This window comes from Salvelinus alpinus, chromosome 35 (genome assembly GCF_045679555.1).
Source record: "Salvelinus alpinus chromosome 35, SLU_Salpinus.1, whole genome shotgun sequence".
NCBI lineage: Eukaryota > Metazoa > Chordata > Actinopteri > Salmoniformes > Salmonidae > Salvelinus > Salvelinus alpinus.
In genome coordinates this window covers 21,556,628-21,627,879 of record NC_092120.1, presented here as the reverse complement: position 1 = coordinate 21,627,879, position 71,252 = coordinate 21,556,628, and the positions used below count along the sequence as shown (strand labels likewise).

The 71,252-nt window shown below is 41.8% G+C and overlaps 5 protein-coding genes across 15 annotated transcripts in view; 2 read left to right on the top strand and 3 right to left on the bottom strand.

The window, feature by feature from the left end:
• LOC139564056 (2-oxoisovalerate dehydrogenase subunit beta, mitochondrial-like) overlaps positions 1-3,358 on the bottom strand; it is a 99,485-nt gene extending 96,127 nt beyond the window's left edge. Inside the window, exon 1 of the mRNA XM_071383271.1 lies at positions 3,033-3,358. Within this exon, the coding sequence (XP_071239372.1) occupies positions 3,033-3,228 (196 nt within the window). The 5' untranslated portion in view covers positions 3,229-3,358. The remainder of the gene's footprint in view (positions 1-3,032) is intronic.
• An 11,655-nt stretch (positions 3,359-15,013) lies between these two features.
• Positions 15,014-24,697, bottom strand: ttk (ttk protein kinase). Of its 4 annotated transcripts, none has more exons than XM_071384393.1 (25): positions 24,614-24,697; positions 23,444-23,536; positions 23,087-23,309; positions 22,417-22,523; positions 21,980-22,123; positions 21,649-21,760; positions 21,434-21,518; positions 20,989-21,098; positions 20,821-20,902; positions 20,524-20,632; positions 20,141-20,363; positions 19,913-20,019; positions 19,679-19,822; positions 19,297-19,463; positions 18,935-19,074; positions 18,341-18,473; positions 18,066-18,158; positions 17,684-17,841; positions 16,919-17,070; positions 16,657-16,781; positions 16,472-16,546; positions 16,159-16,335; positions 15,958-16,057; positions 15,729-15,814; positions 15,014-15,641 (listed from the first exon to the last, which is right to left on the bottom strand). In XM_071384393.1, exons 2-25 carry the CDS (start codon positions 23,532-23,534, stop codon positions 15,555-15,557), a joined length of 3,030 nt encoding a protein of 1,009 aa, XP_071240494.1. In that variant the 5' UTR covers positions 23,535-23,536; positions 24,614-24,697; the 3' UTR covers positions 15,014-15,554. The 4 variants fall into 4 exon arrangements, with proteins under 4 accessions (XP_071240494.1, XP_071240493.1, XP_071240492.1 ...); XM_071384392.1 differs by lacking the exon at positions 24,614-24,697 and adding an exon at positions 23,948-24,070 and having other exon boundaries at positions 23,444-23,551; XM_071384391.1 differs by lacking the exon at positions 24,614-24,697 and adding an exon at positions 23,948-24,070.
• On the top strand, positions 24,666-42,851 carry LOC139564668 (receptor-binding cancer antigen expressed on SiSo cells-like). Of its 2 annotated transcripts, none has more exons than XM_071384397.1 (7): positions 24,666-24,959; positions 27,056-27,150; positions 27,438-27,516; positions 27,738-27,890; positions 28,502-28,609; positions 31,666-31,760; positions 39,124-42,851. In XM_071384397.1, the coding sequence occupies exons 2-7, from the start codon at positions 27,068-27,070 to the stop codon at positions 39,239-39,241; spliced, it is 636 nt and encodes a 211-aa protein (XP_071240498.1). In that variant the 5' UTR covers positions 24,666-24,959; positions 27,056-27,067; the 3' UTR covers positions 39,242-42,851. The 2 variants fall into 2 exon arrangements, with proteins under 2 accessions (XP_071240498.1, XP_071240497.1); XM_071384396.1 differs by lacking the exon at positions 24,666-24,959 and adding an exon at positions 25,692-25,754.
• Positions 42,852-45,825: 2,974 nt separating this feature from the next.
• LOC139563999 (syntabulin-like) lies at positions 45,826-60,637 on the bottom strand. 7 transcript variants are annotated; one of them, XM_071383109.1, is made up of 8 exons: positions 60,521-60,637; positions 55,261-55,315; positions 54,761-54,947; positions 53,613-53,807; positions 49,914-50,013; positions 49,419-49,565; positions 47,771-47,926; positions 45,826-47,631 (listed from the first exon to the last, which is right to left on the bottom strand). In XM_071383109.1, exons 2-8 carry the CDS (start codon positions 55,282-55,284, stop codon positions 46,476-46,478), a joined length of 1,965 nt encoding a protein of 654 aa, XP_071239210.1. In that variant the 5' UTR covers positions 55,285-55,315; positions 60,521-60,637; the 3' UTR covers positions 45,826-46,475. The 7 variants fall into 7 exon arrangements, with proteins under 7 accessions (XP_071239210.1, XP_071239211.1, XP_071239212.1 ...); XM_071383110.1 differs by having other exon boundaries at positions 47,771-47,923; XM_071383111.1 differs by having other exon boundaries at positions 53,613-53,753.
• Positions 60,638-69,815: 9,178 nt separating this feature from the next.
• LOC139564418 (growth/differentiation factor 6-A-like) overlaps positions 69,816-71,252 on the top strand; it is a 5,702-nt gene continuing 4,265 nt past the window's right edge. Inside the window, exon 1 of the mRNA XM_071383932.1 lies at positions 69,816-70,277. Within this exon, the coding sequence (XP_071240033.1) occupies positions 69,926-70,277 (352 nt within the window). The 5' untranslated portion in view covers positions 69,816-69,925. The remainder of the gene's footprint in view (positions 70,278-71,252) is intronic.

The following is a 71,252-nucleotide window of genomic DNA, read 5'->3' as shown; positions in this document are numbered from 1 at the left end:
AACAGCTGAAGAGGCATGCGGGCCTCTACAACAGGAAGATCAGAGGAGCTCCAGTGGAGGTCGGTGATCGGGTGCTGCTGGCGAATAAGGGTGAACGTGGAAAAAGGAAGCTGGCGGATCGCTGGGAGAACAACCTCTATATTGTTACGGAGAAGAATAGTGACATCCACATCTTCAAGATACAGAACATGTCGACTGGCCAGGAGAAAACGGTCCACCGTAATCTGATAATGCCTGTAAACTTTTTGCCTCTCCCTGACACTGCCTTAGAGACACCTAATACGGGAGACCGTGAGGATCCGAGTGAGGAGATGGAGGACTCATCCATGAATGATATACCAGAAATGGACATCGGTGAGAGGACTAGTGTGTGGGTATCAGAACAGACCTCGGAGGAAACACAGTCGGAGCCCTCTGAAAAAGAGACCCTAGATGTGCTGGAAGATGGGCCACTGGCGAGGGACCCTCAGAACTCACCACATTCTGAGGGTGCCACTGGTGGCACAAGCATGTCAGAGGTAACCTTTGGAGAAGAAATGTCCGAACCCTCTGAGGAAGAAAGGCATTCTGAAGATGCCGCTGGCTCCAGCAACAGTCACAGAACCCTTGACCTTGACTACCCATCGACTGTGGACAGTGACCCACCAATGGTGGTTGTAGTTGGACAGGTTAAACGTAATGATAACTCTGTTAGGACTGTCAGGTCAGGGGCTGGTCGAGTTAGGAAACGCCCAGTGAGACTCATTGAGACTATGCAGACACAGAGGGTTTTTCATACAGAATTCATTAGAGTACCTGTGTGGGTGTAGGATTAGAATCCAAGTCTATAGCCACATTTTTTTTTTTTTACTTTTAACTTTCAAGAGACCCTATAGAGGTAATGGGTCAGGGGTCATGTAGGCCAAGGTTTTTTTTTTTTCTGTCTGAGGTTCTTATTGTCACTGAGTGTACTGAACATGTAACAGGCATGTTTTCCTACGGGGTCTTTGAATTCCCCTAATTCTCTTTAGAGAATAGTCTTTGCACTGGAATATTTGGTGACATATGTATTGCAAGGTATTGCATACCTCATTTAGTTTCTTTGTAGTATGCAAGTGTAATTCAGCAGGGGAGAATGTAACAGGGTTGGTTATGTTTCCACTTGCCTCTAAAGAAATGTGTATTTGATGTTCAAGCATTCTTATTGGTTAGTTCAACTCTGATGACAATAAGGGGTGTTGTGATTGGCCCCGCTTGCAGATAGGGGGAGATCGCGAACGTCAGGTCTTCCCAGTATGAAAATGTGATGCGAGGGGTAGGTCACGTTCTGAATACTGTTTTCTATTTTCTATTTTACAATGTGTACAAATTTGCTGTACGTTACTGATTTTATACATGTGTGGTTATATGGTACCTGTTAGGGATTGAGGGGCTTTCTGGGATGTGCTTTGGCATATGATTGCTGTAAATAATTGTGTTAGCTAGCATACACCGATGTCATGGTCACATAAGCCACGGCTAACACAGTTGTCTTCATGCTACAGATTTTGCCATCGACAGCCATCATCACTGTTAAGTCCTGCACAACTAACGTGCTGTTTCCCATTTAACCACAGGTATTTACACATGTTATATTTTGTATTGTATTTTTGTATTTTGTTCACCCAGTATGAAAATGTCATGCGAGGGATTTTGCCATCGACAGCCATCATCACTGTTAAGTCCTGCACAACTAACGTGCTGTTTCCCATTTAACCACAGCAGAAATAAATGATGCTCAACTGGGACCACGGGCCGAAGTGATTTATTATTTTAAAACACAACGCATGGAGAGTACACTATACATCTGTTACACATGCACAAAGTAGATGTCCTAACCAACTTGCCAAATCTATAGTTTGTCAACAAGAAATGTGTGGTGTGGTTGAAAAACGAGTTTTAATGACTCCAACCTAAGTGTAAGTAAACTTCCGACTTCAACTGTATTTTATAGTCCAAAGATTGCACATTTGCTAGCAGGATGGAAGGAAATGGAGGTTTATTCAATCGCCTACGAATTCTCAGAAGGCAGCCCGCCTTCAAGACCCTTTTTTCTCCGCCACCTCTTCACACAAATCACGGGGATCTGGGCCTGTTCCTGAGAAAGCAGTATATCGTTCACGTCGGCCTCGTCAGACTCGTTATAGACAAAAAAAGGATTCTGCAAGTCCGTGGTGAGTAATCGCAGTCCTGATTTCCAGAAGTTATTTTTCGGTCATAGAGACGGTAGCAGCAACAATATGTACAAAATACGTTTTTAAAAATAAGTTACAAACAACGCAAATAATTGAACAAAAAAAAATCAGTTGGGGCCACTTGAAACATCTTCCTTCTTCTCCAGCGCCATCTTACAATTACGGAGAAGGCTGGACATAAGGAACACCCTTCAGGTGTCCCTGTCTCCCATCACCCCTAGATGGGACGGTCTTGTTGCCGCGAAACAAGCTCAGGGCTCCCACTGATTCAGCAACATGGTGAGTTGTAATGTTTTTATTATATGGTCATTAGAGAAAAATATGCACATTATGTTTTTATAATATCATCACATTAGACCTATTAAACTAAAATGTTATGAAAAAGTGGCTATACTAAACGTATAGGCCTAATTGATATTCCTGTTGTGTCGTGACCCCCCCCCCAAAAAAAAAAATATATAGTCTATATGAGACCTGTCCATGGTGCAAAGAAGGTTGGGGACCGCTGCCCTAGAAAGACTCATGTGACAGCCGTCTACATCTGCCAAACAAAAGTCTGGGCATGCAACACAGCCAACAACAGAATAAAAAAAGCTAAGCATGACAAAAAAAATACAAATAGAAAAATTAAAAACAGAAAAAGCAAAGCATGAATGCAGCTGGAATAACGTTAACTAGCTAGCTAATTTTTTCATGTTAGTTAGAAAGCTAAAATGTACAGATCACGAATTGAAGATATTTTCAAATGATCTTTACCTTTTCAGCAAAGATTGTTGTCAGTATGACAAATTATTTGAGAATGCAAGGGCATTCACTTACCATACTCTGTGGGGACAGGGTCAGGGTGGTAGGTGAAGTGCGCAGCATTCCTTCTTTGTGTTTTTGTTTGGGATGAGCAATTCGGGGATAACCTCAGCAGAGTGATCCCAAACAAGCTCTGATCACCGATATGTACATTCGCGATGGAGGCTTTCGAGCCTGCACCTCTGAGCAGAAACCGTGCAGCAGCCGCCATTGCTGTTGTGAGTATTCTGAACAGGAAGAAGAGAATGATGACAGATTCCCTTTTTAGTCGAAAGGGGCTGTGATTGGTTGAAACAGTGGGTGGTGTCAGTGGATTTCAGCCTCTTGTCCAATCGCCCTACATCGACCCTGAATACTTGAGGGAGTTATTTTACGCTGGCCCGCGTTGACGTGTCCGTCACGTCGTCTGGCGAATGCGAGAAGGGAGTTGCGCCCTTCTCAAATCGAACAGTAATCTGCGCCGCTCGGTCATATTATCATCAAGACAGCATGGCATCGTCCAGAAAAGTACAGCATATCTTTTCCATAAAATAAATGTTTTATATGTGTTTTATTGGGAAGGCAGATAAAGTATTTTTTAACAAAATCAATCACTTTTACATGGGAAAACACAGAATCCTACTCATTACTACACGTGCTTATTACATCACTTTTATTTTGAGCCGACTTCGCCGTCGGACAGAGCGGGCACCCGACTCAAATGCGGGAGGCAGCAATCAACTTTCAGCCGGTGCAAAACACGCCTACACGGGCGCCTGAGCGAGATTAATCGAACTCCCGCCTTGACTTTTGTCATGTTCGACATTGCAGCCCACTATAAAATCGAGTCGAGACTTACTGATCTACAAATGACCTTGCATCCTAAATAAATACTCAATATTATTTGTAGGTCAGTCAGTCACAATTTACCCATGATACATCACGGTTTTGACGCAGGTAAAGAAGTTGTGCCAAAGATTATAGATGTACTGACAATATAATCTCTCTCCCTAACACTGGTTAATCGTTGTCCACAAAGCGGCACGGCGGGCTGTCTAGCCCCCGCCCATCCTTTCTTTGGATTGGTGAATACATCTCATTATTGTAAATCTATTTTTGAATATTCGATGAGGGTTGTTGACGTCAACCACCTGTATCAATGGAGGGAGATGCTACACTATCTGCATCATTCAGTGAATATGCATAACCATCTCGAGACAACTCCCTTATAGTGTTTTTCTCTCAAAGTTGCTGTCACCTGTACTACTTATATAAGAACTTAAGCATTACGAAACGCATATTTGATCAAAAAACCTCACGTAGCAAATAAACCATAAAAATGTTTATGGACCAAATTCGACACTCTCTAATTGACCTTCATACAAAAACCTTTGCTTGTTCGGTGAAGGGAGACAGCTTTTCCTCCGAGTTGGGCCTCTCCCTCTTTCTGGTTGTGCTAAACATGAAAAAACAAATGACTTTTTATTGTGGGATGATGAAACTGTGTTGTCACTAGTTACCACAGCCACAAAGTCATACATCGCGCCCATTCATACAATTGATCTACTTAAAATTTGATTTTAAACCAATGGCATCAGCAGAAATCCATTGTCGAAGGGCGGGCAAAAATCTAGGAGGTCCAAAATGTGGGCACTCAAACCATCATTAAATTATAATACAAGCCTACCCTATAGTAATCGTTCACAATCCACCGAACGTGATTTGGCATTATAGACCAAATAATCTTGTAGTCCTATGTAAATCCATGACTCTTGCATTTAACATGCTACTAGACCTGCACATAAACTATAGGCAGGGCCTAATAAAGACTTAATTTAACTGTAAAAACAAATGACCTTTTAATTTGGCATGAACACAGTCATGATCTTTTCATCTGATTGTCAAACAAATCACTTCAAAAAGTAGGCTACCTGTGCATGTTCACCACTCCATGGACAGGGAGAGTTTGTGCAGCCATGTAGAAATAAATGGTTTAAAGCATGACAGAGAGGTGGGGGTGTTGGTTTAATTTGGAAGAGTTTATTTTAACATTTACCACGGTTAAACATATGTCGTGGAAATACTTACACAGGGACACTCAAAGTCAAACTTAAATTAATCATCCTTTATTTGTCAGCGCGCTGGAGAGGTTACAACCAACTCAATGCACCATAGTACACATGTCAATCAGGAGCTGTGCCTGGGCAGTCCCAGCAGTTGTCTTATATACAGCTATACACAGACAAGTTATATTTGCATGATTTAGCATAATTCATGAATCATTACCATTGTTTCATTCATGTGAAAGACCAATACTGGTTCATAACATGTGACAGACCAATACCTCAGGCTTCTCTCTAAGCTGAGACCTTGAAACTGAGCTATCTTTTGTTCATTCTCAAAACAAGGGCTTACTGCCAAATTGCAGCCTCTGATAGTGAGGATTTGTTCAGTCAGCCACTTGCATGAACAGAACATGAATACAGCACAGAAATTAGTTATAAGAAAAGCACAAACATTAAAATTCCATTATACATATTTACCACTGGATTTTAAACAAATAGGTGTCACAATTCGTGTTTATAGGTGGCAGGGAAGTCAGGCGCGGGAGAATTAAACTTGGGAAAATGGAGTAATTTAATAAAACAAAACTCCAAAACCATAAATACAAATGAAACAAATTGGGCACGAGGACCCGTCGCGCACCAAATACAAACACGAAACTGAACATAAAACAATCTCTGACAAAGACATGATGGGAAACAGAGGGTTAAATACACAACAGGTAATGAATGGTATTGAAACCAGGTGTGTAGGCAGACAAGACAAAACCAATGGAAAATGAAAAATGGATCAATGATGGCTAGAAGACCGGTGACGTCGACCGCCGAGCACCACCCGAACAAGGAGAGGCATCGACTTCGGCAGAAGTCGTGACAATAGGAGAATTCTCATTATTTAGAGACACCCCCACACACACATAAACTACTCTGCCATTTTAAAGTTATTTGCCCCATCCTTGGCTTTTCCTAAATACGTCTATCTAACACACTATCATTGTTAGAATATTCATATCTCAAACACAATTTTTGTTATAAGCCGTTTTAAGGGGACATGTCATTCTTCCCCCCTGCCTGTCAGGCCTGTGCAGCTGATGATGGCCCATCGTAACTACATCTAAACTACATCGAAAACTAATTTCAAACATATATTACCTATGCATGTTATTATCTATGCATAGTCACTTTAAAAACTCGACCTACATGTACATATTACCTCAATTACCTTGACACCGGTGCACACGCACATTGGCTCTGTACCGGTACCCCCTGTTTATAGCCCCGCTATTGTTATTTACTGCTGGTCTTTAATTATTTGTTATTCTTATCTCTTACTTTTTTAAATTTATTTTCTTAAAACTACATGGTTGGTTAAGGGCTTGTAAGTAAGCATTTCACTGTAAGGCTGTTGTATTCGGAGCATTTGATTTGATTTAGATTTAATAGAGTTTGCCTAAAGACAAGATAACATTGACAATAGTCTGATGGGTGAGAATAGTATCAATTGTTTATATTGTATATGAAGAGATTAACAACACAGCTTGGAATTGACACAGAGGCAGGGAAATGAAACCGAGTGCCATAAAGTGACTTTTGAAAATTCTCCTACACAAGCACTACCATCAGAAAGTTCACACCCTTTGACTTTTTCACATTTTGTTGCATTACAGCCCGAATTTAAAATTGATTCAATTGAGATTTTGTGTTACTGGCCTACACAATATCCCACCATGTTAAAGTTGAAATATGTTTTTAGAACGTTTTACAAATGAATAAAAAATATAAAGCTGAAATGTCTTGAGTCAATAACTATTCAACCCCTTTGTTATGGCAAGCCTAAATAAGTTCAGGAGTAAAAACGTGCTTAACAAGTCACATAATTAGTTGCATGGACTCATTCTGTGTGCAATAATAGTCTCTGCACTCCACACATACAGATAATTGTAAGGTCCCTTAGTCGAGCAGTGAATTTCAAACACAGAGTTAACCTCAAAGACCAGGGAGGTTTTCCAATGCCTCGCAAAGAAGGGCACCTACTGGTAGAAGGTAGAAATAAAAAAGCAGACATTGTATATCCCTTTCAGCATTGTGAAGTTATTAATTACACTTTGGATGGTTTATCAATACACCCAGTCACTACAAAGATACAGTCATCATTCCTAACTCCGTTGCTGGAGAGAAAGGAAACAGCCCCGGGATTTCACCTTGAGGCCAATTGTGACTTTAAAACAGTTACAGAGTTTAATGGTTGTGATAGGAGGAAACAGAGGATGGATCAACAACATTGTAGTTACTCACAATACTAATCTAAATTACAGTGAAAAGAAGGAAGCCTGTGGAGAATAATAATATTTCAAAACATGCATCCTGTTTGACATAAGGCACGAAAGTAAAACTGCCAAAAAACTAGCAAAGAAATTCACTTTATGTCCTGAATACAAAGTGTTAAGTTTGGGGCAAATCCAACACAACACTTCACCGAGTACCACTCTTCATATTTTCTATCATGGTTGTGGCTGCATCATGTTATGGGTATGCTTGTCATTGGCATAGACTAAGGAGTTTTTCAGGATAAAAAATAAACATAAAGGAGCTAAGCATAGGCCAAATCCCAGAGTAAAACCTAGTTCAGTCTGCTTTTCCAGATTAATTCACCTTTCAGCAGGACAATAACCTTAAACAGAAGGCCAAATCTAGACTGGAGTTATTTACCAGGGACACAGTGAATGTTCCTGAGTGGCAGAGTTAGTTTTGACTTATTAAAAATCTTTGTCAATACCTGAGAATGGTTGGCTAGCAATAATCAACAACCAATATAACAGAGCTTGAAGAATTTTGAAAATAATAATTGGCAGATGTTGCTCAATCCAGGTGTGGTAAATTCTTAGAGACTTACTCAGAAAGACTCACAGCTGTAATCACTGCCAAAGATGCTTCTACAAAGTATTGACTCAGGGTTTGTGAATACTTATGTAAATAAGATGTTCAAATCAAATCAACTTGTATTTGTCACATGCGCAGAACACAACAGGTGTAGACCTTACCGTGTAATGCTTACATAACCAACAATTCAGTTCAGGAAATATAGTTCAGAAAATATTTCCTAAATAAACTAAAATAATAATATATATATATTTTTAAAGTAACTCAAGAAAATGACATAACAATAAAGAGGCTATATACAGGGGGTACCGGTACCGAGTCAATGTGCAGGGGTACAGGTTAGTCGAAGTAATTTGTAAAGTGACCATGCATTCAATCTTAGTCCTCTATTGACGCTTTGCCTGTTTGATGGTTCGTCTGAGGGCATAGCGGGATTTCTTATACCTTTCCAGATTGGTTTCCCGCTCCTTGAAAGCGGCAGCTCTAGCCTTCAGCTCGATGCGGATGTTGCCTGTAATCCATGGCTTCTGGTTGGGATATGTACAGTACCAGTCAAAAGTTTGGACACACCGACTCATTCCAGGGGTTATCTTCATTTTTTACAATTTTCCATATGTGTTATTTCATAGTTTTGATGTCTTCACTATTGTTCTACAATGTAGAAAATAGTTAAAAAAAATGGAAAAAAAATGAAGAAAATATAAAAATAAAGAAAAACCCTGAAATGAGTAGGTGCATCCAAACTTTTGACTGGTACTGTCGCACTTTTGACTGGTACTGTCTTTGGAGACTGTTTAGTACCAAAATAAGAATTGAAATACAGTACATGTAAAAAAATATATATATAATGTTTCCTGATCTTTCTTTTTACACTTCAGAACAAACTTTCTTTCGATTTTTTTCTTGGGGGGGGGGGGACTATCTGTTGTTCTGTGTAGTGAATCTGTTATTCAATGTGTTTATATGGGCTAATAGCAGTAAGACCACAACACGTTTTTCATATAGTTTAGTAAAACCCCTCCCCCGGCTTAGACGGGGCTTAGACTCTTACGGGTTTAAAAATAATGCAATTGCATTTGGATCTGGGCAGAAAACATCACAATTAAAGAAGATATCAGAATTGGAAACGTTGTTAACAACGTCACAGCATTCTCAACAAACAGTCTCGGTAGCGACTAATCTCTCCAAAGTCAAAACAGGGGGCAAGACAGAACTAAATGTATTGATAGGACGGAGAGCAGAATTTGCCATCCATCGAGTTTGTCACACCCTGATTTGTTTCCCCTGTCTTGTGCTTGTCTCCACCACCCTCCAGGTGTTGCTCATGTTCCCCATCATCCCCTGTAACATTTATACCTGTGTTTTCTGTTTGTCTGTTGCCAGTTTGGCCTACCAGCGTGATTTCCCGTACTCCTGTTTCTCTCTAGCGCTTGTTTTTCTAGGTTTTCCGGTTTTGACCACTCTGCCTGCCCTGACCCCGAGTCTGCCTGCCGTTCTGTACCTTTCTGACTCTGCCCTGGATTACCGACCCCTGTCTACCCTTGACCTGTCGTCAGCCTGCCCCCTGTTTTGTTAATAAACATCTGTGATTTGAACTGTCTGCATCTGGGTCTTATCCTGAGGTCTGATAGTACGTACTGCCACGACTAACCCAGCAGACTCAGACTAGCTCCACAACGCCGTCTTCTCCCAAGGAACCACCATTGGAAGACACAAGGAGTTACTTCAAGGTCTTATGGAAGGATTACAGACCTTGGCGGAACGCCATGACCGCGCCTTCCATACATTGCTGGAGCAATTCCGCGGATTGTTTGTTAGGCAGCCCGCCACTACAGTAACCCACTACAGTAGTCAGTTACCCCGCTACCAGTGGCACCTCTCCCAAATCTACCCCGGCTTCCCGAGAACCCCGCTTACCTCCTCCGGAGCGCTACGCTGGAGATCCAGGATCCTGCTGGGCGTTTCTCTCCCAGTGTTCTCTCATCTTTGAGCTGCAGCCCTCTTCATTTCCCTCGGATTGCTCGAGGATAGCGTACTTGATAACGCTGATGTCTGGGCTCCTGCATGGGCTACGGCAGTGTGGGAGCAGCAATCCACCATTTGCCTCAGTCTGTAGGAATTTGTGGCGGAAGGTACGTAAAGTGTTTGATTCTCTGTTGTCCAGGAGAGAGGCAGCTCGTAAGCTGCTCCAACTAGGTCAGGACTCCCGTAGTGTGGCAGACTATACAGTGGATTTTCTCACATTGGCAGCTGAGAGTGCTGTAAATGTAATATTTCTGTTTTTTATTTTATAAGTTTGCAAAAATTTCTAAAAAACTGTTTTTGCTTTGTCATTATGGAGTATTGTGTGTAAATTGATGAGGGAAAAAAATATTTAATACATTTTAGAAAAAGGCTGTAAGGAAAAAAAGGCCGTAAGGAAAAAAATACATGCATTCAGAATGGTCTGAATACATTCTGAATGCACTGTTCATTAGACTGCTAGCATGTTGACTTTCAAAAGACACATCATTGGCCCGAAAGGTGAGTCCAACGAAGCCAGGCTTTTCTAGTGTTAATCACTGGCACGGCGACCAATCAAAGTAGATCAGCTTTGTATTAGGTTACACGCTGCATATTAAAACACCCTAAAAGTACATTTAGAGAATAGTCTAACAGTATGCTAATACACACAATAAGGTACGAGGGGTTGTGGTATAGGGCCAATATACCACGGCTAAGGGCTGTTCTTGGCACAGCGCAACATGGAGTACCTGGATACTTAGCCGTGGTATATTGGCCACATAACACGAAGCCCTGAGATGCCTTATTGCATCTCAGGGCTTACCAACCTAATTGGTTGGTAAGCCTTATTGCTATTATAATTTGCTGTTATAATCCCGCTACCAACCTAATTAGAGCAGTAAAAATAAATGCTTTGTCATACCCGTGGTATACGGTCTGAAATACCACAGCTGTCAGCCAATCAGCATTCAGGGCTCAAATCACCCAGTTTATAATAATAATAGGCCATAGCCTATATAGACTAGAACAGTGGTCACCAATGTTAGGATTTATGTTTATGCACTATAGGCTGTTTAGCATATTGGTTGAAGAGGAATATTGTTTTGTTACACACACACACAAACAATACAGAGGGGGGTGTGTGTGTAGGTGTAAGGACTGACCAACACAGGCCATAAAAGCTGTGGACAGTCTGGAGAAGGGAGGGGTGCATCTCTCTAGACCATATATGTCAGAGTCAAGGCCCGCGGGCCACATCCGGCCCGCGAGAAGGTTTTTTACGGCCCCTGGGATGATCTTGATTTATTATTAGAACCGGCCCGCAGACCGCAGCAAGCCGGCAGCCCGCAGATCTTTTACACGCACCAATACTACATTTCCCACAATGCAACGGTGACGCACCGAGCAGTAGGCTGCTGTGTAAATGAGATGGAGCTGCCTTGGGAAAAACTCGTGGGTTTGACAACCGACGGAGCACCTGCGATGTGTGGACACAGGAGCGGACTGGTGGCGAAGATACGGGAAAAGATGCAAGAGGAAAACGCGACAGGTGAGCTGACAGCTTATCATTGTATCATACACCAGGAAGCGTTGTGCGGTAAAGCCTTGAAAATGGAGCATGTAATGAGCATCATCACGCGCACAGTTAACTTTATCAGAGCCAAAGGTTTGAATCACCGCCAGTTCAAGGCATTTCTGACGGAGTTAGAAACGGAGCATGGTGATTTGCCTTATCACACAGAGGTGCGATGGCTAAGCCAGGGAAAGGTGCTTCAAAGATGTTTCGAGCTTCGTGAGGAGATTTGTCTGTTCTTGGACAGCAAAGGGAAAGACACAACACAACTCCGAGACGAAATGTTTCTGTGTGAAATGGCTTTTCTGTGTGACATTACGAGTCATCTGAATGCAATGAACTTGCAGCTGCAGGGTCGGGATCATGTCATCTCTGATATGTACAGTACAGTGAAGGCATTTAAAACCAAACTGACTCTGTGGGAGACGCAGATGCGGAAAGAAAATTTGAGCCACTTTCCCAGCTGCCAGACCATGAAAGAGAAGCTCTCTACCAGTGCGTTCCCGAGCGCACAGTTGGCTGATAAAATAGGTATGCTTGCCGCTGACTTTCGACGCCGATTTGCTGACTTTGAAGCACAAAAAAGCAGGTTGGAACTGCTCGGTAACCCATTTGCTGTTGACGTGGAAAGCTCACCACCAAACCTCCAAATGGAGTTGATTGACCTCCAATGCAATGATGCACTGAGGGCAAAATATGCGGCAGTGGGTGCTGCGGAGTTCGCCCGTTTCCTCCCCGACACAATGCCCCAGCTGCGCATCCAGGCTGCTCAAACGTTGTCTATGTTTGGCAGCACATACCTGTGTGAACAACTGTTTTCTTTGATGAACCTGAACAAAACATCACACAGAAGTCGACTTACTGCTGAACACCTCCACTCAATTCTGAGGATTTCCTCAGCTCAGAGCCTTACCCCGAACATTGATGAACTTGTGGAAAAGATGGGACACCACCAAGTATCACCCTCAACCTCAAACAAGTGAACATTACTGTGCAATCACATATTTAGAGTTTTTACTCAGTTCAAGTTTAAAAGTTAAAGTTTAATATTTGTTTTCACTGCATGTTACTTCTCCTTAAACAAAGTGTTGTTTTTGATTAATAGATTTTTGCACTTTATTTTATTGTATTTCAATCCAATTATATTTTTAAAATATTTCAGTTGAGTGGATGATAGAAAATTGCTATTATTGTTTTTTTCTTTGAAGTAAATTTAGCCCACTTTTGCTAAAATAGAAAATATAGGCTACTGATGGTGCCTTGAATACCGGTTTCTTTCATTTAATGTTCATGTTATGGGGATTTTTATATAAAGGAAATTTGTCTTTTGTGTCTGTTGAAAATTAAAGATTACTGACAGAGCCATAAGAAAATATTGCTTTATTTATCTGATCATATTGGAATATATTTGTTAGGTTTTCAGTAGGTTCAATTAGGTTCACTAGACTATATGCGTCATTTAAAAAAATTTCAATGAACATTCGAACAGTCCGGCCCTCGGCTTGTAGCTAAATTTTTTATTTGGCCCTCCGTCCATTTGACTTTGACACCCCTGCTCTAGACCAACCAGGAGTTTAGAATACTGGACAATACCATATTAGGAACTGTTTCAGTGTAGAATTGACAGACACAAGACGGATCTAATCTACTCAGCAACCAGATGTGGACAAAAGAGACGCAAAGCAAAGGCGGGGCAAAGTCTAAACCACGCCCCGCCTCTACTGTGATAGGCCAACAGACGCGTTGAAACTACGTCATCACGGTATAAGAACAGCTGTTTACGTACTTTTTGCCAGTTCCCTGTTAACCCTGCGCGGTGATACAGCGAACCCGTATATACGAAAATTGCATTTGCCATCCATTGTTTGCGGTAATTAAACATAATTAAAGAAAGTTAGCAGACCTTGCTTTTTATTTATCCTGATACCGGATGTGTTACACGCAGCGTTCACACCAACCTTTTTTTAGTCGAGATCACTTTATGAGTCAAAATGCAAGCCGAGTGCAATTCTCTGCTGGGCGCAAGATATCTAGTGCACCTACGATGTAGTGTGATATCAATTAAATGATCAATAGCCTATAGGGTCTAACTTTATAGTGCAAAAGCACAGGGCATATTTAGATTTCCAATTAAATTAAATTTCTACACAATATGAGCTATTTACACTGACTGGAAATATTGTTTCATGCATTTGCCTATTTTCATTTATAATAAGAGGTCATATTTTCTTAATGTAGGCCTTCCACTTAATATAACGTAGAGTTCCTTATATTTCAAAACTTGACTCTAACTAGACAATATGAAAACACTGGCAATAGGACAGTTGTTGTAGCCTATTACCTGTCAGGCACATCAGAGCATAAACTGAACTTTTTATTATTTTTATTTCACTGGACTGATGGTCATTTCTCAGCCGAGGGAGAGAGTGCGAATCGAAGTGAAGAGTGTTTCATGATTTCTAAAAGTGCTGAATAAAAACAGCATTGTAGTGCTGATCATTGTCTCTGAATGTACTGAAACAGAAAAAAATTGAAGTGAGCTTTATTTGCCCACTTGTTTTTGCTAGTTTTGTGAGTCTAGCTAGCTAACGTGGAGTAGCCTACACAGCATTAGCTACTGTTCACTGCACATGGTATCAGTGCGAAGTGACAGAACCCGGCCATTATTATAAAAAAATAAGCTGATCGTTTTTGAAATGTTATATTTTCCCTGTAAATAAAGCAACATTCTAATTCATTATAGGCCTAAATGAAATAAAATCTGGTACTATATACTAAATCTATGTAAGATGTCCTTAAAATGTATCAAGTGTCCTGAAAGGCATCTGCCCAAATGTATTATTGTCAATATATACCATATCCCTTTCCCACCCCCTCCTTGCTATGAATTTTACCAGACTGTAAATGCATGTTTAGGCCAGTGCTTGATTTGGCCTGAAATAGGTGCCAGTACTCATTTATATTTAGGTGCAGGAACTCAATACTTTTGAGATTATATAATATAAGAGGTGCAAGGAACGCTTATCAGAATCAAATCTGAGGTGCCTTTACTCAGTTCCGGTGACCTCCTGCCCAAGTCAAGTACTGCGCTCAGGTAAAAAGACAACTAATGACCCGTTTAACCACACTGCTACCCTTAAAGACCAAAAAGCTAATTTTTGTTTTCATGAATTATTACAAAAGCCCATTTTGACTTTGTGGCTGTGCTATTGGGTGGAAACCATTCCTGGGTGCAAAAAGGTGAAAAAGAGAGGAAGATGTCTGGCGTCATGAAGAGCATGGAACAGTCATCCTGATGGAGGTATTAGGAAACAGTGCACGCAGTGTTGGTCCATTTTCATAGCTCTCCCTGATGTGGTGCTGAAACCCTTTGGTTGGTCTTGATATGAATTATTAATATACACTGAAGTCAACCCATTTTACATTCAGCAGCTTATCCTACCAGTGCCAGTAAAATATATAACTACAGATGAAACTGACAGCTGAAATAAACAAACATCGGTTAGCTAGTTTATTTGTTGAGCATTTTTTGTGGTTACATGTTTGAGAGTACAGTAAAATGTATAAAGTAAAGAAACACAAAAAATGTCAGTCTTAAAAAAATAAAGCCCCCCAAAAAGTGTAGATCCGTATCCGTCAAGATGCAAGCAAGGGGAAGTCACGAGGACATGAGAGGATAAAACATGGAGATGGTAGAGCGCTGTAGGGCAGATATGGACCCTGCTTAAAAAAGCTTCCTTCTTTCCTCTCATCCTCTGTGTCAGCACTGATCCAACATACTTGGATAGAATAAAAGTAAAGGTTCCACTTTATAGCTTTCACCAATCCAGACATGTCAGATCAGTGATTACTTCAAGAAGGGGAAGGAAGGATACATTTTCAAAGTATTCAAACAAGGCCAGTGTACTGCCAAGCAGGATCTATTTTTCGGGTTGTGCTGAAGCATGGGTAAAGCACGACTTAGGCTATAAATGGAGTCCCATCTGCTGACACCTATGGTGGTTTTTAGGCCATCAGTGGAGCATCTACATGGCCAGATCACATCTTCCAGTTGAGCAGGCTGGATGACTTTACACACCCTGCAGCATCCACTTTTCGACCACTGTTACACATTTTCGCCAAGTTCTGTCGATTGCAGAGAAGATGCCAGTCAGTTAAAAGCAAATGACGATAAGATTAATATTATTGGAAATTGCACATTGTTATGCTTACATTAGCAGCCCTGGCAATGCTGTTGGGAGACTGTAAGGCAGCGAGCTCGTTGAGGATCCTCTTCAGATCGTTATTGTCAGGTGGTGCTGAAAGGAGATATAGAGGAAGACAAAATTAAAGTTGTTGCAATTCCTTTTCTTCTATATATATATATTTAATTTAAAAAAAACACTTGGTATTATGGCAGGTATAAGTTATAAATATGCATAATGTGTGGGCGTTTATGTACATGGCACAGGTGACTGTTGCTGAGACTGAAGCTTTAGGTATGAATGCTCCAGCAGCTCTGCGATGGAAATCCGCTCTCTTGGGTTTCGTACCAAGCACCTCTGGTGGTAGAAAAAACCCCCCAACATATCCCATCAGATCCATGTAATTCACAGTAAATCAAAACTCAACCAAAAAGCCAATACACAGCGGAATCACTCACCTTCAACACATCTAGCAGATCCTTCTCTGCAATGTCAGGGAACTCTATCTCATGGGTCGGGTCAATGATGGCGTGTAGCTTGGTGATCTGGTTGGTGATGGTCTGGAATGGAGTCTTCCCATAGGTCATGCAGTACATGATGCAACCAAGGGACCACACATCACCTTTAGTACTAATCTATGAATCAAATCAACAAAAACATTTATTACATCATTACACATGCATAATCTTCCAACGTTGATATAAATGAGTCCATATGGAATATGCATGTATTAAAAAGACATTGTTTTGGAAGGAAGGGACATTAGCTCACCTTAAAGCGTGCCTTCCCTGGCTGGGATGAAGTGTCTTTGATGGCTTCGGGAGGCATGTAGTTCAAGGTCCCCACCTGTGTTGAGGATTTTTTCCCTCGAAGATCAATATCCTTATTTTGGCAAGCTTCTGGTTATGCATACATACATTATGAACTACAGTTGGAGATGGGGGTTGTGCTCTTACCTGAGAATCTTTCATAATGCTCGTCACATCAGGCTGGATGCGGTTTGCAATGCCAAAGTCGATCAATTTCAGCGAGGCATTCACAATCACAAAATTGGCTGGCTTCAAGTCACTATGGACAATGCCTACACACACAAAAGTTACTGAAAAAACTAAAAAAGATTCTTATAGAGTGCAATGTTTGGGTATGAGGAACTTAGAAAACATAATTGTTACTGATGAAGAGAGATACGGAGTTCAAGACAGATGGAGAGATAATAACCATGTTTGTGGATGGTCTGGACTGCCTCCAGCATATTCTTCCAGTAGAACTTCCTCTCCAGCGGGTTGACAGTTTTACGGTTCCGTAGCCAGGTGTTGAGGTCCAGGTTACCACATTCCATTAGCATGTAGATGTAGCTGTTGGTTATTTCACTGGAACACAAGAGAACTCGACTGATAAAATGCACTGCTCACGGGGAATCCCATGACATGTATAGTGGGATGGAACAGAGGACCACAATCGAAATACGTTGTGTTGGGGCCTCCTGAGTGGCACAGCGGTCTAAGGCACTGCATCGCAGTGTTGAGGCGTCACTACAGCCCGGGGTTTGATCCCTGCAAGCTAACTTCACTCGTCAGTTGAACGGTGTTTCCTCCGACACATTGGTGCGGCTGGCTTCCAGGTTAAACGAGCAGGTGTTGAGAAGCAGTTCAGGTTGGCGGGTCATGTTTCGAAGGACGCACGATTCGACCTTCGCCTCTCCCGTTGGGGAGTTGATACAAGATTGATGAGACAAGATCGTAACTACCAATTGGATATCACGAAAAAAAAATAGAATTACGTTGTGTTATCCTTAATCTTTTTTTCTTCTTCTTCTTCTTCAAAAAAAAAAGAAGTAGTGTGACCATGTATTTTATTTTTATGTACCAGTACCACCAGTTTTTGTGTTTTGGATGTACAGTGTATGCATTTATCAAAAAATCAAAATAATTTATTGCTAGACCCAAGCGGAATAAGTCAGAGTAGCAAACACTGAACACTCACTAATCATACAGCTTGATGATCTGATCACTGTACTGCTGCAGGTGAATGAGATGCTCTATCTCATTCTTGTAGCTCTCCACTGTCTGGGGATCAGCCTCCTCCAGGTTCACATACTTCACAGCAAACAGCTGATTCCGTTGGTCCAGAACCTGGTACACCTGAAATGACAGAGGACCTACCATCAAACCAGCTGAAAAACCAGCTAATCGACCATCAACCACCTGTAGTACTTCCCTGTTATCTTCCGGTTTCAAACAAATTGAAAGAGGGAAGTACAATCTTAAATTGTCTAACAAGTAACTATCTTTTGTTTTCCGTTGCACAATGTTTTTGAGAGCTTTTGTTACATTGTGCCCTAATGAACAAGACAACTAGACCCTACCTTACTGGATCCACCTCGGCCAATCATTTTCAGGACAAGGAACTGTTTGCCCTTTATCACGATGGACTCGTTTGAGAGAGCAGCGGTGGAACCCTGAAGTAAGGGACAAGTGCAGTCATTCAACCATCAAGTTCACATTTCATTTGACATAGGCCTATAACTTAAACAGAAAACTCACACATAGAGAACATAACTAGGGCCATGAGTTCGTTCCTCCTGACCTGATGGCGTCTCAAGTGATCAGGGAAATCCCATGGATGGCGTTTGTGGTTTACCTGGTGGGTCTGTTGGGCATAGGACACCTGGCTGAGGGGGGTGCACGGCTGCTGCTGGGCAGGGCCGGCTTTATGGGCTGCTGAGAGAGGGGCCGCAAATGGGGGGTTCCTCTTGACCACGGGGGTAACGTAACTGAGGAGAGAAGGGAATTCAAATGTCAAAGAAAGTCCTATTTTTTTTGCATCACTGCTTCCCATCTTTCCTCTTGAATCCAAGACGAAACACACTCACAGATCTCGCCACGCTGTCTGCCGTGACTGTTACTTAAGCCACGTCACAGGATGGATGACAGTCTAAACTTTGCACTATGACGGTTCAGATTAAAATATGATCATTTTTCAAGAGGTAGTTCTCAAATTAACCTTTTCAAAGTAACTTTAGTTAATAAAAATATATTTTGTTTGGAGGGTAGCTTTGCTGTAGCGCAACTTCTTGCAGTGGGAAGTAATATTTTTCAGGGTAGCTTCCCCAACACTGACAATACCATTTCCTAATACATCTCAAGACCTGAAATAGAATCATTAGATTATGGTGATTAGGATCACTGCACAAGAGCTTTTATGTCAGATATATGTCCACTCCAGCCCCCTCACCTGTTGGCCCTGGGGTCTTTGTAGTTGGGCGTCTGGCAGGCGACAGGTGGGTTGAGTCTGGACGGGAGAGGGAGGGATGGGGTGGGCAGAGAGTCCACCAGACGTGGAATGGGCCTGAGATTAGGAGGAGTGTGCTTCTCCTGATGACGACCAAACACACACACACACACAGATAAACCCAAAGGTTAAAATAGAAGAATCCAAAAGAAAACATAAGTGTTAAGTGTCAAAACAGAGGCAAAAAGAGAAACAGAAATGTAGTTAACTCAGCCATAAGAATGAACAAACTAAATTGGAGTTTGATGCCAGCACTTATGTTGACGACACAGTAGTAACCCCAAAAATAAAAGAGCAAGCCAAACCTCTGGAGACACGACTCGGCTGACACGGGCTGGCATTTTCCACCCTGAAGACAGCTCCATGCTAGAGGGTTTGGGCTGTGTCTGGCTCAGAGGTAAACGGGCGGGAATCTCCGGCTCCCTCTCTCTACCATAGTTTGACAGACTCAATGACCCGTGGGACTGTGGCTCTGTAAAAAGAAACACGCATAAGGAATCTATTCAACTAAAACTTACATCGGGTTTGCAAGCTTTAAGCCGTTATCACTTTGTAGTCAGGATGAACAGGGTCATGTTCATTCGGTACCAAACAAGAGAAAACAGAGGGACTACATTTTCCATTGCATGCCCTAACGAACACCACCAAGACATACAGCATAATTGACTAAATGTAAATGAAACCTACCTGGGACACACTCTCGGTTTTCTGCGGGGAGAAACTGGTAATTCCCAGCTTTTAGCTTCTGCATTGCCGTCTCAATTAGTTCAGTGGGCTTTGCGTTCACCTGAAGGGCTTTCTGTAGTATTGAGGTGCCTTTCTTCACCTGACCTTTTGGAAGAATATCAACAAAAATCTCTTTAGTATCAAAACTCTATATTACGCACAATCGTTTATGTAAAATACAAATGGGCAATCTACCTTGAGCCACCTCAAACTGAGCATGTGCTATGTGCACAAAGGCAAAGCCTTTGCAGTTGGATCTCACAATGATGAAGTTGTCCCGAGCATCATCTGGGTCATCAATACTACGGAGGACATTTTTAGACAGCCATCAAACCAATTCTAGAACACTAGAAACACATCTGAATACATGCATGTTTTTGGTTGGTTTTTTTTATGTCCAAAAATATCCTGAAGTACACTCACCCTATGAGTTCGGCAAATCGGACCAGCATCTTGACATAGCTTTCGTTTCTGCTGTACATTCCCAACGGCAGTCTGGAGAACACTCTGGAATAGCAGTCCTTAAGCTTTAGGAGAAGGTTGGTGTCTGTCTGAGGATTGCCCCTCTTCTCCAGCTTTGTCAGATAGAGCCGGCAAGCCTCAGGGGAGTTGGAACCGATTATCTGGTTTATATTGTCAGTGGTATCTACCATTGAAACAGCAGAGAACATAAACTCGATATGAGTGAGGAGCACCTCTTTGAATATGTGGGTGTGCGCCAACTAATGCTTTTCACTAAACACAGCTTTTTTACACCGTCAACTACTAGGTCAAAATGGTTTCACTTCAATGTAAAAGGTACCTACCTTCCATCCTAGTGGGATCTCTCCTATCTTGCCTGTGCAGCAGTGTAGTGGTGGAGTCCACCATTCCCATGTCCTCCCATGGGCATGGCTCAGGGCTAATGATCGGTGTCTGAGGGAGCACATCAACAATGATATGATTGTCCAATCAACCCGTCTTGAAAATAGGATTATGTAAGATATCACATGCTCTGCTCTCCATGTTATTTTATATAATTGTAAACAGTTGGGCCGGGGGTAGAAAAAAATCTTAGACAATCTATAATTACAACTGAAACGGTGGGATATTCATTCACAGACCTTTAGATTGAGGAAGTCCCCATCTTCAACACGCTTTTGGGCTGAGGACAAGGTGAACATGGCACTTGAACCAGATGTTTGCCTAAAACAAAGTTCCATTCATCAGTTTAGGCGTTGTAATCCGGTGTTTCCTTGAAATAGGTAAAAAAAGAAAAAGAAAATGCTTACCTGGACAAGCTACTTGGGATGAGAGCCTCCCTCCTCTTCACTCGTCTTCCATCACTATCATCATCATCCATTTCTGAGATAGAGCGGTGGACTACAGGCACTCTCCCTGGCTAGAAGGGCAGGATAATAAAGAACAAGAGATGATTTAAAGCCAGAGAAGTGATGGGAAAAACTACTTTAAAACTACTTTAAAACAAGATATGATATTCTCACGATACTTAGGTACCGTTACGACATGTATTACGAATCTCACGATTCTATATGTATTGCGATTCGATACTGCGATTCAAAGTATCGATACAATATTGGAGTCAAAGTATCGATACAATATCATCCAAAGTAATATTGCGATATGTAACTGTATCAACCCCACCCCAACACTATTTAAAACTACTACTAATAAAAACTCATGTAGGATCTTTAAAAGACTAAAATCAAACTTTACTATGCCAAGGGCTCTCTTTCGTTGAGACCCAGACCTCCAAGCTGGAGCCTGGTCCTCTAGGGGTCCATTCCGTGGTTCCATTGTTCTATGGGAATGAGAAGAACAATGTCAACAACAAAAATTTCACGAGACAGAATAGAAGAATGTAAATACAAACAGAGAGAAGCTTGGTGTGAGAACTTGGCACTGTAAAAAACAAAAAACTTGTCTTTTACCCTGAAGAAAATATACTGGAGAGCTGCAAGTCGCCTGTACCATCTGAGTTTCTGGAGACACTGCGAAATTCTTTGCCATTTTTTGCAGAACAATTTATATTATAAGTTGAGACTGAAAGAAAAAAAATTGACAACACATTATTAAGACAATCAATATACAGTACTAAAACCCTAAAGTAGCATAATAGTGATTTCATTCAAATCTAGGGTGAAGAAACATGTTCATGTATTATACTATTTTTTGTCTTTGACGTAAAAAATATAAAAAAATGAAGATGGGCTTCCGGTTAATACTGATCTCAAATGGGATTGGAAATTGGACACAACTAACCTGGTACATTTTCTTTATCCTCAGAGGAAAGAAGTTCTGCTTTGCCCAGTGTCAAGTTCTGCATAGCAGCCTCCAGCAGGTCATTGGGTTTGGCATTCAGTTCAATGGCCCTTTGAAGTATCCAAGTACTTTTCTTCGTGTTGCCTTTTGAGATGGGATAGTAAAGAAATAATAATCTTACTGACTAGATACCAATAATACTTTCCTGCAGCAGTATGGAGGTCCTGAATGGGAGTTTCACAGATTGGACTGATGCATTCATCATTGTCAGGACATGAATAACATGTTAGAGATTCAATATTTGCTCTGTATTGGGTGAATATGAAAAAGCTGGTAAAACCATGGAGCCAAAGTTGAGTAAATAACCCAAATTGTGTTGCCTGTGTGTATAAATCATCTATGCCAGTCGACCCAAAGATTGTTGTGCATCTCTCTACCTTGAGACAGTTCAAACTGAGCGTGTGCAATGTGGACAAAAGCGAAATCCTGGCAGTGTGTAGTCGCAACATTGAAGTTGCCCTCTGCCCCACTGGGGTCTTGAATTCTGAAAGAAATTAAAAGGACTCATTCGACCATATAAAGGAAAAAAATAAATACCACAAAGTTGTCTGTTAAAGGGGCAATCTGGGATTGGTACATACATTTTTAGACTTAAATTCTGAAATAAGCCATTGATTTTTTGAATAAAATAATTTACTGGTGTAAATGCCTCCAGAGCTTAGTTCAACTGTCGGAATCCGTCAGAGACCCCAACATATAAACTTATTTTACTTCCATTATTTGTAAACCATGTAATTGTAAACAAACACTGAATAGCTTCAAAATGTTGATAGAACTATTATTTTGAGCTCATGAATGGTCAGTCCTTGCATCCATGAATTTGAGAATGGTTACATTTTTGCTAGCCTTATCCCTCAGCTGTTAACCAAAAAGTGGCAGTGTGGCCACTTTGTAGTTTTCCCAAATCCTAGATTGCCACTTTAATATTATTAATACACACCACACATTGTATTTAACTGATGTAGCTAAGTACAGTCAACAGAGGAACATGTTGCAAAACAAAGCTCAAGCCTCTCATGGTACACAGTATGATCATGGTTCACTCACACATTCAGCTCTGCAAATCTGACCAGCATTCTGGCATAGCTCTCATTTTGGCAGTGTTTCCCCAGTGGCATAGTTGAGAATACACGGGTATAGAAGTCTGTAAGCTTTGTGAGATGACTAGGATCCAAGTGAGGGTCTCCTTTCTTCTCCAAGACCATCAGATATGCGAGACACGTTTCAGGCGAATTTGAGCCAATGGCCTGGTTGATATTATCAGTGTCATCTGCATGAAAATGAGAGGAAAAAAGACAGTGAGTGCCCGTTTGCAAACTCAGTAGCCTTCTATGGGCATATCATTATGTACAATATATGAGGCATGTTGTCTTCGCCATGGAACGAATTAAATGGTTTTATTACCTTCGATTAGACATCTTGTTTTAATTCGGTCGAGCTTCTGACACAACATGGCAAGTTGGTGCTGTCTGTCTGTATGTTCCTCCTCCAACATCTCTGCAAAGAATGTAGCTAACGTCACCGTCGATTCGTTAGCTAATGGATATTGAGGTAGCTACTGACTGTACGCCTAGCTAGCTATTCACAGATATGACATCTACGCTATAGTGCGATATATACTCCTGATGTCTGATGTCTGAATCAACAAGCAGACAACGGACCCTGATGTAAATAACCAGCTCGCTGGAATATGTGTTGCTAAGTTAACGTCCTTAGTTAGCTAACCATTTGCATCTCGTCTAGCCAAAGCAATGCTAGCTTAGCTAATAACGCGTTAGCTACTAGTTCTAGCTAGTTAGCTACCGGATTGTGGCGTATGCCGTAGCACAGATTTGCAAGGAAAGAAAACTATAAAGCAATCAAAAATATATATTTTTACGTCGTACATTAGATTAAACCGCATCTCACCTTTTTATAAATGTAGTTTCACGTGAAATAATTACACTTCCCAGCTAAAAAAAAATCAACAACTTCAGTCTGTCTGTTTATAACACACTTTCAAATCTACCACGTCCAAGTACTTCGTCAGCTCATTGGCCAGTTTGTATGGTTGACTACGCACCAAATATTCAAAATACCCCGCCCACTTCGATTAAAATTATTTGTCATTTTGTAATTATGGAATTGCTCAAATGTACTTAAGTATCACAATTAAATGTATAAACCATTTCAAATTCCTTACATGTTTTATTGACGGATAGCCAGGGGCACACTCCAACACTCAGGCATATGTGTTGGAGTAAAAAGTACATTATTTTCTTTAGGAATGTAGTGAAGTAAAAGTAAAAGTTGGCAAAAAATATAAATAGTAAAGTACAGATAGCCCAAAAAGTTAAGTAGTCATTTAAAGTATTTTTACTTAAGTACTTTACACCACTGTAAATAATGGTCATAATTATTTGGTCATAATAAATCCATAGTTTGCCTGGATGACATTTATACTTTTATTAACCAAATGCTGTTTTTTTTGTTGCCTATTACATTTCACATAACAGCTCTTCTTTCAAGGAAGACAAAAAAAGCCAAAGTCCTATGATATGTTCCACCACTGGGGGGCAGAAGACCAACGCCTACCATAGCCCAGAGATACTTAGTGTGCCTCTTGCCCCGGCTTTGGTTCCACATCCTCTCCCCAGTTTCAAGATGGCAGCCATGAGCCTATGAAGAAGCGACAAATATTTATGGAATAAATAATGAGAACGGATGCTAGGTAGCAGCTGTTAGACACATACGCTTGGGATATGACTGGTGTCATTATTGCAAGTGTGTTGTTTCGAGAGTGAAATTTACAAGGAAAAATACGTTGCATATCGGTATGCTGATTTGCTAAGTTAGCGCTAGCTAGCCAAACACATGAATTCTGGGGACGGCCACATCTGATTCGCCAGCTGTCAGCTAAGCAAGTATATTGAGCTGTACGGTGAGTGTCTGTATTTTAGCAATGAAGACAATGAACTACCTGTCTATATCCGTTTCAGACCCCCAAAAATCTAGCTAACGATACCTAGACTTGATTAGAATGCCGCGTTCAAAACAACTGGGAACTCTGACATCTCCGACTTAATTGCGTTCAAAACAACTCGGAACCCAGAAAAAAACGATCTCCAATGGGAAATCGATTTGAACGGTCATCCAACTCGGATTTCCAACTCGGGAACTCAGGCCTCTTTCTTGAGTTCCGACTTTCCGACCAGCATGATTTGAAATCATATTTGTATAAGTTCTCAGTTGTTTTGAATGGGTGCATTAAATGATGCAGCAATTGAGCCCCACGATGGTGGTCTCATAATATCCATAAAACCTAGCGTTCAAACAGGGAAATGGTTCCAATAGTTTTTCAAACTTTAATTTTTCCCATAGAAAATTTTCGAAACAGTTAAATAAGGGTTGTTTCGTGTAGGCTTACCCTGGCGTGACGCTTTGATAACCATGGAAATCTCTCGGACAAGGTGACTTATCAATACATTTCTTTTTTTACCTTTATTTAACTACGCAAGTCAGTTAAGAATAAATTATTATTTACAATAACGGCCTACCAAAAGGCCTGTGTGGACGGGGGCTGGGATAAAAATAAATAAGACAAAACACATCACGACAAGAAAAAACACTACATAAAGAGAGACCTAAGACAACGTAGCGTGGCAGCAACACGTGACAACAGCACAACATGGCACAAACATTTTTGGGCACAGACAACAGCACAAAGGGCAAGAAGGTAGAGACAACAATACATCACGCAAAACAACCACAACTGTCAGTAAGAGTGTCCATGATTGAGTCTTTGAATTTAGAGATTGAGATAAAACTGTTCAGTTTGAGTGTTTTGTTGCAGCTCGTTCCAGTCGCTAGCTGCAGCGAACTGAAAAGAGGAGCGACCCAGGGATGTGTGTGCTTTGGGGACCTTTAATTAACAGAATGTGACTGGCAGAACGGGTGTTGTATGTGGAGGATGAGGGCTGCAGTAAATATCTCAGATAGGGGGGAGTGAGGCCTAAGAGGGTTTTATAAATAAGCATCAACAAGTGGGTCTTGCGACAGGTATACAGAGATGACCAGTTTACAGAGGAGTATAGAGTGCAGTGATGTGCCTTTGGCTACTCCCTTAGTGACAGGCAGTGGCTGAGACAGCAGATGTTCTGACTTTATACACTGCACTCTGAGAGAAGTAGTTAGCAAACCAGGCCAAAGACCCCTCAGAGACACCAATACTTCTTAGCCGGCCCACAAGAATGGAATGGTCTACCGTATCAAAAGCTTTGACCAAATCAATAAAAATAACAGCACAACTATTTACTCTCAGATTCGAAAATGCTAAGTAGCATCAAAGTAGACATCATGCTAAACTACAAATCCCTGCAAGCTCCTGCACGTCATCAAGCTGACACCTTTTCTAACAGGCATTGTCAATTTAAAACTTGCACAAGACAGTTCACGTAATTGCCCATTTTAAAGAAATGTAGCCAATTTATTCATTACTACATTTAGCTAACATAGTTTATCCAGAGATTCCTACCTTTGCCTCGATTCGGCAGTCTCGTCCAGATCATGGCATTTGTAGTTCTTTATGATAGCCACATTAGCAGCTAATTAGCATTTCATTTTTTGGGGGGTAAATACAGGCAGATAAATTGTTAATCACATTGTCCTAGAGAGATTTACACGGTTATCAAAATGTCACGCCAGGATAAGCCTACACGAAACGCAGCCCTTATTTTAAAAAATGTTCTAAAATCCCATATGGGAAACATTAATGGTGTAAAAACAATTGGAACCATTTCCCTGTTTGACCGCTAGGTTTTATGGGTATTATGACTCATAATGTGATACTTTTTTTAATTGCCAGGAGGAAGTAGTAACCAGGAAGAAAATAGCTAGCTAACTTTCTAGCTATGCTAATGACAAAAGCTATTACAGCTAGCAAACTGACTCATTATTAGATGGATGTTGATGACAGTCTTGTTGGAAAATTCTGATTTATAAATCCAATTTGCTAATAATGGTATGTCCTCCTTTTAGCTCAGCATCACCATGGCCATCTCTCAGTTTCGCCTTTTTAAGATTTGCACATGGCTTGCAACCTTCCTTTCATTCTTCAAAAGGTTGATATGCAGGTAAGGAACACCCATTGTGGTGTATTGAAAGAAGCAAAACTGATCTAGAACCCTTTTGCCGTGTCAGATTTGGTCAAATCTGAAAGCCGTAGTCTGTAAGCTTTCCAGTCATTTTACTCTGTGGAAATGAATGATATGGAATGTCACTCCTTGAGCAGAACCAAGCACATTAGCATAGAAATCAAATGCTATTTGCATGTGAAAATTGCTTCCCGTGGAATGCCTTTGCTCTAAAATGTATGTTTTTGTGGTGGCCCACAGTAAGCACATTTCCTGTTTTGACATAGATCTGGGAGGTTGCGTAAGCTAAGCGGGGATCAGATATCTCTTCCAACGACGGTAGATTTTTCATCAGTACCCAAACCGGTCAGTGATATACAAGTTTATAAGATGCATCATGTTAGCAATAATGTGCTGCAAGTGCTTAGTCGATTCGCTTTACATCCCTAACAAACCTGCTTTCCCCCTATTGTCATTAATTACATCATCACCATTTATTGTGCAACCAACAGTCAATTTTTACTTTGTGGCATACTTAAATCCTTTCTCTTTATTTTCGTCATATTATCTGACCAAACCCTGTGCAGGCAGAGATTGAAGAATGGAGCTCGTGGGATGAAGATGGTCCCACAAGTATCAAGATCGAGGGCGGTAATGGCAACGTGCCACCACAGCCTGGCGAGGAAGAGGAACCAGACTACTTCAAAGACATGGCTCCCACCATCAGGAAAACACAGAAAGTAGGCTGGGTCTTCATTTAAAGCTGACATTTGTGCCACTGTTCACCCCAGCGTCCTTTGTTGTTGTGTTTGTTTTGTTTAGTTGATGAAACTCAGGAGAGGAGTGTCAGGCAACATGCTAAAAAAAATTGCAGTACTCCACATACTCTCGTGTTATATGTGCATGCAATGATGTCCAAGGGGAAAAAGGTATTTGTTGTTTGACTTAACGTCTTTGTTGAAATATCCCAAATGGATGAGGCATTTTCACTAATTACGGATTCCAGCTCTAAGTGCATTTCTCAACACTAATTGAAGGTAGACTCAGCAATATACGTTTACCAGAAGGGAGGAGCAGGGTAACTCCAAACAAAAATTGTCTAAAGGGCGAGGCTGCACTGTTCAACATTGGTTTTCACCGAGCTATCACATGGCATGAGAGGGCGACGCAAACTCCCGTGCACATGCATTGATGCTTAACAGTATTTGTTTTGGTGATGACGAGTGCAGCCCCTTGCCTCACACTCTGTCGACAATATCGCTGGCCACACTGCTGCTTGTAGTCACGCCATATCATATTGTTGAGTCTTAGTAGTTTTAACTTGTCTCCTTTCTCTCTGTCCCCACCCCAGATTGTACTGAAGAAGAGGGAGCCACTCAACTACTTGGTACCCGACGGCAGTGCGGGCTTTTCCAGCAGACTGGCAGCCACTCAGGACACCTCCTTCATCCAGCCATCTGTGAGTTTATGTAGCATCGCCCAAAGTACAGTGCCTATAGAAAGTTTACACCCTCTTGAGCTTTTTTTTCTCACATTTTGTTGCCATAAAATGTCATGTAAAATTAGATAAAATTATAATTTTATCTATTCTTCCTACAGAGCTACACAACCTACTCCACCTTTTCAAAGTGAAAGTTATAGAAATTTTCTAAATTAAGAAACACAACTGAAATATCATAGTTGGATAAGTCTCCTCCCCCTATGTTAATAAGTGGTGGAAGCACCTTTGACAACCTTTGCAGCTGTTAATAATTTAGAATGAGATTCTAACAACTTTGCACAACTCTCAGGGCAACATAAACTCAGAAAAAAAAGTAACGTCCTTTTTTCAGGACCCTGTCTTTCAAAGATAATTTGTAAAAAGCCAAATAACTTAACAGATCTTCATTGTAAAGGATTTAAACACTGTTTCCCATGCTTGTTCAATGAACCATAAACCATTAATGAACATGCACCTGTGGAACGGTCGTTAAGACACTAACATCTTACACACGGTAGGCAATTAAGGTCACAGATATGAAAACATAGTACACTGAAGAGGCCTTTCTACTGACTCTGAAAAACACCAAAAGAAAGATGCCCAGGATCCCTGCTCATAAGCGTGAATGTGCCTTAGACATGCTACAAGGAGGCATGAGGACTGCAGATGTGGCCAGGGCAATACGTTGCAATATCCCTACTGTGAGACGCCTAAGACAGCGCTACAGGGAGACAGGATGGACAGCTGATCGTCCTCGCAGTGGCAGACCACGTGTAACAACACCTGCTCAGGATCGGTACATCCGAACATCACACTTGCGGGACAGGTACAGGATGGCAACAACAACTGCCCGAGTTACACCAGGAACGCACAATCCCTACATCAGTGCTCAGACTGTCCGCAATAGGCTGAGAGAGGCTGGACTGAGGGCTTGTAGGCCTGTTGTAAGGCAGGTCCTCACCAGACATCACCGGCAACAACGTCGCCTATGGGCACAAACCCACCGTCGATGGACCAGACAGGACTGGCAAAAAAGTGCTCTTCACTGACGAGTCGCGGTTTTGTCTCACCAGGGGTGATGGTCGGATTCGAGTTTATCGTTGAAGGGTTGAGCGTTACACCGAGGCCTGTACTCTGGAGCAGGATCGATTTGGAGGTGGATGGTCCGTCATGGTCTGGGGCTGTGTGTCACGGCATCATCGGACTGAGCTTGTTGTCATTGCAGGCAATCTCAAGATTTTGACCCCCCCCCCCCCTTTGTTCAGGGACACATTATTCCATTTCTGTTAGTCACATGTCTGTGGAACTTGTTCAGTTTGTCAGTTGTTAAATTTAGTTACGCTCATACAAATATTTACACATGTTAAGTTTGCTGAAAATTAACACAGTTGACCGTGAGAGGACGTTTCTTTTTTTGGCTGAGTTTATATCCATTGTTTTTGTCAAAATTGTTCAAACTCATAACATTTGGTTGGGGATCATTGACAGACAGCAATATTTAAACTTTGACTTAGATTCTTTTAAGCCGATTAAAGTCCGAGACTAGACCACACAGGAACACTCAACCTCTTGGAAAGCCATTCTGGTGTGTCTTTGGCATTAAAATGTGTGTAATTGTCTCGCTGAAAAAATTTACGTCTATCTCAGGTTTAGGTTTACAGAAGACCGAGTCGGGTTTTCCGCAAACCTTTTTTTTTATCCTGACAAAATCCGCAGTACCTGCCGATGACAAGCATACCCATAAAATGATGTTGCCATCACATTACTTGAAAATAGAGAGTTTCACTCTGTGTTGTATTGGATTTGACCCTAACCTGTAGTTTTTAATATTACTTAACAGCCTTGTTGCAAACAGAATGGATCATTTGGAGTGGATTTTTTTTATTTTTTACACAGGCTCATGTATTTTCACTTTGTCATACAGGCCAGTAATATGGAATGAACGTTGTTGCATTCAGTTTTTCTGAAGACCTGACCGTGGGATAGACCCACTAGAAATGCTTTTTAGTCCTGAATGAAATTTGCTTAAATCTGAGGCCAGTTTTTTTGGATATTGCTGTCCGTCAAAGATTTCCAACCAAATGTAACGAGCTTGAGCAATTTTGACGAAAACAAATGGATTTATGTTGCCCTAAGAGTTGTGCAAAATTGGTAGAATCTTATTCCAAGTGATTCACACACAGCTGTAATGGCTGCCAAAGGTGCTTCCACCAAGTATTGACTCAGGGGGGTGGAGACTTATCCAATTATGATATTTCAGTTTTTCTTCTTTTTCCTTAATTTGGAAAATGTTCTATAACTTTCACTTTAAAACTACGGAGTAGGTTGTCTTAATTGAATCCCTTAGATTTAAGGCGGAGAAATTTGAAAAAAGTTCAAGGGGGTGTTTACTTTCTATAGGCACTGTACTACTAGTCTCTTGTGACAGGCTGTTCTATAAATGTTATCTGTTGGCCTCTGCTGAATCTAAGATGGGGTGGAGGCTATCTCCTTGTATGGTGGATTAGCGTTACTTATTATATTGATGAATACTGATTTTGCAAAGGTGGTATTTGAAGTTAGGGTGGGGTTTTTAACTTGAACGTTCTAATGCACACTGCTAACTGCTAAGTGTTGTAAACAGATGTCTTTTGAAAGGGGCTGGGGAGGGGCTTTGAGAGAGGTGGTACTGCTCTATCCACTGTCTAGATTTCAAAACCTCAGCCACCAAAAGCTGAGAAGCTAGCCAACGCCTGTCCAATTTCTTGTTTCAAGGATTACAGACCATCTCTCTCTAGCAATATGATGAAGTCTGAGCTTCTTTTTAGTTCACCATCTCAAAAGTTGTCTGTTTTAGTTGGACCAGTGCTGTGACATTGTTCATTCCCAGGAGTGCACAAGTCCTCCAGGGCCACAGTTCTCTGTATTCAGGTTGAATAAAGGTTTTATAGCGTTGTGAAGAACAGTTGCTAATGGAGATTAGGTCCCACTGCCATCCTATACTGTGTCAGCGACTGTGTTCTGACTGCATTCCTGTCCTCGTCTCTGTTCCACAGTCTGAGCTTGGAGACATGGATACCTGGCATGAGGACGCCAACGCCTGGGAGGATGAGTCGTCAGATGCTGCCTGGGAGGCCGATTTGGTGCTCAGGTGATAGCATTTTTTATAATGTGAAGAGCAGGGGTATTCAAATCTTATACTACAGGTCCAGAGCCTGCTGGTTTTCTGTTTTACCTGATAATGAATTTCACCTAACTGGTGTCCTAGGTCTAAATCAGTCCCTGATTGGAGGGGAAGAATGGGGGGGGGGGGGGGGGGGCAGTGGAACTGGCTTCGATGTAGTCTGCGTGGGACTGATTTCTTCATCCTGCTCCCAACCGCTATCCGCATAACTATTTCTGAACCCAACCGCTGTCCTGCGATGTTATTTTAGGCGTATGTGACGCAGCTCACTTGCCAGCCATGGTCCCAGAAATGTTGTGCTCATTAGGTAATATCGAAAATGCGCAAGACATAGCCTAGGTTAAATGACCTGAGATTCTCAAGTGGCCCGTTATAGCCCACTAATACCGATAGCTTAATATATCAGCCAATATGCTAGACGTAGAGTTGGAGAGACTTGCACTTTCTCTTGAGCTATTTTATAGCCTACCTTTTAGGAGTGGGAAGATTTTCAGACTGAGACAAATATGGGTTATAAATATGTATTTATAGGCAATGTAGTAAACTATAGCCTAATCATATTCAGGTAGTACATTTCCTTGGAAAGATAACTGCCAGTGATTTGCCCATGCATTGGCAGCCTACTCTATTTCAATGAGACCTATTTCATACAGTCTCCCATTTGCTGCTATAACAGCCTCCACTGTTCTTAGAAGGCTTTCCACTAGATGTTGGAACATTGCTGAGGTGACTTGCTTCCAATCAGCCACGAGCATTAGTGTGGTCGGGCACTGATGTTGGGCGATTAGGCCTGGATCGCAGTCGGCGTTCCAATTCATCCCAAAGGTGTTCAATGGGGTGAGGTCAGAGCTCTGTGCAGGCCAGTCAAGGTCTTCCACACCGATCTCGACAAACCATTTCTGTATGAACCTCGCTTTTTGCATGGGGGTATTTTCATGCTGAAACAGGAAAGGGCCTTCCCCCAAAATATTGCCACAAAGTTGGAAGCACAGAATTGTTTAGAATGCCATTGTATGCTGCAGCGTTAAGATTTCCCTTCACTGGAACTAAGGGGCCCGAACCATGAAAAACAGCCCCAGACCAATATTCCTCCTCCACTAAACGTTACAGTTGGTGCTATGCATTGGGGCAGGTAGCTTTCCCCTGGCATCCGCCAAACCCAGATTGGTCCGTCGGACTGCAAGATGGGGAAGCGTGATTCATCCCTCCAGAGAATGCGTTTCCACTGCTCCAGAGTCCAATGGTGGCGAGCTTTACACCACTCCAGACAATGCTTGGCATTGAGCATAGTGATCTTAGGCTTGTGTGGTGCTGCTCGGCCATGGAAACCCATTTCATGATGCTCCCGACGAACAGTTCTTGTGCTGCCATTGCTTCCCTTGGCAGTTTGGAACTCGGTAGTGAGTGTTGCAACTGAGGACAGACAATTTTTATGCGCTTCAGCACTCCTGTTCTGTGAGCTTCTGTGGCCTAACACTTTGCGGCTGAGCCCTTGTTGCTCCCAGGTGGCATCCTATGGCGGTGCCATGTTGAAAGTCACTGAGCTCTTCAGTAAGGCCATTCTACTGCCAATGTTTGTCTATGGATATTGCGTGGCTCTGTGCTTGATTTTTAAACACCTGTCAGCAACGAGTGTGGCGGAAATGGCAAAATCCACTAATTTGAAGGGGTGTCCACATACTTTTGTGTACAAGTCGCACTTGATCTCACGCCCAACTAGATGAGAGATACGTTGCTGAAGTTGAAGCAGCGAATTCTGAGTGTGTGTGAATGTGACAAAGATGTGCTTTTAATACAATAGGATGGCTAACGCATACAAAGAAGAAAGATGACCGTTAAACAAATAATCTGTGCGACAACAAAAATAATTTAATCCAAAAGTCGTCTGTCTGCCAACTCCCACCCACAGCATGAAAAAGGCTGACCACACCGCAATGATCTCTGTCGGGACCCACAGGCAGCCCTCTACTTCGAGGTTCAGATTTGAGTTTGAGGGGTCTAGAGAGGGGTCTAGAGAATATTTGAAATGCAATTCTGTTAAAAAAAATATTTTTGAGACCTATACCATGTAGATATGGCTCCTGATATATGTGTATTGGGAATACATAGACTCTCAACGATACAGTTGAGGTCGGAAGTTTACATACACCTTAGCCAAATGCATTTACACTCAGTTTTTCACAATTCCTGACATTTAATCCTAGTAAAAATTCCCTGTTCTAGGTCAGTTAGGGTCACCACTTTATTTTAAGAAAGTAAAATGTCAAAATAATAGTAGAGAGAATGATTTATTTCAGCTTTTATTTATTTCATCACATTTCCCGTGGGTCAGAAGTTTACATACACTCAATTAGTATTTGGTAGCATTGCCTTTAAATTGTTTAACTTGGGTCAAATGTTTCAGGTAGCTTTCTACAACCTTCCCACAATAAGTTGGGTGAATTTTGGCTCATTCCTCCTGACAGAGCTGGTGTAACTGAGTCAGGTTTGTAGGCCTCCTTCCTCGCACACGCCTTTTCAGTTCTGCCCACAAATTTTCTATAGGATTAAGGTCAGGGCTTTGTGATAGCCACTCCAATACCTTGACTGTGTTGTCCTTAAGCCATTTTGCCACAACTTTAAGTATGCTTGGGATCATTGTCCATTTTGGAAGACCCATTTGCGACCAAGCTTTAACTTCCTGACTGATGTCTTGAGATGTTGCTTCAATATATCCACATTTTCCTCCCTCATGATGCCATCTATTTTGTGAAGTGCACCAGTCACTCCTGCAGCAAAGCACCACCACAACATGATGCTGCCACCCCCGTGCTTCACAGTTGGGATGGTGTTCTTCAGCTTGCAAGCCTCCCCCTTTTTTCCTCCAAACATAACAACAGGCATTATGGCCAAACAGTTATATTTCTGTTTCATCAGACCAGAGGACATTTCTCCAAAAAGTATGATCTTGGTCCCCATGTGCAGTTGCAAACCGTAGTCTGGATTTTTTATGGCAGTTTTGGAGCAGTGGCTTCTTCCTTGCTGAGTGGCCTTTCAGGTTATGTCTATAGGACTCGTATTACTGTGGATATAAATACGTTTTTACCTGTTTCCTCCAGCATCTTCACAAGGTCCTTTGCTGTTCCAGGATTGATTTGCACTTTTCGCACAAAAGTACGTTCATCTCTAGGAGACAGAACACGTCTCCTTCCTGAGCGGTATGACGGCTGTGTTGTCCCATGGTGTTTGTACTTGCGTACTATTGTTTGTACAGATGAATGTGGTACCTTCAGGCGTTTGGAAATTGCTCCCAAGTAGGAACCAGACTTGTGGAGGGCTACAATTTTTTTTCTGAGGTCTTGGCTGATATCTTTTGATTTTCCCATGATGTCAAGCAAAGAGGCACTGAGTTTGAAGATAGGCCTTGAAATACATCCACAGGTACACCTCCAATTGCCTCAAATGATGTCAATTAGCCTATCAGAAGCTTCTTTAGCCATGACATCATTTTCTGGAATTTTCCAAACACATCAGTGCGCTGTTGAATTGGCGCTTTTTCCTAGACCATGTTGCTATGTGAGTAATATCAAAGTTAAACAGCATATTGGTGTTGAGAACCAGTAGTGGCAAAAGTACCCAATTGTAAAAGATAACTTAACGGTACTGTTTTTATTGTATTTATTTTGTTGTATTAAATTCTTATTTTTTAGGATAGCTAGGGCACACTCCAACACTTAGACATCATTTACAAACAAAGCGTGTGTTTAGTGATCCCGCCAGATCAGAGGCAGTAGAATGACCAGGGATGTTCTTGATAAGTGCGTGAATTAGGCCATTTCCTGTCCTGCTAAGCATTCAAAACGTAACAAGTACTTTTGGGTGTCAGGGAAATTGTATGGAGTAAAAAGTACATTTATTTTCAATTCGAATGTAGTAAAGTAAAAGTTGTGAAAAATATAAATACCCCCAAAAACGACAAGTTGTATTTTACTTAAGCAATTTACACCACTGTTGAGAACAATGGGTGGAGGCAGCAGCGGTGTTAGGAGACGAGAAAACAGCCCTTGCCTTAATTTTCTAAGAAAAGTGAGGTGAGAGGAAACCCCAACTTAATTAGGTCTATAATCAATAGCCTAAATGTTAAATGTATATGTGGCAAGAATAAGTATGTGAACACTTTGGAAATACCTGGATTTCTTCATCAATTGGTCATAAAATTTGATCTGATCTTCATCTAGTTCACAACAATAGACACAGTCTGCTTAAACTAACAACACACAAACAATTACACGTTTTCATGTCTTTATTGAACACACCGTTTAAACATTCACAGTGCAGGGCGGAAAAAGTATGTGAACCCTTGGATTTAATAACTGGTTAACCCTCCTTTTGGCAGCAGTAACCTCAACCAAACGTTTTCTGTAGTCAGGAGGAATTTTGGACCATTCCTCTTTACTAAACTGTTTCAGTTCAGCAATATTCTTGGGATGTCTGTTGTGAACTGCTCTCTTGAGGTCATGTCACAGCATCTCAATCGGGTTGAGGTCAGGACTCTGACTCGCCTACTCCAGAAGGTGTATTTTCTTCTGTTGAAGCTATTCTGTTGATGATTTACTTCTGTGTTTTGAGTCGTTGTCCTGTTGCATCACCTAACTTCTGTTGAGCTTCTATTGGCGGACAGATAGCCTAACATTCTCCAGCAAAATGTCTTGATAAACTTGAATTCATTTTTCCGTCGATGATAGCTGGCTGTCCAGGCCCTGAGGCAGCAAAGCAGCCCCAAACCATGATGCTCCCTCCACCATAGTTTACAGATGGGATGAGGTTTTGATGTTGGTGTGCTGTGCCTTTTTTTTTCTCCACACATTGTTGTGTGTTCCTTCCAAACAACTCAACTGTATTTTCATCTGTCCACAAAATATTTTGCCAGTAGCGCTGTGGAACATCCAGGTGCACTTTTGTAGTGTTTTACATTTCGTAGACTCGTCAACAGAGATGTTAGCATGTTCCAGAGAATTCTGTAAGTCTTTAGCTGACACTAGGATCCTTTTTAACCTCATTGAGCATTCTGCGGTGTGCTCTTGCAGTCATCTTTGCAGGAAGGCCACTTCTAGGGAGAGTAGCAACAGTGCTGAACTTAGCAACAGTGCTCTCCATTTATAGACAGTTTGTCTTACCGTGGACTGATGAACATCAAGGCTTTTAGAGATACTTTGGTAACCCTTTCCAGCTTTATGCAAGTCAACAATTCTTAATCTTAGGTCTTCTGAGATCTCTTTTGTTCGAGGCATGGTTCACGTCATGCAATGCTTCTTGTGAATAGCAAACTCAAATTTTGTGATTTAAAAAATGTATTTTTATTTTTATAGGGCAAGGCAGCGCCTAACCAACATCTCCAATCTCGTCTCATTGATTGGGCTCCAGGTTAGCTGACTCCCTACCCCAATTAGCTTTTGGAGAAGTCATTAGCCTAGGGGTTCACATACTTTCCCCAACCTACACTGTGAATGTTTGAATTATGTATTCAATATAGACAAAAATACAATAATTTGTGTTATTAGTTTAAGCACACTATTTTTGTCTATTGTTGTGATTAGATGACCAGATCAAATTTGATGACTAATTTAAGCAGAAATCCAGGTTATTCCAAAGGGTTCACATACTTGTGACTTCTTGCCACTGTAAATAATCCTGTTGATCCATATATCAACAGAAATAAGACAGATCCTGCTTTTGTTGCTTTTTTGTGTGTTTGTTTAATAGCCTATTCATTCCGTCAGCACCAAGCCTCACGCAACCACATGTCGGATAAACAATTTCACATTCGCCTGTTTTTAATCTTTGCTATGCTGTAATAAAAGCTTTACACTTCCCCGTCCCCCCGTTAGAACAGCCTCTCTGGTATTATTTTAGTGATTACACTGTTCCAAATTGTCAGGGAAAATTATATTTATAATAACCCTCTTTCTTGATCTCCTTCTTATTGTTATTATTATGATCATCCTTATGTCATTATCATTAGTAAGCTTATATAACATCCTTGTATAACCACCATCGAGCTGTAGGCCTAAGAGTGCGTCCTGTTTAGTCTTAATACGGTAACTTACTTAGGCCTGTATTTAAATACTTAGGTAGGCTACTGTATCAATTAATCATTCATTCATGTCATCACACAGCATACAAGTCATTCTTGATTTGAAATGCAATCCAGCATTTTTGTTTTAAAATAAAGCATTCCTTGAGTAATTGGCGTAAACAATAATTAAACCGTTCCATTTCGGAAATTGCATTCATGAATGAATGCGACTGTTTTATAGTCTTTGCTGTAATAAAGGCTTTACCAAAAAAAATAAAAAAATCTTGACCTCCAATATTTTCCATAAAAAGTTAAATTTATTCCACACATCTGACTTCCTCCTGAGCATCCATTAAAACATTCCCCCGTTTCGAGTTTATTTGTCAAGTCCTTTGCATCCATTTCGCTGTCACGTGTTCGGAGTTTGTTATAACCAAGTTATTGATGTGACTTTGGTATACAGTCAGTCCCCATTGGTCACATGCATGCGATGCATACATTTGTCATGTAAATAGAGCAAGGGTTTAGGGAATAAGGAATGTTTTTCCTAAACAAATGAAGGATTTCGGTAACAGATCTTTTCAGTCAGAAATGGTTGTAATTATGTTGTAGCTTCAGCAAAAAAAATACAATAAATTGATGTTCTGTGGTGGTCACTGCAGCAGGGAGGCGAGAGAGACAATTGTTGCTAGTCACACAGTCACTCGCTGTCAATTTTTTTTAAATCAGTGCAGCAAGTCTGAGCCCGGCCCTACACAATCAAATCAAATGCGGTCATACTCCCTGTAGTCATTTGTGTGTCTTCAATTATTTCATCAAACGGTGCGCTTAAAGCATCAGACAAGCTCAGTGCATATAGTCGATTTGATTAAAACACATAGGATGTGTAATTTTATGGGAAAATACACGTTTAAAAATTTGGACCAGACGACTCGAGGTCGCCCCAAAAAATTGTCGGGGACAGCCCTAGTTCAATGTGAAAATCCTGTCATGTTCAGTGTCATATTACTGTCATATTGTCAAGAGATCTGCAAGTTTAGTTGTTATCCAGCAGGTGGCAGTGTATTAAGAATGTTCAGCACAGTCAACATGAAAGAAAGGCATTATTTGCACACAGAAAATTCTGGCGTCAGGGTAACTTGGTTGGCAGTACTTTTTGATATATTTTTTCTCTCTACCTCTGAACTATCACCTTTGCTCTCTCAAAAAGCTTAGTAATGAGGTTTGTTGCAATCCTTTTAAACTCACACCTTTTTGTGTTTCCCTGTCTACCAGACAACAGAAGATGGCCGAGAGAGAAAAGCGTTCCATGGAGCAGCAGAGGAAGAAGATGGAGAAGGATGTTCAGAGGATGATGAAGAAGGACCAGAAGATTGCTGTCAAGCTCTCGTAACATTTTCTTTTAGAGCACTCATCCCGTGAGCCGGAGGGCAATAAAAGAAACACTTAGACAAAAGTCATCACGCTATCCTCTAGTCATCTCCACATGAAGATCATCTATACTCAACACAGCGGTCATTTAAAAAAAATCTCTGTCCACCAGCCATCATTCGAGACATGGCTTGGCCAGTGTGGTGTTTGTTCAATGACTGTTGCATTTAGCTTTCGGAAGGCACCTCATACCTGGGATGTGTTCATTAGGGCACGCAACGGAAATTAGCTTTTTTTTTTTATCTGACAAGTCCAAGAAGTGACCCCCTGTATCAGTCCATTTTTTTTATTTTTTTTGCGTAGAATGAACTCTACCCTGATTTACAGTAGAAGTCGGAAGTTTACATACACCTTAGCCAAATACATTTAAACTCAGTTTTTCCCAATTCCTGACATTTAATCCTAGTAAAAAATGCCCTGTCTTAGGTCAGTTAGGATCACCACTTTATTTTAAAAATGTGAAATGTCAGAATGATAGAGAATTGTTTATTTCAGCTTTTATTTTCATCACATTCCCAGTGGGTCAGAAGTTTACAGACACTCAATTAGTATTTGGTAGCATTGCCTTAAAATTGTTTAACTTGGGTCAAATGTTTCGGGTAGCCTTCCACAAGCTTCCCACAATAAGTTGGGTGAATTTTGGCCCATTCCTCCTGACCGAGCGGGTGTACCTGAGTCAGGTTTGTAGGCGTCCTTGCTCGCACATGCTTTTTCAGTTCTGCCCACAAATATTCTATAGGATTGAGGTCAGGGCTTTGTGATGGCCACTCCAATACCTTGACTTTGTTGTCTTTAAGCCATTTTGCCACAACTTTGGAAGTATGCTTGGGGTCATTGTCCATTTGGAAGACCAATTTGTGACCAAGCTTTAATTTCCTGACTGATGTCTTTAGATGTTGCTTCAATATATCCACATAATTTTCCTGCCTCATGATGCCATCTATTTTGTGAAGTGCACCAGTCCCTCCTGCAGCAAAGCATCCCCACAACGTGATGCTGCCACCCCCGTGCTTCACGGTTGGGATGGTGTTCTTCCCCCTTTTTCCTCCAAACATAACGATGGTCATTATGGCCAAACAGTTCTATTTTTGTTTCATCAGACCAGAGGACATTTCTCCAAAAAGTACTATCTTCATCCCCATGTGCAGTTGCAAACTGTAGTCTGGCTTTTTTATGGCGGTTTTGGAGCATTGGCTTCTTCCTTACTGAGCGGCTTTTCAGGTTATGTCAATATAGGACTTGTTTTACTGTGGATATAGATACTTTTGTACCTGTTTCCTCCAGCATCTTCACAAGGTCCTTTGCTGCTGTTCTGGGATTGATTTGCACTTTTTGCACCAAAGAACGTTCATCTCTAGGAGACAGAACGCGTCTATTTCCTGAGCGGTATGACGGCTGCATGGTCCCATGGTGTTTATACTTGCGTACTATTGTTTGTACAGATGAACGTGGTACCTTCAGGCATTTGGAAATTGCTCCCAAAGATGAACCAGACTTGTGTTCTTGGCTGATTTTCTTTTGATTTTCCCATGATGTCAAGCAAAGAGGCACTGAGTTTGAAGGTAGGCCTTGAAATACATCCTCAGGTACATCTCCAATTGACTCAAATGATGTCAATTTATCAGAAGCTTCTGAAGCCATGACATCATTTTCTGAAATTTTCCAACCTATTTAAAGGCACAGTCAACTTAGTGTATGTAAACTTTTGACCCACTGGAATTGTGATACAGTGAATTATAAGTTAAATAATCTGTCTGTAAGCAATTTTAGGACAAATTACTTGTGTCATGCACAAAGTAGATGTCCTAACTGACTTGCCAAAACTATAGTTTGTTAACAAGAAATTTGTGGAGTGGTTGAAAGACGTTTTAATGACTCCAACCTAAGTGTATGTAAACTTCGACTTCAACGGTAATTGCAGTTCGTGTGACAATGCTTTATTGAATCTGGTTAAATAAATACTTTGCAATGCCCTTTGGCATTGCCCTATATCAAAGACTTGCTATCAAATGTCACTGGCTAGGTATGACTCTGGGTTCAGTAATTAGATTTGTGTTATAGAAAACAAAGAAACTGTCCATTTTTGTATTTCCCAGGAATATGTGTAAATATTCTGGTACCTATAGTACAAGTGGACTCTCAAGAGACCTATTTCTCTGACATTGTCTTATAACATGAAGGACGAAGGTGTGTAATTAAATGTAAGTCTCACTGTATATCAGTTACATACATCCCTTTGTTGCCTTGGTTATTGTGCTTTTTAATTATGTTTCTCGTCGTCATTGTTCGAAAACACATTCTCTCATTGATGTTGCTTGATATTCCTGATGTACTTTTACTGTAAAAGTACTTCAATATACTGGAATTTCACATTTTAATTGAAGGCTTAAAAATAAGTTTCAAACTGAGGGTGTGGACACTGTCAAAGGGATTTGGGAATTTAATTGAGCCTTACTCAAGAGTTGGCTGTGGATTCCTATGGTAATCCTGTGGTTACTGATCTGCCAGGCTCAACATCTTGAACATCTTGAATAATCAAAAGATTTCCCTGCTTGTTCTTATCCCTGCTTTTTAATACACCAAAATAGAAGCAACTCCTCTTTAATGACTTTGCCTTTTGTTATTATGTTGAATGTGGGTTTTATTTTATTTTACACGTTCAATGTAGCGTAACACACACAAACTCTGTCTCTGTGTTATCTGAGACAACTTGGTGATCAGACTTGGATGGCCAACTGACATCCTTGATCGGTGATCATAGCAAGTACAAAGATGCAGACCTCCGTGCTCCCCTCCTGTAATTTGTGGCCAGTTAATAACAGAATCGGTCAATAGATTTCATAAGTCAAAGCCTTTTGCATTGACTGGACTAATAACCTGTTACGTATCAATATGATTTTGGTATGGTCAATCGATGTCGAATCAATTGGAGCTTTTTTGTGACGGAAGTGTGCGCTTGTGTGCGAGTGCCCAGCAACCGGTGTATGAGACTGGAATGTCAAGCAGAAGGGTCTAGTTGCCATGGAAACATATATGCAGAGATGGAGCTGTAAGAGCTGAATTCCATAAGGCATTTGCAATTAAACAGACCTGTTGGATTGGAATAACTGATAGTCCCTTTTACACATTTGTGTTTTCCTTGTACCGTCACTGGGGTATCCTGTATATAATATGGGGATGCTGGCAAAAATTGTTTTTATATTGAATGTCTAAATGAACGATGCCTTTGAAACAGTGATGTTTTCATGGTTATTTTAGGTGTGGCTTTGTGGTAAATGAGGGATTCATTTCTGTTTTTCAGAGACTCTTGATATCGACGATATTGAGAATATTGATAGTATTATATTACCCATTGCATGGAACATTGGATCAGGAAGAAAGAGGTTGTTAGCCACAGAGAATTATGAAAATAATACTGCTGACATTTGCCCTTTTTGCTTTCTTTGCAAATACTTCTTCCAATTGTTATCAAAGTCAGCATGATGGGGATACATGCTTATGTTTTTCTTTGTCAAATGTCTTTTTTGCACATTCCTTAATTTTCTTTAATAAATCTCTGGATCCCTTTTCAATTGTGTCTGAATGTTAACCAATATTAGAGTCGTGACCGAAACAACAAAGGTACAAAAACCAGTAAAGCAAGTGAATTTTAAGATTAAATCAGCATGAAATCACTTTTGTTCTTTTCAGACTTGTTTGTGATTGAACATAATTTTTAGTATTGGACTAAAATGTCCTCCCGAGATTCACCCAAGCCATATTATTTCTCTGAACCACCCACGATTTATTGCATTTAGGAAAAACTACCATTTATGAATGAACCTTTTACGTGCATGGAGAGCCCAGTGTCATTAGATATGCTTGTTCTCTAAGTAGATTAATAGGGCATTTTAATCTTTTGCAATGTTAATTCCTTTCAAATGCTTTTCAAAACCTAGTTGTCCTGACTCTTTTCATTTCCGGCCATAACATGTAACATCATCGTCACAAATTCACTATCTGTCTCCAAAAACACCCCCGCTTGACCAAACCACTCAGACTGATCATGACCTACATCTAGGAACAAAATATCTCAGTTATTTGGCAAGAATTGGGGTAGAAGGATCTCTGAAGGATAATCTGCTCTGTTCCTGCAGAATTATAATTAATTTTCCATTGTAAAACTGAAATTGTCTCATCTGTGTCAATAATAGCCATTCTAAGTAAAGGAACCCTATTTTATCCTGTTGGTATGTTAACCACAACTTGCTCTCTCTGGCACAATCTCAATCCATCTTTCCTTGATTCCTCACATCTTATCGCCTCGCCGCCTCAGAATGCATTGGAGAAGGTCAGAGGGGAGAGACCTTGGCTCATCATCTCCAATACAATTGAGAAGGATGCAGGGAGATAGTATGCATGGAGTCAAAGAAAGACAAATTTAGGCAGCCCTGAACTCAGCTGAGGCTGCATTCGTAACCAAGTGGGAGGTGGGAATTAACCAGTTGTGAAGTCATAAATAACAGTTGGATGCATTCACATGCTATGAACCCGTTGAGAAACGGCAGATGGCCAATGGCCAACAAGCTGAGTAAACCATAAATTCAGCTATCAAGCCTGTAAACAAATCAAAAACCATAGTAATAGATTGCCTTTTATAAATAAAGTTTTATTCCATTTAACTGCTGTGAATGCTGTTATCAAGGTAATTTCCTTAGTAGTTGATGTCAGAAGGCAGCAGCTGAGAGAAATGAGAGAGCTCAGGATGATAGACGAGTTCCCCACGAGTAATTACCTGTTGGAGGGCCATTCGTCTGTGGTAAATTCCCACTTCCCACTGGTTACGAACGCAGCATGACTCCATCCCCCCTCCCCATGTTGATTCAACCTTCTCTTTTCTACCAGGCCTGGTTGCAGAGAGATTACAGCAGATGGAATGATTCATCAGTCTGCTTGCACTCTAACAGAGGTTCATGGTTATGTAATGCAACATCCCCATATGGCAGTAGGGGGAATGGCTTATTTAGCATCGTATGGGGCTTCTCATTCCAACTCGTCTCATCAGTCTGCCGGTTGATTAGATTTACTTTAACCATCACACAAACATAGATGTAACGTGACAAGTGAAAACATAGTCTATGTGTGTTAACAGTCACTGTTGATCTGCGGCATGACCTTTCTTCGAAGATGGTCAGTCAATTGAATAAACGAATTAGGCCCTAATCTATGGATTTCACATGACTGGGAATACAGATATGCACCTGTTGGTCACAGATACCTTAAAAAAAGGTAGGGTTGTGGATCAGAAAACCAGCCAGTATCTGGTGTGACCACCATTTGCCTCATGCAGTGTGACACATCTCCTTCGAATAGAGTTGATCAGGCTGTTGATTGTGACCTGTGGAATCTTGTTCCACTCCTCTTCAATGTGCTTAGTTGCTGGATATTGGCGGGAACTGGAACACGCTGTCGTACACGTAGATCCAGAGCAATCCAAACATGCTCAGTGGGTGACATGTCTGGTGAGTATGCAGGCCATGGAAGAACTGGGACATTTTCAGCTTCCAGGACGACACAGAACTGCAGTCAGGTCAAGACCCTGGTGAAGAAAAGACAATCCCGCAGGTGAAGAACCCAGATGTGGAAGTCCTGGGCATGCGTGGTTACACGTGGTCTGAGGCTGTGAGGCCAGTTGGACGTACTGACAAATTCTCCACAATTACGTTGGAGGCAGCTTATGGTAGAGAAATGAACATTGAATTCTCTGGCAACAGCTCTGGTTGACATTCCTGCAGTCAGCATGACAATTGCATGCTCCCTCAAAACTTAATGCAACAGATGTGACTAAAATTACACATTTGAGTGGCCTTGTGTCCCCAGCACAAGGTGCACTGGTGTAATTATGCCATTTAGTCAGCTTCTTGATATGCCACACCTGTCAGGTGGATTTATTATTTTGGCAAAGGAGAAATGCTAACTAATTTGTGCACAAAATGAAAAGCTTTTTGAGCATATGGATCATATTTGGGATCTTTTATTTAGGCTCAAACACTTTACATAATGCTTTTTAAAATGTTTGTTCAGTGTATTATGCAGTCATACGGAAAGGCTCAGACAGATCTGTTTATTAATTCATTTGAACTTGTCCCTTAGTTAAGAGCTGTTGTGCGGATGCAGAAACATGTACCCTCGTGTTTGGGGCCGGGAACATTGTGTTCTGCCGTTCTCAGAGCTGGCCTCTGACATTTGTGTGGCTTCGCAATTAAGGACTCCCCCTCTACTCTGGAGATTAAAACAGTAAACCCGAGAAGTCTTTAGTTTCATTTGCTCACTCAAATATCCTTCTTGTTGGCATTTAAAAGAGAAACTATGAAAATAATCAATTGAAATTGGCACCCATGAGAAAGACAAGAGCTGAACAAAGGAACTCAATTGGTTGTAGAACGAGACTACGGTTGTGTGCTGTTGCTAGATATGCCATATAGAATGTATGGTCACTATAAAAACGCTTGGGATGAAAGTCCACTAAACCCTTCCCACCAGAAAATGCCCAAGAGGAATCAAACATGGATTGGATTATCATGCTTTAATAAATATATTAGGACATTTGATGTTACGAGTATTACACAGTAGCTCAGGCACAAACGAGTATGGGATGTTTTGAAGCGTTGATCTCATACTCCTATCAACAAGTTGTTCCACGTACGTAAAAAGCTCTACTCCCAGGTAGAAAAATAAACATTAAGAGTGAACGTTCACTAATAAAGCTTTGGCTGCAGGTTTAAGATTTGGAACATAAACCATTACAAACGCTTGCTTAAACTAACATTCAATTTCATCCCCACCCTCAGAAATCCTAATACTTTCAGAAAAATAACATGGCTGCTTTAAGTAGGGGTAACTAGTGCCAGCCCAGGACATCAATGATGCATAACCACCTACTCAGATTATCCATTTAGACACAATTATGATAACAGAACAGATGGAAAGTAAATAAAATGAACAAAATCCCTTCACCATAAATAATTTCACTATTTGACATAACTCACAACTGTACACAGTGCAAAGTAACCGCGTGGGAACCTAAAGTAATAACTGTAGCTTTAATATTCACAAGTGTAGAAAAACTAAAGATTTTCACAAATACTCTTTGATTAACTGATGTTGAAGTGCTTCAAGTTGAGGGGTCGGGCTGTGCATGCGGGGGTCAGAGGCCGTTACACATCTGCACCATGATGATGAGTGACATGACGGAGAGAGTGCAATCCCATCATGCAACAGCCGCGGATCAGTGCTGCGATGTTGTAGACTGGCGCCGCTCCATTCACTCCATGCCGGGAATACAGCCAGGCCACCGTGGGCAACACTGGTACGGCCACAGCAACAAGATCAACAAGGAAGCTGCTGCTCCAATAGCGTTTGTTGACCACGTCCATCTCGGGGGCCCTGCAGGGCTCCTCACTGCTCACCTCAAAATCCAGCTCCTCCATGAAGCGCATGGAGACCATCACCTCAGGGTCTGAGCAACACAGGCCTGAATCACTGGACATGTCAGGGCTCACTGGCAAAACTGGGGTGGGCTGGCTGGGGCTAGGCAGGCTTAAGGTGGACTGGTTAGGGGTGGATGGGATAGGGGCCGAGTCTGGGCCCTGCAGTGCTGGGATTTCTAGGAGGCTGGTAGAAGCTGGGAGGAGAGCATCTCCAACTGCACCACCATGGAGCTTCAGCAGCTGCAGCAGGAGGCTGTGCAGGTCAGGAGGGAAGGACACCACCTCGGTCTGAACGGCCTTGTCCTCTGGAGCGGGGAAGGGGAGTGTGCTGTAGCAGAATGTGTTGGAGGGTTGTGAAGGCAGTGGTGTGATCTCCTCCAGACTGGGGAGTAGAGTGGACACCCCTGGACCAGCCTCTGGGTGGCAGCGCAGCTTACCGCTAGAGTCGTGGCTGGAGTCCACCGCCGTGGACATGAGCACATGCTCCAGGTTGTCGTTGACCAGCAGCCCACTGTCCGCCATCTCCTCCGCCGCCTGGTCACCCACCTCCCCCTGCTTGTCGTTGACAGGGGAGTCGGAGTCGCAGATGAAGTCCATGGTTGGCTCGTCTTGCAGCGTGGAGCCGCTCTGGGCCATCTCCATGCTGTGCAGCAGGGACTCCAGCTTGCGGTTCTGGATGTTGATGTCGACAAAGTACTTCTGGATGCCCTTGTCCTTCTCCATCAGGCTGCTCTTCATGGTCTCCACAACCTGCCGGAGCTGCTTGATCTCCTTGCGTGCCTCTTTTAGGGCCAGCTGTGCCTCGACGCGGTGGCACTCCTCCTCGATCCAGTCCTCCCTCATCCGTCCCAGCTGGGACTTGAGATTCTCAATCTCAGACTCCCTGAGGGAGAAAAGAGAGGGTTAGCTAGTAGTTACAGCTGTGTGGGATTGCAATGTTTTTCTACACTGTAGGTGGAATGCACTCTATGGGATGCATTTAGGAAATAAGCTACACATGTGATGTTCACTGAGAAGGTAACCTGTCGTGGACGGTGTTCTCCACCTCCCTCAGCTTGCTCCTCAGGTGGCGAATGGCCACCTCCTTCTGTTGCAGGGGGGTGAGGTACTGCTCTGGATTGGGGGGTCTGATGCCATGGTTGTCCCCACAGGAGTGATATCTTTTGGGGGTCATCCTTCTGGGGAGACGAGAGGAAATTACAGCTTAGCCCCGAGTAACATACTGCATGTTCTGCTGGTCAGACGCCATCTTTTTCTCAATGTGGATACTGACGAAGAGGACACCACATCTATTATACACACCATCCTGTACTGTGCTGAGCCCCATCTAAAGTAGGCTCCCTCAGTTCTGTGGGGAAGGAACTAGGCCATGCAAAAAAAATAAAGGGATTTGTGCAACTTGCAAGATGCAAAGCTCAAAATAGTTGATTGTGTCCGACTGGAGATAGCACTGTCAGGACACAAGCTAACCAGCCAGCAGACTTCATGCTGCAAAAAAGCCAGGTTGGTCAAAAGCTGGCAGTGACGGATAGGAAAACAATGAATTGGGAGAGAAAGCCCAAATTACATTTGCTCGACTCTAGTCTACAAGGTAAGTGTTTTTGCCCGAGAAATCCCTGAAACGCCTACATTTTTCAATTACTACAAGCACATTAACCTTCAATTGTACATTAGCAGTTCTGGAATATCCCTGTGATCAGGGCTCAGGTTAAAAAAGGGTTGATGAAACACATTTGTGTTTCTGAGGATGGATTTGGCTAATATGCAGAGCAGCCCCTCTTACAAACAGGCTTAAAAGCTAGCGCTATATCCTAGCAACAACCTGGGACTTGTTCTTTGATGCGAGCTCTCTGCATCCCTGCCAGAAATAGAACAGGCAAGCAGAAGGTAGCGAGAGAACTAGGACGTCACACGAAACCCAGCCAGGCAGAAGAGAGCTGAGGGGAACAAGGACAAAAATCCCGTGGCAATAAAATGACTTGAGAAACAAAAAAGGCAGTCGTGGACGTTTTCACGGCCGCATAAGATACATAAGTATTATCTGTGTTGCATAGAGAGTGACTCACATTAAGCCTGTGGGCTGAATTCAAGAGGACTCTGGTTAGTTACAGTCCGAGCAGAAAGGCAAGGTTGAGCTGGTTTGTGCAGTGCTGCTGTCATGGCAGCACAGGAACCCTCAAGTGAATATTCTGCCACATAGCAACATGAGAGAACCCAGAAGCTCTAACACAAATGTCAGACAGTAAGTGGAAAAAAAGGCAGGGATGCAGCCAGGCAAGCACGTCTGGCTATCGACTGAGATACAATGAAATATTAATGAACTCTTCCTCTCCTATAAACCCAAGGTTGACACCCACACACACCAAAATAATCCGGACTGTTTATAAAATCCTCTAATCTCAGCATAGCCCAATCCTGACCGATATAATCCCCGTCTCTCAGAAGAGGGGGGAGAGGAGACGACAAACAGTCCCAGCATAGAGCCTAATCTATCCACCCTTGCCCCACCTAGTGAATGCCCTCCCCTCACAGAGCAACAGATGCTTCATTACAAGTTGACCCCTAGCCCCTTCTTCCTGGGGCATTTCCTGTTGATCTGAAAGGATAGGAACATGGTAGTTGCTTGTGTCCTTTGATAGGCTAGCTGGAATTATTGATATGGCTGTTTACCTGGAGGGTACTGTGGGGCTGGAGATGCTGCTGCTGTTGGTGGATGAGGGGACTGTCCTGTACGGGGCATAGAGCTCCGCATCACGGGATGCTGAGGGGATCCCTGCCAGCTTGAACACAGGGAGGCTCCTGATGTGGGCACCACGACTGTGGGGAAAGACATTCAGTAGTTAGGCGAAGCTGAGGAGAAGACATTTTTCCACAACACCAGTCTTGTAATGTTAAAGCATTTATCATTGAAAAAACAAATACCAGTGGGGGGAAAATATACAGCAATAAAGAAATAGCATAGCTATACTTCTTGGAACAGTTTCCCAGACCCAATTACACTTTTTTTGTTGAAAGTTCATTTTAGGATCAGGCTGAATCTGGGTCTGGGAAAACAGGCCCTTGAAAGTATAACACCCACTGGTGGGGTAAGATAAATGGTAAAGGCATGGCGTGTCTGCTTCTACAATGGAGGCAGTAGAGACACAGAGCCACCCCATACATCACCTGCGTGAGGAGACCTTCTTCCCTGTGGAGTTGTGGGCCAGGCTCCCCCCTCTCTTTAGGCTGCCCGTGCTGCTAGAGGAGCTGAAGTCTGCCTCACTACCTGCAGAGTCAGACAAACACGTCAGGATATTACTACTGACCTGGCATCAGCGGGCAGGAAACACTGGTGCCACACACACTTGCATTCTGCTTTTCCATGACTACACATCTTGCAGTTGTGTTCCATGTCTATTTCAAGAAACAACTTCTCTGCATTCAGATGTCAAAAACATCCCAGAAATGAAGAAAAAAAAAGAGCCACTTCGAAACGGTAAACAAACCGACGAGCTTCATCCTGCTGCAAAGCCCTTCCTTGTTAGAGGCTATGGTGCGTTTGTGGTTAGCAACAATGGCATGATTCAAGCAGAGGCTATTAGATTACACAGCTGTCATAAAATAAGCAGGCCTGATCATTTCAACCTCGCACGAATTCAGCCTCACCCGCTAACCCATTCATAGACGTGAACTACCTTTAGCGCCTATTGAAGATTCGCTCTACTGGCCGAGCGAGTTTATTAGGAGCCCCAACGCTCGTGCTGAACGTTAACATGCGTCGCTTCCAGTACGGTTTTGGAAACATAAGGAACGTATCTTATTTTTTTCTCGCTGATCTGAAAGGTTAAATTGCTACACACCTTTATAGATTTCCCACAAGGACATATTTCGATGTTATAGCGCTTGTTTACGGAGGACAGACAGAAGACAGTCAACTAGCAGTGCTAATTAGCTATCTGCGTCTTCGAACACCTGTGTCATTGAACAATACGGTCAGCTGCAATTTAAAGCCGTGTACAGCAAGTAGATGTTGCATTTGTGATATGAAATTAGAGGGCAAAGTTTAGAACCGACTCAATTTAAATAGAGTATTTGGCTGCCAGAGCCAATTCACCTCTACAACAGAACCTGTGAGTTGCTTGGACTATAAGGAATAACATCAGGTTCCTTCAGTCCATTATCGCGCAAGGCCATGAGATCTGTCACTCAACACCTGTCTGATGCTGCAGGACAGGCTGTGGTATCCCTTTCCCTAACCGCTCCCTCCCTTATGCACTACAGTAATATACTGCCATGAAGGGTCGATACAATTTGTACATATCATTTTTGCATCAACCACTTCATAAAAACATGTTAAATCCAGATAATCCCTAGAAAACCAAACATAGTACGTTTAAGCATCATATCAGCTAGTAAAGATTCAGACCAGATTAATAATGAAAACAGGGCCAACCTAACGTACCTACAGTAGAGCTGTACCAAATCATGACAACCAATTTCATTCCATAAATAACCTCTGAAGACATGTTGCTAAATTAGTGCAAAAAATACTATTGCAATAATGCATTCTCAAGCAAAATAATCACTCTCAGAATGGGCCAGCGTGGCAACTCAATATGTGGGTAGAACATCATTCTCCCTAATCAGTGATTGGTACACTCCTGAAAGGAAGCATGGGACACTAATGACGTATTTTCAGTGAAACCATGACATACCTGAGTAGCATCTCTTTCCATTCGATAAAACCATAGTAAAGTGCTCACAGTGAATTTATGACTAAATAACAACAAAACTGAACCTTCAACACCGGGTGAGTGACTCAATTGCAGATACAACGTGAAGTCTGACTGCTAATTGGAAAACCTCAGGTCCAACATTATTTATCCAATCAGCAGCCTCTCTGGATTTGAACCTTGATTAAGCCGTTGGTCGGATTTAATAATGTGGAGCCTCCGGGCGCATGACGTGAACGGGCAAAAGGAGTGAGGGAGGAGTGCCCATCTCAAATCAAACAGTAAACTGCGTTTCTCGGTCATGTCGTCAACAAGGCAGCATGGCGAATCGTCCAGAAACATACATCTATTTTCCATACAGTATATATTTGAATTTTCAAACTTTTTTATTTTGCAAGGCAGATAAAGCATTTTTTTTGTATCAAAAGCAATCAATTTTGCATGTGAAAACACAGAATCCTACTCATTACTCCACATGCTTAATTACATCACTTTTGTTTGAGCCAACTTCAACTTGGGCTTTAAACGGGATCCCCGGGCCAGATTAATCAATCCCCTCATTGTTGGCATTCTTCTCCACAGACCTTGCTGACACATGCCAGATTTTACAAAGCCTGGATAAGTATTTTACATATCAGCTAACCACATATGTCAGCAATCTGGTGCCCAAAGGCACAGAAGATAAGGTGTCATGCAACCATTGGTTAATACATGCAATGGCTGAGCAGGGGAACACAACCATTGAGTGCGTCTCAATAATATCTCCTTCTTCCTGCATTTGTTCATTATTCCCCAGAAATGTAAAAGCATTGGATTGGTGTAGACATGGACTAGAGGAAGTTTCTAGCATATGTCTTATACCAGTAGCCATAGGGAGAACCTCAATTGCATACTCATAAAAAATATATATGTTTTAGCGTCTCGCCTCCTTCTCAAACCCCATTGGATGAGAAAGCCAGAGGTCCTGCCGCTCTGACTGTCTCCTCCAATGGATGTTTTGCAATTGAGATTCTCCCATTCTCTCACCAAGCAAATCATTGTTGCTTATGTAACAGTTTAGCTTCCGTCCCTCTCCTCACCCCTACCTGGGCTTGAACCAGGGACCCTCTGCACACATCAACCACTGCCTCCCACGAAGCATCGTTACCCATCGCTCCACAAAAGCAGCAGCCCTCGCTGAGCAAGGGGAACAACTACTTCAAGGTCTCAGAGTGAGTGGCGTCACCAATTGAAACACTATTAGCGCGCACACCGCTAACTAGCTAGCCATTTCACATCGGTTACACTCACCCCCCTTTTGACCTCCTTTTCCGCAGCAACCAGTGATCCGGGTCACTGCACCAATGTAACAGTTTAGCTTCCGTCCCTCTCTTCACCCCTAACGGGGCTCAAACCAGGGACCCTCTGCACACATCAACAACTGCCTCCCACAAAGCATCGTTACCCATTGCTCCACAAAAGCCACAAAAGCCTTGCAGAGCAAGGGGAACAACTACTTCAAGGTCTCAGAGCAAGTGACCTCACCGACTGAAACAATATTAGCGCTCACACCGCTAACTAGCTAGCCATTTCACATCGATTACACTTACTTTCTACTGCTAAAATTACATGAAAACAATACTATGCAGATAGTGTATACACACAAAGCATGTAGAAATCAGGGTTGGGCTCAATTTGAATTAAAGGCAGTCTATCAGGAAATTATTAGAATTTAAAATGCAGACATAAAAAAAAAAAAAATGCTTCTACTTTTGAGTTTATTGAGAAGTCATTGAAAATAAATGCCCTTTTTTCTATTATTGGATTGTGATTTTAGTTTACTTCCTGAATTGACTGCTTTCAATTCAAATTGAGCCCAACCCTGGTCTACAAGAAACCATTTCACATGGTTATTTCATATATATTTTAATCTGACGTAGATCTATTTTGTAGATCTATTTCAATTGACAGTTAGACAAGTACTCCAATCAAACAAATACACAGAATCAGCATTGAGAGAAATGCCTAAGACAGGGCTGCCCATCCCTCTTCCTCGAGATCTACTGTCCTGTAGGTTTTCAGTCCAACCCTAATTTAGCATATCTGGTTAAGGTCTTGTTGAGCAGCTAATTAGTAGAGTCAGGTGTGTTAAATTAAGGTTGCAGTAGCCTACCTCTGGGCAATGTGGACGATCGCTGCTCCCTCTTGTGCCTTGGCGGGGGTGCGTGCCACTCTTCCATCACCCTCACCCTCTTCACCTTGGTCTTGCACTCGGCGGTGAGCTTGGGGGAGCCATGCGGACTGTTGTCTGAGCCTGACGGGGTTTTGGAGGGGGACACAGACTGACTACTGGGGCAGCCGGTGTCATCTATGTAGACAGGTATAGCCAAGAATACGCATGCAGCATGGAACACACAGCAGTCAATCAATCATTCAGAGCTCGAGGTTCACTCCCTCGTATCTGTTCATACTGTGACTCATCCAACCAACAGTGTTCATGTTACCAACGCCACAGCACTGTGTTACGGGAGGTGAAAGGGGTGACAAGAAACTTCCATGATGACTTAATGTTATTCAATATACATCAATATGTTGTAACCTAATTTTGGTTAGGTGTAACTGTTGTCAAAAATAATGTCGATAGAGAAAAGAATCTAGGCCTACTACAGAAGGATAGGTCATTTCTGGAATAATGCCAACTATTATGCAAACTTGTATGTTTGCCAACTTTGTTGTTTATGGTAGGTTAGTGGCCTTGTGTAATTCAAATTTGTTGCAACAGTATGCTAGTCGATTGAAACAACAGTAATCAACAAGCTTTCATATGATATGATGAGGACTTCTCTTTACATAATTTGACTTGGCAACACTCACAAAATCTCCAACGCATGATTATGTAACCAACGCCCTGACTAGTATGTGATAAGATGTGGACTCTGCCTGCATGGTCAGAATGGCATAACAAAGCCTACATAACAGTGTGTTGGCATGATTTCAGACATTTTTATAAGATGAACCCTGGCTGCAAGGGTGGACTGGGATCAGAAATCGTCCTGGGCATTTCTAACACACCGGCGGCCATTCATTCTGCACACAAAAAATTATATTTTGATAGACCAGCCCATCTGCCATTGCCAGAACTGCCCTGGCTGCCATCAACAATGCCCTGGCTGCCATCAGCAATGTGACAATAGTGACAGGTGAAGGCAAATTCCTATCAATTTGATGTTTTCAGCTAAATTTAGTGAGATTAGAAGAGGAAACTACTTTAGACTTTTAGGATGCACCCTAACCTTGATCTGAAACATGGGAACCACATACCTGAGCAAAAGCTGTTGGTGCTGATGGTCCGTTTGGAGTTGTCCGAGCTGATGTCACAGTCCTTACCCTCCTCCTCTGAAATGGGTGATTCGGACAGGGGTGACCCTTTCTCATTAGGGTGGAAAGGATGTAGGATCAAGCGTGGGATGCGACTGCGGGGGCTCTCCTTCCCCGGTGACTTCTTTTCCTGAGCACCATAAGTATCACAACTATGCTCACCACTTGAATTTTTGCCACAAGAACAAATCAGATTCATATCAGAATCGGTGTGCGCGAATGCAACTTTGCGCATTTTGTCTTTATCTCACTAGCTCTGTCACAGCGACACAGTCATGAACTAATTATGGTCTGCTATTGTGACTGTGACAGTCTAGATTAGATAACTATCATTCTCATGATGTGAAATTTTAACCAAAACATTAGCTGAATTGTTAAGATTCAAAATGATAGCCTAATATAGCAAGAATGATTAACTTTGAAAGTGTTGCAATGACACGCACCTCATATTCCTGGAATGGTCCCATTGTGCTTAACGCTGCCTTTTCCCCGTTGGATCTGTGAGAAAAGTAAAACGAGGTGAGATGTATTTCTGTCCAAAGGCATCATGACGTGGCACACTGGCACTGAACCCTTTACGAACAAGGGCGACTCTGTCTGAAATCTGTTACGTAAATCATGTCACCCCCGCCCACGTCCACCCCTGCCTGGCACAGATGGCACAGACACTGACCAGACCTTGGTCATTAAACCAGTGAGCCCCACATCAAATATAGGCTACCAGATTGAAAATATTTTTGATTCACTTGAGAATATTTTGCATGTATTTCCTCAAACATGGAACAAAGGCATGAGACTGTTTCTTAAATCCAATAAAACCCAGGCTTACTGTCCTTCACATGCATGTGCCACAAACAAATACAACTACCTGAAATCCAGTATCCGATTACGTATCGACATAATTGAATGATGATTGAAACCTAGTCGTGAATGATGCTGCAGAGAGGAACTTGGTGGGGTTCTAACTCTTAATTTATTCATGTATTTCGAAATGACGTCCCACTAGGTGGAAAACAGACAGCAGCATCTTCAAACATCTATAAGAGAGAGGTTGACTAAGTGCCATGAGTTATTCTGCCAAGATGAAAAAAAACCACAGAAATATGACATTTCTTCCTTTCGGGATCCTGTGCCAAAGAGCCTTCTTCCTGCCAAAAAGATGACACCAGAGAGTAACACACCGGCAAACCGCTCACTGAATATTGAGATAGGAATTACAGAATAATAGTGTACGATGTTTGGGTTGTATATTGATTTTCACAGACCTTATACACGTAGTTCAATTCACCCTCTCCATTTTGACATAGACACACAAAGGCCCCCAGGCTCCAGTACAAGCACAAAAGTGTATGTTTTATTGATGTTTGACGGCTGAATAATTCAAGGTCCACATAATGCCCGACTGCACATTATAACATAACTCCATTCTTTATCCATTCCCTCTCTCCTGTTGAATGTTGTGCCTCTTAGCATCATCGCTTAAAGGAGTTGGTTATGTAAGTGTGTATGTCTTTGGTCTACTCTTTTTTTATATCAAGAATGACGTAATTGACCCCTAAGGTCGTTATCGCTTTACTGAATCCAGACTTCTTTCCCCCCCTTACAGTCCAGATGCTATCTCTTTATTTTGACTGCATGGCACCCAGGATGTTGGTAAATAGAGCAGCTGTCCCTGTCCCCAAGCAAACACCCATCTTGAAATATACTGTGTAGCCTGACCATCATGTCTTCCACTACAGGTACGTTTTCAGCAAGTAAGGGCGAAGAAATCAGTTAAACAGTTAAACCACACAAAAATAATACTTGAAGGCAGGTTTTATACCAGATTGTATGCACTTTTAGTCTTCTAGGTCCCCCAGCCCTGATATGAGAACCCCCCATAAGTTCACCTGAAATGAGTTCAGCTTTTTGTACCTCTTAAGGCAACTGAGAAGTGTGTCATGAGCATCACAATAAAACAGCAGTACCCCAGGATTTTATGCCTCGATATGTTTTCCTTTTGTTTCTACCCGCCTCTGGATAGCTGGCACACAAGCACACAGCTTCAGATTGGGAAGCAGGCACAGTCACAGAGCTACCAACCAAACAATGCCCTAGCAACAGACTTAGCAACAGAGGAAAATTACTGCAAGGATGACACAGGCTAAATGGGACCAATTAAATTTGCAGACAGTTCTGTGTTCAGCATCTTCCGAGAGTGCAATAGGAGGGTTTTCCTCCTGCAACATAACAAATGTCAATGTTGTTTACTTCGGGAGTGGCCTATGGCAGTGTGGGGGGAGTCTTACAGACTGGAACAAGGTCAGGTGTGCTCCCATATGAGCAAGTGCGTGTGAGCCGTTGTCTCTGTGCACATCAACAGCAATCAATGTCAGGAAAATGCAATCAAGTCTGTGCATTGCTATGCTCAATAGTTGTTAGCGTATCATGTCCATACAGTGTCTCAATGCTGATTGAATCTCAGCAGTGCTTTGATAACCTTGTCCTGGGTCATGAGGAATGACCCAGGTAGAAGAAAAGGTAAAAGAATATGGACTGAAACGGTGAGGGACTACCTGGACTTGTCAAATAACAAGCACATATTTTCCCTTTACGTTACAAAATATTTTCAAACATTTCATTTTCCATGCAGGCAAATGTAACCGTGGTGGTCCCTTAGAAGATAGAGACCTGGGTGGAGGGTTGACAGCCTCAGATTCACAGAGAGATGTTTTCATCTAAGCCTGCCCATGCATGCTCTCGGTAGATAAGATGCAAAACAACATGAGCATCTCGACAGCGGGAGCCGTACGGCTGCAACAAGCTCTCACGGTCTCACGTTAGAATTAGACGTTCGTCCATCTTTCTCAAGCGAAATGTGATGCTTGCGAAACATGGACAAACGTTTAATTCTGACAACAGCCAGAGCACCAGACGGCTCCCGCTGTGGAGATGGTCACGTTGGTCAACACCTCTCTGTGAATCTGTCAACCCCTCACCCAGGTGTCTATCTGCTAAGGGACCACCAGGGTTACATTTGTTCCCAACGTCAAATTTTGTAGTGTTTAAGGTTACGTTTAGGCATTAACTCTGAATTTTTAAGGTTAGGGCCAAGTTTAGGCATTAACTCCAAAATCTTAAGGTTAGGCATTAACTCCAAATAGGCTATGGGTTAAGGTTTGGGGGAAAAACTCTAAAAAACAACTTTCTATCGCTGGATTCAAACATGCAACCTTTGGCACCAGAGGCAGATGCTTAGGCATTAACTCTGAATGGTTAAGGTAAGGGGGAAGAAAAAAAGAAAAAAAACTTCTATAGCTGGATTTGAACATGCAACCTTTGGCACCAGAAGCTAATCCTTACACCCATCCCTGTCCATATCAAAAACAGAAACCTACTTGAAACTAACACCGCTCACTGTTGCCCCCTGTGGATGGTTTCCACATGATCTCCTGACGTCCTCAGATATGGATGGAAGTCTAACACTGACTTGGCATCACGGGTGAGCTGGCTGTGTTGTTCACAGTGTTCCTGGCTTTGGTCCTATGGCTGGAACTTATGCAATCAACTGGGTATCAAACCCGGGTGTTTTGCACAACTCAAGACTATGTTAGCCTACCAAGCTAAAGTCTATAGACCTCAGCTCTGGGAGTTAACAGTCATTTTCTGTTCTGCAGGCAAGGTTACTCATCTCTGCGAGTGGTTTGCAGCCGTTTATCTCAATATCAAATCTTTTCTGGGTAATAATGATGTACCTTGCTGTAATTCTTTTAAATGAAAATGGTCAAAAAGAAACAAAAATACCTTCTTAGCAAAGAGCAATTTCTCAAAGAAGAACTTTGCTAGGAATATCTGGTAGTGGTCTGAGTGGGGAGGGGAAGACTGAAATTAGCTGTCATTGGCAGAGAGGTTTGAAACACTCTTTGTTATTGGTCTATTAACACATTTACCACCTGGTGATGTCACCAGGCAGGCCAAAATGCCATCCCAACAAAACAGGCGGACATTTTAGGTGGTCTTTTCAAACAGCTCTTACACTAAAAGGGCATTATCATAATTTTCACAATTTCACAGTATTTTTCCAACCTCATAGTGTGGACATATATAAGACCCCTGGGCCTTTAAATAGCTGCACAGATCTGCAAGCTCATATTCAAACAAGATAACTAATTTAGTTATGAAAGCCCATTTAGTGGGTATAATGGTTTCATTTAATTCAAGTTGTTTTATTTGTTATTTGCATTACACTTAGATGTAAGTGTATTTCTGAGCTGGGAATTACCTCACGATACTGCATCCTCATTCTGTTCAATCTGTATATTGTCTGCCTGCTTGGCTTGAGTATGCACTTCAGGGCAGTCAACTGTATGGAGCGTTATATAATCCAATCTCTTCCTCTGAGTAGGTTGACATATGGTATGGCACATAATAATTTATTGAAAGCCATATAAAAACAGAACATAAGCTTATTGGACATGTCGTGTATGTATGTGCAGGTATTGTGTATGGTTTGTGTGTGTTTGTGTGTGTGTGTGTGTGTGTGTGTGTGTGTGTGTGTGTGTGTGTGTGTGTGTGTGTGTGTGTGTGTGTGTGTGTGTGTGTGTGTGTGTGTGTGTGTGTGTGTGTATACATGCAAACATGTGTGAGCATTCAGGATGATGATAGAAACTATGTGTTTCAAGGTGTCTAATTTTCTGTCTTTTGATGATGTTCACAAACTAATACATTACAGTTTCTCCAATAAAACCACATCTGAAAATGTCCAGCTCTTTAAAGTGCTATGATAGATTTTCCCCAAATCCAACATAGATTTTCCTTATCATCCTGAACCTTATGGTGTATGTAAATACCCATAAAATACCCATAACAATGGCAAGGTGTAAAAGCTTTCATTTGCTTTTTGGTGGTTGATAACGTGCAGTTATCAACAGTTATCCCATTCAGTTATCCCATTCAGTGCACTCTAAATACACACATTATTTACAGAGAGAATACAGACAACCAATGTATGATGGCAAAACGTTCCTTAATATCCTTATAATATCTGTTTCTGCAAATGCTGACCATGTTTGTCCATGTTTAAGTTACATTATGTGATGTGCTTCATGGTGACTTGGATGAAGGTCTCCCCCTTTTTAACATCAAAGGTAGGCCTAATATCAAAAGTTATCCGCCACATGTATAAATTCTTAATATTGACTGTTTGAAAATGATTTTAGACCATTCTCCTAAAATCCAACAACGAAGGCAAAACATACAGTTTAGCCCATAAATTTACTGAAATATAGCTACAAAAACATGCATTGTCGCTCTTGTAACCCCAGACGAAAGATATCAAAGCGTAGGGGGGATGGTCGCCCATGGGATTATCGTAATACGCAGTTGAAATCAGTGGCGCTGTCCACTGTCTCGTGGTGCTGAATGTGATCAAGCGCTGTATGAGTTCAAACTTAATCTGACCATCTTTTCAACCAGCCCCACCTTTAACATTTGGTTAGTGCGCAGTAGCTTAAATAAATTAATTGTATTTTACAATGATAATTTCGGACTTAACTAAATACAACAACATGTCGATGGATAGCAAATTGTGATAAGAAATGGGAAAGTAAACAACATCATAGGCCAGCTAGAAATCAGAATTACAAGCCTATCGTTTTTTCCTATTCCGATTTTTTCCTAAATGTTTTCATCAAGCTATTTACATAAACATATACTTATACTTGCCTGGATGTTTGGTGTTGATTCCCCCAGTCGCAAAGGATGCGCGTGTAGCCTAAATCACCGACACCACAACGAGTCCCGCGTTACTCCAGTGTTCCTCACGAGTCTGACCGTGGAGCCCATCCCACTCTGTGTTTTGATATGAGGTAATTACACTGTGCACACAGGATTGGACGAGGATGAAGCTGCTAAACACTCACCACCAGTGACAGCGCGTGCTTGAAGTCAAGTATGACCAATGTTCCAGCAGTGTAGGGTTACATAACGCAGGCATGATTGTTCCGTCCTGAAATGGCCTTCTTCCGCCTCCCATAGCTTATGTAGCGAGATTCAGATTACATTTTGTTCCCCCAAAATGACACAGACAATAAGATCAGGATGTGTGACAACAACAAATGCATGAAATAACAACAAATATCTACATTTTGAAACAATATAGTTGCATCTCAGGCAATGTCAGTACGACTGAGGCGCAGCATGGGTTTCCTGTCCATGGTGCTGAAGTCACTGGTCCAGGAATTGAGTCCAGGAATTGAGCAGTAGCGTCATTAGGCATGGGCTTCCGGGACTCATGCCCCGGATTTTTTTGCTCCAGCCCCCAACCTTCTTACATTTCAGTCTGATATGAGTTTCCATAACCACACATCACTTGCACTATGCAGTATTTATAAGAAATCATTTTACTGACACATTTTTGTGACAAAAATAAACAATACAATGTAATGCGCTAGGCAGAAGGCACTGAAAGAAGCCCCTAGAATGACCACTCACATCCCTTGACCCCTCGCCCACCCTTGCAACACTGGTTAGATGTCAATGTCGTCACTCAGCAAAAGGCGGGTCACTCAGTCAGAATCTGGATATTCGGAACTTCTTCCAAAAGAGTGCAAGCAGGTTAAGCAGGTTGAGGCAGCAGTGAATGAGGTAGAGAGGTTGCAGAACAGCAGTGAATGAGGTAGAGAGGTTGCAGAACAGCCATAAAGTCAATGTGCAGCAACAGCCGAGTTGCAGGTTTGTGCAGGGTTGGTAGTAGCTAACTGAATTGTCTCTCTCAGTATAAGGGTTGGCTAATGCTAATAAGCTAGAATTAGCGTTATGCATCCTTAAGCTATTGGGTGTCAGTCAGAGTTATTTAACAGTATATTTAGTGAATGGGCAAGCAAAGGATGTTGATGTAAGTCATGATGAAAAGTGTTCATTTTCGGCTAGTGTATTTGATGGGTTTTGTTTCTGTAGCTAGCTTGGCTAGCTAGACACTTCGGTAGCTACTGGCTGGATTTCATGGTTCGGGCTAGGCCTCTTAGTTCCAGTGAAGGGAAATATTAATGCTACAGCATACAATGACATTGTAGATGATTATGTGCATCTAACTTTGAGGCAACAGTTTGGGGAAGGCCCTTTCGTGTTTCAGCATGACAATGCGCCCGCGCACAAAGCGAGGTCCATACAGAAATGGTTTGTCAAGATTGGTGTGGAAGAACTTGACTGGCCTGCACAGAGCCCTGACCTCAACCCCATCGAACACACACATCGAACACACACCTCATCAGTGCCCGACCTCACTAATGATCTTGTGGCTGAATGGGAGCAAGTCCCCGCAGCAATGTTCCAACATCTAGTGGAAAGCCTTTCCAGAAGAGTGGAGGCTGTTATAGCAGCAAAGTGGGGACCAACTCCATATGAATGATTTTGGAATGAGATGTTAGACGAGCAGGTGTCCACATACTTTGATCATGTAGTGTACATAGGCCCTTAAATTTTGCAATCTAAAACATCAACGATTAGCTGGTGGAACTGATGAAATTAAATGAATAATCTCGGTCTTATAACTTATTCCGTTCTGCAGGTCCATGTTTTGGCTCATATATCTTGATATCCATATACAGTGCATTCGGAAATGATTCAGACCCCTTGACTTTTTCCACATTTTGTTACATTACAGCCTCATTCTAAAATATACTTTAAAAATCCCCCCTCATCAATCTACACACAATACCCCATAATGACAAAGCATAAACTGTATTTTAGACATTTTTGCAAATATATAAAAAATTCTCCCATTCTTCTCTGCAGATCCTCTCAAGCTCTGTCAGGTTGGATGGGAAGTGTCCCTGCACAGCTATTTTCAGGTCTCTCCGCTCTGAATGGGCCACACAAGGACATTCAGAGACTTGTCCTGAAGCCACTCCTGTGTTGTCTTGGCTGTGTGCGTAGGGTTGTTGTCCTGTTGGAAGGTGAACTTTCGCCCCAGTCTGAGGTCCTGAGTGCTCTGGAGTAGGTTTTCATCAAGGATCTCTCTGTACTTTGCTCATCTTTCCCTCAATCCTGACTAGGCTCCCAGTCCCTGCCGCTGAAAACATCCCCACAGCATGATGCTGCCACCACCATGCTTCACCGTAGGGATGGTGCCAGGTTTCCTCCAGACGTGAAGATTGGCATTCAGGCCAAAGAGTTCAATCTTGTTTCTCATGGTCTGAGAGTCATTTAGGTGCCTTTTGGCAAACTCCAAGCGGGCTGTCATGTGCCTTTTACTGAAGAGTGGCTTCCGTCTGGCCACTCTACCATAAAGGTCTGATTGGTGGAGTGCTGCAGAGATGGTTGTCCTTCTGGAAGGTTCTCCCATCTCCACTGAGGAACTCTGGAGCTCTGTCAGAGTGACCATCAGGTTCTTGGTCACCTCCCTGACCAAGGCCCTTCTCCCCCGATTGCACAGTTTGGCCAGGCGGCCAGCTCTAGGAAGAGTCTTGGTGGTTTAATAAAACTTCTTCCATTTAAGAATGAGCCAGGCCACTGTGTTCTTGGGGACCTTCAATACTGCAGACATTTTGAAGTACCCTTCCCCAGATCTGTGCCTCGAAACCATCCTGTCTCGGAGCTCTACGGACAATTCCTTTGGCCTCATGGCTTGGTTTTTGCTCTGACATACTCTGTCAACTGTGGGACCTTATATAGACAAATGTGTGCCTTTTTAAATCATGTCCAGTCAAATGGATTTACCACAGGCGGACTCCAATCAAGTTGTAGAAACATCTCAAGGATGATCAATAGAAACAGGGTGCACCTGAGCTGTCACACCCTGGCCTTGGTTATCTTTGTTTTCTTTATTATTTTAGTTAGGTCAGGGTGTGACATGGGGGATTTGTGTGTTTTGTATTGTCTAGGGGTTTTTGTATGTTTATGGGGCAGTGTTCAGTCTAGGTGTTTGTATGTCTATGGTTGCCTAGATTGGTTCTCAATTAGAGACAGCTGTCTATTGTTGTCTCTGATTGGGAACCATATTTAGGCAGCCATATTCATTAGGTAGTTCGTGGGTGATTGTCTATGTCTATGTGTAAGTTGCCTGTGTCTGCACTTATTGTTTGTATAGCTTCACATTCGTCTGTTTGTTGTTTTGATTAGTTTGTATAGTGTTCGTTTCGTTTTCATCTTCATTAATAAAGAAGATGTATTGCTATCACGCTGCACCTTGGTCCTCCTCACTTAAAAGTTACGACGAACGTGACATGAGCTCAATTTCGAGTCTAATAGCAAAGGGTCTGAATAATATGTAAATAAGTTATTTCTGTTTTTATTTTTTATTAATTTGCAAAAATGTCTAAAAACCTCTTCACTTTTTCATTATGGGGTATTGTGTGTTGATTGATGAGGACTTTTTATTTATTTAATCAATTTTAGAATAAGACTGCAATGTAGCAAAATGTGTAAAATGGGAAGGGGTCCGAATGCACTGCCTAGGACAGGGATGGGAAACTCCAGTACTCGGGAGCCTGATTGGTGTCACACTTTTGCCCCAGGCCCAGTTCACAAACCCGACTCCAGTAATCAACTAATCATGATCTTCAGTTCAGAATGCATTTAGATTAATCAGCTGTGTTTGCTAGGAATGGGGGAAAAGTATGGCACCACTCCAGCCACTGAAGACTGGAGTTGCCCATCCCTGGCCTAAGGGCTAGTTAGGGACCATTGGTTAATTGCACAATGTAAATGGGACAATATGTTAAAATTCCAATAGCTCCGAATGTCAATGACTTAAAAACCTCAAACACACTATAAATTGTAGAAATTCATATACAATTATTGAAAGCATTTAATGAGACAACTAAAAGGTGTGCAACATGGAAATATTGTCTCATTTACATTGTGTAATGTAATGTCTGTCAAAGTCAGACAGACTGCTGAAGATAATTGGCAAAATAATTTGGCTTACTCTTCCCATCTGCGAACACACACACCAGACACCCACATCACACTACACCCCAAAACCAACTCATGTTTGAATTCATTCATGGCCGCTAGCATTTCTTAATTAACCAAATCTAAGATGAAGCCAAATCAGGAAGTTCCGTCTCTTTAAAACTAACTAAGGACATGTTGCACCTCTACCTTGCTACCTTTCAGATGAGCCTAGAAGGAGGACAGATGAGAATAGGAGGCCAGTGGAGTTTTTTTGGAAATACACAGTAGATGTATGTATTCCAGAGTAAAGATTGTTCTAGAGTAGAGAGACCCACAGCAGCAACTGTAATTGAGTACTGTCTGCTGTGACAGGTGGGAAGGTGCAAGTTCATCTCAAAGTGCACCAAATTTATGCATATAGCTGTTGAAATTGCTTCTTTTTTTTGTGCTGGGGGAGAATGCCCTCAGACCCACCTACTGGTTTAGGGCTAAGCCCTGAATGTCTTCAAATCATAGAAATACCCCAGATTGTCAGTATAGAAAAGCAATTCTGTCTTTGACTAGAATTTGAATAGAATTAATACTTCTATGTCTAAAGTAACAGTAAGGCTGAAAATTGCCAACATTGAACAATGGATATGAAGCAAAGCATGGTTAATGTGAATGATAGGTCTACGGTTGGTTTTTATTACAAATCAAATCATATCAATGTAATTAGTCCACTATCTTGTTTTAGCCTAAGCAAATGTCAAAATAAATGATTGCTTTTTCTAAAAAAATAATTGCATTTCTGTAACTGTTTTAAAATAAATAAATACAAATACAATACCACAATCTCATTGTCAGTTCAATGTGTTTTTTTTTATGTACTCTTCCATAATGTATGGTAAAGCATAAATGCATTAACCTTATTTTATTTCTTACAACCTTCAACAGCACAGATAACCTTCCATCATCTTACAAAGAGAAAAAAACTGTCTATCAGAGATTTTCTGTACTCCGACTTTCTATTAAAATATTGTCAAATCTGAGGGTAATTTGAAGCCTAGCTTATAGAAAACTATAGTCTTTAGTTATTCTCGTTGACTTTGCAAAGGATTGTAAGCATTCCTTTGAAATGACGTCACACACTACTCTACTTATCACCTTTACTTGCAGCTGAGTTTCGCGCCGGGCGCGGTGGCGCATGCCTGTAACCCAAGTCACCTGAGGAGGCTGAGGTTGGCGCATCGTGTGAGCTGAGGCGCTCTATGTCGAACGGGTGTCTGCACTAAATTCAGTATCGATATAGTGCTCCAGGTCGTCTAAGGAGGGCTGCACTGGCCCAGGTCGGAAACGAAGCAGGTCAAATCCCCGGTGCAGTCCAGTAGTGGGATAGCGTCTGTGAGTAGACTCTGCAGCGCATCCTTCGCAAGACTTCACAATCCAATTTGTATCATCCCCCCCAAAAATGTTTAAAACAAATCTGCTTTATGGTAAGAATTGCTTCTACAACATGTTTAGTAACCGTTCGACCAATTTAATCAGGTGCTCTTCTGAGAAATATACTGACTCATACTGACGAAAGAAGTGAATAACGTAATTCAGCAGAGCCCGTTGAGAGCAACATTTATTTGAGGACAAGTAACTGCCAAAGCTCTCCAAACTCAATGTTCAGATTGCAGAGATCATCAGACGGAGGCTGTTAAAAAGCCCAGGTCAAAGAGGTGGGGAATACTGAGTAGCTTCACACTTGTGGCCAGAACATTCAAGTAGCCTACCCCTGTGACCAATGGCTACTTAATTGTGTGAGACATCTAAGGCCTATTCTCATTTGACACATTTGGAGGAAAATACTGACCCTATCCATGTGTCTTAGAGTAAATTTAAAGAGTGAAAGCTCCATGTCAAAGCCACAGATATCAGGAGGTGGTGGACAAATGCTGCCCTCTGCTGGAGTGTACTGCCACACAATGGAATAGTAAATCATGCTATTTCAACCACATGCTATTTTATGGACTGATTTAATCATGTTTATTCCTCCACATACCAATTTATAGAAATGCAAATAGGTAATCATTCTCATTAAAGTTTTAGATAAATGTATTAAATACATTTAAAGGTTTTAAATTCTAATTTAAGACCTCAAATTTACCATATACACTACCGGTCAAAAGTTTAAGAACACCTACTCATTCAAGGGTTTTTCTTTATTTTTAGTATTTTAGTGAAGACATCAAAACTATGAAATAACACATATGGAATCATGTAGTAACCAAAAAAGTGTTAAACAAATCTAAATATATTTTATATTTGAGATTCTTCAAATAGCCGCCCTTTGCCTTGATGACAGCTTTGCACACTCTTGGCATTCTCTCAACCAGCTTCATGAGGTAGTCACCTGGAATGCATTTCAATTAACAGGTGTGCCTTCTTAAAAGTTAATTTGTAGAATTTCTTTCCTTCTTAATGCCAATCTTCTTCTTTGAGCCAATCAGTTGTGTTGTGAGTAGGTAGGGCGGTATACAGAAGATAGCCCTATTTTTTTTTTTAAACCAAGTCCATATTATGGCAAGAACAGCTCAAATAGGCAAAGAGAAACGACAGTCCATCATTACCATAAGACATGAAGGTCAGTCAAAACGGAACATTTCAAGAACTTTGAAAGTTTCTTCAAGTGCAGTCGCAAAAACCATCAAGCGCTATGATGAAACTGGCTCTCATGAGGACCGCCACAGGAATGGAAGACCCAGAGTTACCTCTGCTGCAGAGTATAAGTTCATTACAGTTACCAGCCTCAGAAATTGCAGCCCAAATAAATGCTTCACAGAGTTCAAGTAACAGACACATCTGTGTGAATCAGGCAGTGTGAATCAAGCCATCATGGTCGAATTGCTGCAAAGATACCACTACTAAAGGACACCAATAATAAGAAGAGACTTGCTTGGGCCAAGAAACACGAGCAATGGACATTAGACAGGTGGAAATTTGTCCTTTGGTCTGGAGTCCAAATTGGAGCTTTTTGGTTCCAACCGCAGTGTCTTTGTCAGACGCGGTGTGGGTGAATGGATGATCTCCGCATGTGTATTTCTCACCTTAAAGCATGGAAGAAGAGGTGTTATGGTGTGGGGGTGCTTTGCTGGTGACACTGTCTGTTATTTAGAATTCAAGGCACACTTAACCAGCATGGCTACCACAGCATTCTGCAGCGATACGCCATCCATTTACATTTAAGTCATTTAGCAGACGCTCTTATCCAGAGCGACTTACAAATTGGAAAGTTCATACATATTCATCCTGGTCCCCCCGTGGGGAATGAACCCACAACCCTGGCGTTGCAAGCGCCATGCTCTACCAACTGAGCCACACGGGACTGCACTAAGCCCATCTGGTTTGGGCTTAGTGGGACTATCATTTGTTTTTCAACAGGACAATGACCCTGTGTAAGGGCTATTTTACCAAGAAGGAGAGTGATGTAGTGCTGCATCAGATGACCTGGCCTCCATCCCCTGACCTCAACCAAATTGAGATGGTTTGGGATGAGCTGGACCGCAGAGTGAAGGAAAAGCAGCCAACAAGTGCTCAGTATACGTGGGAACTCCTTCAAGACTGTTGGAAAAGCATTCCAGATGAAGCAGGTTGAAAGAATGCTAAGAGTGTGCAAAGTTGTCATCAAGGCATGGGTTGGCTATTTGAAGAATCTCAAATCTCAAATATATTTTGATTTGTGTAACACTTTTTTGGTTACTACATGATTCCATATATGTGCTGTTTCATAGTTTTGATGTCTTCATTATTATTCTACAATGTAGAAAATAGTAGAAAATAAAGGAAAACCCTTGAATGAGTAGGTGTTCTTAAACTTTTCACGGGTAGTGTAGATAAAAGCTACAACTTTACATACTACAAAAAAATCTGCATCAGAAATGGATTTTGGGGAGTTTTTCAAAAACAGGTAAAGTATTTGGTTGGTGAATCCTCTGGATCCAATCTTACCCAACTGTCATTAGAAATAGGGTCTGCATAGAGATAGGCTATAGTCCTAAACATACATAGAGTAAAAACTACGGCAGACACACAATTAGTGAATGCATCAACACCTGCATGCATTATAAATCACTGTGAAGTTGTTTCCTGTCTCAAACGATTTAAAATCTTATCACTCTGAAGGACCTTGTCGGTTTGTTGACCTACTAACACCACAGTTAGTTAATATGTTACTGGCAAGGCCTATGCACACATCTTATCTCTGACTAACCCGTTCAAGATTGGAGATTTCCACAAGGGATTTTCATTGTCCTTTATCTGGAGACACGATGGCCTTATCATGAACTGAATGACACATTTTTGAGGATACATTATTATCATGTCTTCATCAAGTGGGCCTAGATATTTAGCGAAGTATGGGTCGTATGATTTTGAAGCAACTTGCAGTTCATGGCAATGCCATTGGAGGCCGGTAGAGTACAGCAAAAAGAGAGGCTGAATAGCGTAATGAATAGTGTTCTTCGTGCCATTTATTTTCTTGAAAGGAACACATTCTCTTCAGTACTTTCAGAATCTATTGATACCTTTTGCCAGTTTGGTTTACGCACAGAAATACAATATATATAACCGAGGTCCTTTGTCTTGAAAAGTAAAAATTGCTCATGTGACCTTCGTTAGGGATGTAGAACATCGCACCAAATAGCTGAACTATTGCTAAGGTTTTTATAAAGTGAAACAAGATGGCCCCAAAATCTTTGCATGTTTGAAATAAATAAAATGTTTTCGTGCCTAAAAGTTTATTGGGGGTCTTTTAGATAATTGGTTACATTCATCAATATAGGCCAATAGGCTACTCTCTCAGTTGGTTAGGAACGTTCCATGACCTCTGCTCTGTTGAAATCTTTGTCCACCTCTTGACCTTTGTCAACGTGTTATTGTACCTTTAAACTTGGCTTCCTGTGGCGTTACTTATGGCGGTGAGACACGACTTCTCGGCCGTCGGAGATGTCTCCTCCGTCTTAACGTCCATAGAAAGACTGGGAAAAGTTCTCCAATAAGTAGGCTACATGAGCGTCTGCAAGTGGGCGTGTTTCACTATTGATTCAACAGTCTCCGCTCTTGTGTGAAGTCGAGGGCGCGAACGCACTTTTCTGGTGAGAAGGGAACGCAGAAGTCTAACTGACGCGCAGTCTATCTTCAGCTCTTGCTGTCTAAAACCGCTTCATTGTGGAGAGGGCTTCGAAACATCTTTGGGACACTACCACCATGGACGCATTTCAAGTACTATCGTTATATTTGTTACTCCTCTACATTTGGAATATACCATGTTTTCAGTCAGCTGCCATCATATCCCCCTCTATGCCAAGGAGAAACAAGGGAGTCAAGATCCTTCATGATGGACAAAGGTCAACCACATTTCTCAAAGAGATCTTCGCATCTTCCCCAATGTTAAGCCATCACCGAGAAGACTTTAATAAGGACGCAATTGTGCCCCACGATTACATGCTCTCCATATACAGAACGTATTCGGCTGCAGAGAGACTCGGACTAAACGCAAGTTTTTTCCGCTCCTCAAAGTCTGCAAACACCATAACAAGTTTTGTGGACAGAGGAACAGGTTGGTCTCATCTAAAATGACTTAGCTATGTAGCCTACTACCGTTGCATATGACCAAGTAAGAATCTTGCTACATTTGTTTTAGATTTGCACACATCGCTGCAGCCATGGTATGCATTTTTTTTAATCTAAAAAAACCCCAGCACCCCCTTTCACAATAGCATAAACTATTAATTTTACAATGGCTGTCTTATTGAATGAAATGCTGCAGTTGCAAGTTGAAATGTGGAAAAATGGTGTGCCTCTTCTACTCTTGACCCATAAAGAGTGCCATAAAATAAAATAACCACATCAAAATAGAGTGTGCTGGCCAATCTAAATATGTAGAAGTTTGAATTGTAAAATGTGCTATTAATGAATGCATAAAACGATATATCACAAGCTAAAGTGCAATTATCTTGTCAGCCTCAAAGTTGTATTAGTTGCACTGGAACGTTATCACCGTTTATGAGGGACGCATTACGTTTTGTCGTCGCATTCAGTTCCCTTGAAGCCCTTGGGACACATTTTAAAGAGCCATAGGCGTACGTCAGTTTTGCAAAGTATAAAGTTATATTATACTTACATTGACCCCCAGGTAAGACGACAATAAAACACTAATTGAGGCCCTATCTAAATGAAGGTAGTAAATCATTCTCTATTGGTCCCCGCGTGCACCAAATCCATCCTGTTCAAACCTTGCCTTGTCGTCAGACTAGACTATCTCAAAACAGAGCCAATTGAGATAATCATAGAAAACGTTATATTTCCAAAGAACGTGTGCATTCATTTACAAATTGCTGTAGGACAATGTGAACACGTCAAACAGGAAATTACAGTTGGCTTGCGTCAAGATAGGAATGAACAGTTTGTGTTACAGATCATCATGCAATCTGTATGGCCAACTCTGCAGTTAATAAACGGATATATTGGAATGGGTTAGGGTGGGCTACAGGGGATTAGGGACAGTTAACTCTGTAACAAGGTGATTTGACGG

Bases quoted from the DNA above. Each gene is read 5' to 3' on its own strand.
- ttk (XM_071384393.1), bottom strand. From the start codon at position 23,534: ATGTTGGAGGAGGAACATACAGACAGACAGCACCAACTTGCCATGTTG. The intron at 20,020-20,140 runs GTGAGTGTACTT...TGTCCTCCGTAG, and splicing joins CGATTTGCCGAACTCATAGG to TATTGATGACCCAGATGATG. The intron at 19,464-19,678 runs GTAGGTTTCATT...TTCTTTTTACAG, and splicing joins AAACCGAGAGTGTGTCCCAG to AGCCACAGTCCCACGGGTCA.
- LOC139564668 (XM_071384396.1), top strand. From the start codon at position 25,707: ATGGCACAAACATTTTTGGGCACAGACAACAGCACAAAGGGCAAGAAG. The intron at 27,151-27,437 runs GTAAGGAACACC...GTTTTGACATAG, and splicing joins TTCAAAAGGTTGATATGCAG to ATCTGGGAGGTTGCGTAAGC. The intron at 27,517-27,737 runs GTCAGTGATATA...AACCCTGTGCAG, and splicing joins TTTCATCAGTACCCAAACCG to GCAGAGATTGAAGAATGGAG.
- LOC139563999 (XM_071383109.1), bottom strand. From the start codon at position 55,284: ATGGGACCATTCCAGGAATATGAG. The intron at 53,808-54,760 runs GTATGTGGTTCC...CTGTCTACATAG, and splicing joins CACCAACAGCTTTTGCTCAG to ATGACACCGGCTGCCCCAGT. The intron at 47,632-47,770 runs GTTACCTTCTCA...TTTCTCCCTCAG, and splicing joins GAGAACACCGTCCACGACAG to GGAGTCTGAGATTGAGAATC.